Source organism: Camellia sinensis, chromosome 15 (assembly GCF_055761805.1).
Source record: "Camellia sinensis isolate YWXY chromosome 15, ASM5576180v1, whole genome shotgun sequence".
Taxonomy (NCBI): domain Eukaryota; kingdom Viridiplantae; phylum Streptophyta; class Magnoliopsida; order Ericales; family Theaceae; genus Camellia; species Camellia sinensis.
Genome location: NC_138975.1, coordinates 35338970 through 35411058, shown reverse-complemented (window position 1 = coordinate 35411058; position 72089 = coordinate 35338970). Strand labels below are relative to the sequence as shown.

General features: G+C 39.6%; 1 protein-coding gene and 1 pseudogene across 1 annotated transcript; both read left to right on the top strand.

The window, feature by feature from the left end:
• Positions 1-21581: 21581 nt before the first annotated feature.
• Positions 21582-23308, top strand: LOC145812919 (glycerol kinase pseudogene; annotated as a pseudogene).
• A 23148-nt stretch (positions 23309-46456) lies between these two features.
• Positions 46457-47644, top strand: LOC114269767 (glycerol kinase-like). Its single transcript, XM_028211121.2, has 2 exons — positions 46457-46795; positions 47283-47644. Exons 1-2 carry the CDS (start codon positions 46688-46690, stop codon positions 47514-47516), a joined length of 342 nt encoding a protein of 113 aa, XP_028066922.1. The 5' UTR covers positions 46457-46687; the 3' UTR covers positions 47517-47644.
• Positions 47645-72089: the final 24445 nt, after the last annotated feature.

The following is a 72089-nucleotide window of genomic DNA, read 5'->3' as shown; positions in this document are numbered from 1 at the left end:
CTTATATGCGACCCTGGAGAGCCAGAAGAAATGGATCCCGGTGGTACTGGAAGATTCTGGCTCGACAATTAACATGTGTCCAACAAGGACGGCTTACGCCATAGATTTGAAGCCAGTTGACTTCACGCTGACAACTCAAGTTGTTCGAGCCTATGACAACACCAGCCGAGAAGTCATGGGGACCTTTAAGAGCTAGATATTAATTGGTCCATCTAAACATGAGGTTGAATTGCATGTTATGGACGTACCGACAACTTTCAATTTACTCCTAGGATGGCCTTGGTTGCCCCAGATACGGCCAGTTTCATCAACGGTTCACCAACTAGTGAAATTTTCAGCCAAGGGTGGGATTGCTACTATTTGCGACAATTCCTCTATCCACCCTCCCTAGGGAACTACCACACCCTTGTTAGAAATATTCCATGAAGAAGAGGATGTGTTCCTCTCCGGCTTTTCTTTGGCAGAGGCCTGGATGGTTCAATCTATCATGGCAGAGGATGATGGGAACTATGTGAGTGCCTAGTCGATTTATATGATGAATAAACAAGGACACCAACACCTTCTCTCGCTCTCTCTCAATCTCAGCTTCCAGCAACCCCACCTTTTAATGAATGTCGTCCAGTTTGCGTTCTGTTTGGTCCAACTGTGCTTTCACCTCAGCCACTATCTCACCCTAATTTATTTTCGCCTGGTTGGCCACGTGCTCCTGCACTAAGGCTAGTATTTTCATTCCCTGTACCTGTCACTCGCTAACCAGCCCTTTGGCGCTGGTGCTTCGCGCCGCCTTTTTCCACTTGCCACTCTCCACACGACTTAATACATTCGCCCCTTCGTATTCACACGTCGTTCTACATTAAATGACCACTTTGCTTTTCCAACTTCACTATCACTACCCTTTGCCTCAGAAATCATTGCGAAGTGACATAAACGGTTTCGATTACCCCCACGTGTTTGGATGACATTGTCCCACTACCTGCTTCTTATCACATTGTCACGTGCCTCTCTACTCCTCGAGCCCTGCACCCCATCATATGGTCACCGTCACATTGTCTCGACAATTGACCACCTCATCGGTCGACTCCCTCTTTGGTCGGTCATCTCACTAGTCGGCCATCCTTAGTCAGCACCCTTGTCGGTTGTCTCCTTGCCCTACGGCTTGGGGGCCTACTTCCACCTCTCTTATTCCTTTCGTTGGGCTAAAGTTGTCCTCGAAAATAGGGGACTACTGATGGGCACGGCCCAGAGGTGAGCTATCTTGGGTTACCCAAATAGTCATTCACCTAAAGCCCGTCAAGATAGGCCCAACACTAAGCCCAGTATAGAACTAACAATGTTTTGGCCCAGACACTAGCTAACCACCCGTCAGAAAAAGAAGCTGGCCACATGACAGATAAATATTTCGAGGAGTTATTGAGCCCGCGCACTAGGCATTAAATGAGTCTGTCAAAGCATTAAACGCTACAAGACCTCCTGCTCTGATACATGGAAAAACCACCATGGTCGACAGCAAGCAAACAGAAGGCTTTCGACTAATGAGACAGCATGAATGGACAAGAAAACGATTAGTGAAAGATATAAGGAAGCCCCTAGTGGACAAGGTGGGTAAGAAGAAAAAGTCTCTCTCTCTCTTTCTCTCTCTAGATTATTTTCCGATATCACTTCGATCCTATCTAACTAAGCCATCGAAGGGTCCACAGGAAGGGACCATCCCTCATTGGAACCTTCTCATTGGACTCATTATAGGGACCTCAGGAAGGACGGGGCAAAGACGACCCGTGGAGTCTCAAGATCAATTCGACTCGGTCCATCCTCGATAGAACCGCATTATTAGAAGTTAAAAAAGATAGTAAGATAATCAAGTTCATGCACATTGTGCCAAGATACGAAAATAACCAAGGCTAAAATATATATTTTAATATGAAAATAGGATAATATTATTTTTTTTTAAACAAATTAGAGAGTTAAGTGTTACATAAATTAAAATTTTAAAAGAATTCAATGTAATTATACTAAAAGTGTGAAACTCATTACATTTTTTTAAGGGTGCAGATTCTCTCAAGTCCACATTGTGAAGTGGATGGCACTGTTGGACCAGTGAGGCTTTTTCACGAGTTCCATTTCACTTATTTGAATCGTTGAATGTGTAGAACTTGTCGAGTATTTCATTCTTGCAAAAAATAGGTCGATCGGATATCAACAAGCACTTGAACAGAACACATTTTTGTAACAATTTATTTTAAAAATCATATTTACCATTGACAAAAACATGATCTAATTAAGGGCTATTGATATCAGATCAATGTGATTTTTTTGCAGGATAAAGTACTCGTCGAACTTTACACATTGAACGATTCAAATCATTAAAACGGGACTTGTGATGGGCCTTATGGGCCCAACAACACCACCTAGAAAAGCCTTATCCTTTTTTAAAAGGGTTGAGCTTCTCTTTACATCTCATCATGAGAAAACTTAAGGGGTCCATGGAGTTTACTACGGATATTGTTTCAATGATCCGAACTGTTTATTTTGTAGGACTCTCAATGTATATCATCTGTAAAAAGTTATGTTGATCCAATAATTGTAATTCTTTTCATTTTATCGTATTTGTTTATAAAAAATAAATGATCTATTTTTAAAAAAAAAAATGTATTTGTCATCTATTTTTTTTCAAAAATAAATGCAATAAATGAAAATGTTATAATTATCAAATTAAAATAATTTCTTCATAGATAATATACATTAACGGTATTACAAAATGACTAGCTCAGATTATCAAAATAAAACCCGTGATGACTCTCTGAGCCCCTCAAATTTCGAACATAAAACAAGTTAAATATTTTTTAAATCTCAAGTAAAGGAAAGTTGGCATAATTATTTTTTAGTGAAAATTAGTAAAACATCTCTTTTCAATTTTGGATAGTAGGAGAGATCCAATATATTATTTTTATTAGCCAAGGTTCCTCGATGAAATTTCTTTATGATCATAATAGAGAAATTTTGAAATTTCTCTGTGAACTCAGAAAAATCTCTCAGTGAAAATTAAATTTTTTTCTGTGTTGGGGCGAAATTTCTTTATGTCAGATTTTTTCTATGAAAATGTTGAGTAACTTCAACTACTATAAAAATATTATATGTTATTTATCTTATAAAATCTTAATAGACCTTTAAAAAATTCTACTAATTTTTAACTCATTTTGCTTTTGAAAAGATAATTTTTAATTTAACATACTCATATCCTTTTTTTTTTCGATTCATATGAAAATTAAGGATGAGTTCAAATTATCAAATTACAAACCAAAGGGTTAGACCCTCTCAAATCTAACACCAGTTATGTCATCTACAAGTGAAGCTCTAACTTCATCTAGAGGATTCTCAAGAAACACAACATGCTCTGTTTGAGCCACTCTCATGTTAGCTAGATGATCAGTAACTCTGTTACCCTCTCACAAGGTGTACAAGAGAACAACTACACCTTCTGAGCAAAAACTTGGCATCTTAAATGAGGGCCTTTGTAGCTTGCTTTTCATGCTCATTTCGATACAATTAGCCCTACAGTTCGAACTCCCGTGGTTCTGAATCTGATTTCGTAAGTGCAATGTGAAATAAATAAACACAAATGAGTCCAAATTCGGCAATTCTTTTGGAAAATCGATTTTGAATAAAAAATACCAAAAATGGACTGCATTGCCAGATTACAGAGTCGCCACCTAAATATTTTTGGGAAATTTAGGAAACTCGTGACTCAGGCCAAAGGCCACTTATCCGTCATCACCAAAGTGTATTGGCTCGAGAACTTAGGTATGAGAGGAAAAGGTCATGAATTAAGCACCCCACTCACCCGATCAAAGATCGGCCTCTACCAATCATGATGTGATTCTTATTCACATTATATGCTCTTGTTCCAATTATTAGGCTATCGTTACTATGTGATGCACGCAAGTATAGACTAATTTGTAAATGTTGGAACACTTTGATTTTATGTTTGTTTTAAAAGAGTTTGAATATGTACCACTTGAAAAAGTGATCTCATATGTACATTTAAGCAAATCATCCCAACTTAAGCAATTAGCCTTCATCCATAGGCATTCAAACAGGTGTATCACTTAAGCATTTAGCCTCATGGTATCATGCTTGACTTGGCAACACTAACAGTCATGCAATATACTAAAGTGATAAACGCTAACCCAGTACTCAATCGAGACAAGAAAAAAGAAATAAAATAGTTAGAAAAATGCATGATCCTAATGATGCAAAATGACCAATGCAACACATGCAAAAATGTAACTAATAGGTTCGGTTGTCTAATATATCATATAAATCACTTTGATAGCATGCAGTGGCACACGTATTCAAGGAAATAATAAATGACAATGCCATTAGAATGATGAACCGAACCCTATGCGAGACGAATGGATTCTTTGTTCATGGAAAATGCAAAGTAAACATGATGTTTTATGCTATCCATCATAAGCAAGTAAATAAAAAGAAGAAAGAAATAGGGGTTGGAAGACATACACCAATATTACAATTTTCCCTTCATGCAAGAGGGTTCGAATAAATGCCCTAATACTAATTATTACAACACCAAAATCAACTAGCTATCCTAACTAATCAATAAGTACAACACAAACTTAACTAGCTATTCTAACTAATTAATTAATTACAACACAAAAATTAACTAGCTATTCTAACTAATTAATACAAATTAGAATTAAACTAATAGAAATAATTAACTAAGTAATTAATTATTACAAGTCCACTACTTTAGGTACAACATACTACTATTTAAACATAATTTTAGCGGCCCCCAAGAAGCGAGGAATGGCTCATGTATGAATGCGGATTTCCACCCAAAAATGCCTTTGTTCTGTTGCCAGAATGGTTTTGTTGTGTAGTCATAAAATTAAACTATTTTTACCCAGCCTCTACTTTGTTTTGTAAGGAAAAAGACACTGCCTAGCTGAAAAGAGGTGGCCGGCTGGCTAGAAGAAATGGCTGGCTGCATAGTGAGGTGGCCGGCCAGCCATTGGTTTTTGTTTCTGCCCTGCTGCAACAGACAGGAAACAGAGCACAAATAGAGTATTTTCAAGGGATGTTTGTCCACCTTACCTCTCCTTATCATCAAATAGATCAAAGTTTGGGTAGGCTTGATTCGCAAACTATCAATCGACACAAATTCATTGTGTGATGATTTATGAATCAAGGGACAAAAGCTCAATAAATGAAGCTAAAAGACCAACAAAACCCTCTCCCTATCATGATATTGATCAAGGGAAATGGTTGATATCGAATCTTAAATCATTTTCATCACTAAAAGTATGAAATGACTCAAGACTCAATGGGTTCAATTAATGTCCGATTGAACCCAAAACTTGATTTTATTATCTTGTTCCATTTTAGCCCCAATTTTATTGCTTCTTTTACTTACCTTTCCATTTATTAGTCATTTTAGTCCAAAAATGAGCATCAAGTCCACTAAATGGATAGAAGTGTCAAATAAGAAGTTGTTTTGGGCATGAGAGAGAGGTAATGCCCTGGTAATGAACCTCAAAAGAGATTAAACCATTTAGCATTGAAGGGTCTCTTTCTCAAGTTTAAACAACACTTGGTTGAAACAACTATCAAAGAAAAAAAAGAGCCAAGAAAGGAAGGAGGTTGCAGAGGTGATTAGAGGTGAACACAAGTATGAAAAATATGAAATAAATATTATCAACTTAAATAGGTTGGTGGCTAAGGCCTAAACCGCCAAACCTATGAGAACCACTATACTACAAGCCTACTAGATAAAGCATAAATCAAATGAACAACCTGAAATAATCCTAAAATAGCTAAAAACAGTGCTAGAAATAACATGAAAAAGATTGAAAAAGTTAGCTAAAATAATGGAGAAATGAAGCTAGCAAGCAAGTCTAAGGAGGGGTGGCTAATCCCTTCACTTTTGGGACTTCAAAACCACTTTTTTAGCCTCGAAAAAACAGTGGTAAAAAGTTGGGAAAAAGCTGAGAAAGAAGTGGGAAACACAAGGGCAAAAGCTTAGAGAACAAGGTTCAAAGAAGAAGTAGTTAACCCCTCCACCTTTGATAGCTTTAAGCCACAAGTTTTAGCCCATAAAAAAAGTTGAAAACAGTCCAAAAATAGTAAGAACAGATAAGAAAGACGTAGTGTAGAGATGCTCAAAACTATACCTCTTGAAGAGAGGTAACTCCTTTGTTCACAAACCACAAAGCTTATACTCTCAAGGGCTGAGACTTTAGCTCAAGAACCTCAGCAAGGAGACTCAAATTTTTGGTTTAGAAAGTATATGTATAGTGTTTGTATATTGCAAGATAGAGAGAAAGGGTTCTTAACAAGTTTTAGAGTCTTCCTAAAATTTTTCAACCTTAAATCTTAAGTGATGGTGAAGTATATATAGAAAAACATATGCCTCAGTCGAAAATATCTATATAGAGACAGTTGGTGCATTGCATGCACCTGTGAGAACAGATGGCACAGCTAGTAGCAAACTATCTATTTTACCTAGAAAACTGGTCAGCCGGCCACTAGGGGGACGGCCAGCCACTAAAATTGGCCTGTGGGGACACCTTGCTGTAAATATTTGCCTTTCGAGACACCTGGCCAGCTGACCACAAAAAATGTCCTTCAAGCCCAACTTCAAACGGGCATATCTCTCTCATCCGGACTTGATTTTAAGTGTTTCTTGAGTCTAAATTGAAGCCTCAGAAGCCTCAAAAGTCTACTTTCCAATGGTGGCAGCCTGACATCTAAATTCTAAGTGTCCAAAGAGATACACCTAATTTAGTGAAGACTGCTCATTTATTTCTTAAAGGTTTGATTCCCAACCTCTTCCTAAACTAGTTTCTTCCCTCCGCTCTTATTTCCTTCAACTCCAAACCTATAAATAAGAAGCTTTTAAATATTTTTCAAAGATTTCACCTCCTTTCCATTTATTTCCACTTTGTCCTTACTCAGTTTACCGAAAAGTGTAATATTTTAAATGAAAAGTGCAATATTTTAAACAAAATGCGAGACTCGGAACATCATAGAAACATTTGGAAAAATATTTTGAAAAAGGGGATTTTAAGGTCTAAAATAGTTTTGGTCAAAATGAGGTGTAAGGTTGGGATTAGAAGCGCAAAAATCGAAGCCTTTTGCTAAAGAACTAGAACGATTGTACAGCGTAACATTCATCATTGAGTGATCAACCTAAGGCGCCAAAGTCTTAAGGGCGGTCAAAAATGGGGTGTCTATGGTGCATTTTAGTTTGGACCATGAAGAAGTTGATTGATAGCCTGATCAGAGTCTGATTCAATTACTACATCTTTAGTGCCTTTAGGGAAGAGGATAGTGAGCCCTCTATAAGTGGCCCTAATCTCAACCTCCAAGCTAGTGCAATGTCCTATCTTTCCAAAGTAGCCCCATAACCAAGTGCCTACTTCATCTCTCAGCAAACCCCCATAGCCTACTTGTCCTAAATCTCCTTTTGAGCAACCATCAATGTTCATTTTGAGTTTACACACAGATGGACAATTCCAATTAATTAGTCTAGGTAATGCAGGTTGGGGACAGAGAAGGGATAGAGAAGGGAATGACAAGCCTCATCAATCTCTTGAACATAATTGAAGATGTTCTTAAGACTAATGTGAGTTGGGTTTAAAAGATTATCAAAAACCAATTTGTTACGGTCTTTTCAAATTTGCCAAAGAGTAAAAATTAAAATAAGGTACTATTTTTACCATAACAAAGAGTTTTATTTTTCATATTGAGAGTAACCCAATCAGTTAAAGGCTGTTCATTCTTCCCACCAAGTCTGGCTTTCGATATTGAGCTAGGTTTCTTTGGAAGCAGTACGGGGCAGAATTCTCACTGTAGCTTTAGGAAACCTTGTTCTCCATTCTACATTCCTCGAAGCTCTGTCTAACCTCCCCATCGTATTCACCAAGCCTTATCTATTATTGGTCTAGGTCATCTTGGGGCCATAGCTCTCCAAGTCAATCAAATTACAATTGTTGATTCTTTCTAAAAAATTTCGAGTTCTAGTAGAGCTCTGGTTTGGGGTGAAGCTCTTTCTTTCTCCCTAGTTTGCGTTGTCATTGAAATCTCTAGCTACTAGCCAAGGTTTATCTATGTTCTCTGCCACTCGCTCTAAATCATCCCACAGATTCTCTCTCAAAACTGGGTTTGGGCTTGCATAAACAGCAGCAAGGACCCACTCTTCATAGTCTTCTTTATGGATGGTAGCATGCATAGCCTGAGAGCTGACGGAGAAGGCCCTAACATTAACAAGATTTGTGTCCCAGATGATCCATATCCCACCTACTCTACCAATGGGGTCAATAATGGATGAAGCTATAAAGCCCAAACTTTTGAATAAATTGCCCATTTTGCTAAATGGAACTTTAGTCTCCATGAGAATAAGTATTTCAAGTTTATGAATTCGAATGATCTCCACAAGGTTCCTTTTAAAAGTGTTGTTGCCAGTACCACGACAGTTCAAAAAAAGAATTCGTAGCAAATCCATAGATGGGTAATAAAGGGGAGAGTCAGTTACCAAATCGTTAACAATGCTTCATATCCTTCAATGGTCTTCCTCCTCTAATCTCATGGAGGCAAGCTGGAACGAGTGGAGAGGTTTCAGATGGGGATCCCCTTAGTTTGATATGATTGTCATTCGAAGCTGCTCTATCCACCAAGCGAAAGCGATTAGGTGAGTTGCTTCTCTCCCTGGTTCTAACAATAAGCTCATAGTGCTGGTCTGGTTTCGATGTACTATCACTGCTTTCATCGATTTCTCTGAGCTCATGTTTTCTTCCTTTGCCATTGCTTTCTTCACCAAAATCTGGCGGTTCTCTTTCTAAGGTGTGTGGTTCTAGGAATTTAGGGATGAGAGTGGGTTCTAATATACTTCCCAAAGTGAGAGGTGGGTTAACCTCTACCATGGTTGAGTCTTCTTGTCCTGGAGTGCTTTCCATTGAAAAATTCATGTCAAATGTGCTCTGTTGCACTTGATTGCCATTGGAGAGAGTTCCCTCTTTTGTTTGCTCAGAGACCAGATTCTCTGAGTGAGAATCCTTGGCGCATATAGATGAGCTTTCCCCTACTTTCTTCCAACTTGATTGATTCTTCACATGGGTATCTGGGTCCTTAGCTTTGGACTATTGTGTACCTATTTTGGATTTTCCTTTGGTGTCCTTTACTTGGTTTGGGCCTGCTGAGAAACTGGGTTCACTTTGGGCCTTCTCCTCTTCTATTCTCATATTTTTCTTGCCCCTATGAATATAACCTTGATTGTTTGGGCCCTCTTCCAAATATTTAAAAGAGTTGGTGTTATGGGTTGGGCCAATTAGGTCTTATGATCTTTTAGGTTATTTTGTTCTCCTGAACTGCTTGGCCACAAGCATCCATGGGCCAAATGCTTCTTTCTTACTGCTTTTTGGTTGCAGTTGATCGTTTTCCTCGACTGTGACTGTCAGTACTTCCGTTATCGAAAACGGCTAGTTTTTCCATTACCGGTGAAACTCTTGGGGCCTTGAATCTACAAGCCTCCTTTCTATGATCAATGTGTCCACAGAGGAAACAGAAAGAATGAATGGACTCATATTCTATATTGTAAATCTTATCCTCTAAAATGAATTTCAGTTTAAGGGGTTTGCTGAGATCCATTTCTATATAGACTCTTGCAAATTTACCCCACGTCGCCATAGCCGTGGCCCAATTGATTTTGAGAGGCTTACCAATAGATTTGGAAATCTCAAAGAGAACATTTTCTTGATAGTATTCAATCGGAAGCTCGGGAAACTGAACCCAAACAGGTGATTGTGATGGTTTAAAATTCGGTTCTCATCTTCTCATAGTGAGATAGTAGTCCATGATGACCCATGGTCCTCATGTGAAGACTTTAGCACAGTCCTCCTGCTTAGAGAATTTAAAGAGAAAGTATTTACTGCCGAGATCAATAGCATTAAATTCTCCTTTGAGGCCCCAAATATTCTTGACCTTAGAGCAGAGCATTATGTAACCAATATTCTTACCCAACAATTTGATAATTAGGGCATTTTCCCATGGTTTTCTAATCTTCTTCAAAAGCTTCTTATGCAGAGATATAGTGGGGAGGCCCCGATGCTTTGGGTAAATGTTTTGGATCATAGATTGACTCTCTTGAGCAACATCATCTTCCTCATCAGACGAGAGGATTTCCACTCTGCTATCAAAGGTATAGTCACTATTTTTGACAGTGGCCAGAGCCTCTTTGGAGGATTTGGGTAGGAGAGGACCCGAAACTGCAGCTTCTTGGCCTCTATGGTCTTCATGAAGTACTTCCGTATCCATATCAGCTACATGCGCCATGCTGTCTTTCTTATCTATGGCAGAGCTTTTGATTTTCTTTGTGCCTCTGATCAGATGATCCTCTTCCTCAGCCGATTTTCCTTGATTAGAAGGTTTGTGAAGGTCTCCTGGGATCTGAGAGTTGTTTCCGATGGTGTTGTCTGAAGGACGGTCCAACATTACTTTCTCTCTCTAGAAAGCTTGCTCATCCAAGGATACTGCACATGGAGAGTATACTCCTATCCATTTTGCCTAAATTACAAGACAAACCTGGCTATATTCCCGAGAAAAAAAAATTCAACCAAAAACTATGAAGTCTAAATTATCCATCATGTTCACATCAAAATCTTCATAATCTCTCTTTGTCTCTCTTCATACTTTGTTTTTCTCTGTATTTTGGGATATAACTAAAAGGAGAAAAAGTAAACGGTGGAAGAAGAAGAATTGTTCATTGGTTTCAATTGATCAAGGAATCACTAGCAACAGATTCAACATCTACAACAAGCTTTCTCGCCCAATTGGATCTCACCAGGTGCAAAGGCTCAGAAGAGAGGTGTAAAGTTCAGTTTGGGATTTGAAAAGGAAAAAAGAGAATATGTGGAAGCAAAAATCCAAGTTGCTATGGGCTGAAAATGGTGATAAGAACTCAAGGTTTTTTCATATCATGGCTAGCAGAAGACAGAGGAAAAATATGCTTGATTCTGTGACAGTGAATGGGTCTTTGGTGGTTCAGCCAGACTTGATTAAGCAGGCAGTGGTAAATTTTTTCAAGAAGTTGTTTTCAGAGGAGTGGGAGAATAGGCCTACATTAGTTGGTATATGTGCTAAAATAAGTGAACAAGCAGCAGCTAAGTTGGAATCTAAATTTACAAAGGAAGAAATCTAGGATGCTGTGAAGGAGTGTGATGGGAATAAGGCCCCTGGGCTTAACGGGTTCAATCTAGCTTGTTTCCAAAGGTGTTGGTCTATAATGAAGGATGGGGTTATTAAGGTATTGAAGGAATTTCACTTAAATGGGAAGCTGGCTAGAGGTGTTAATAGTTCGTTTATTTCACTCATTCCAAAGAAGGATTGTCCTGTTGGCTTGTCTGACTTCAGGCCTATAAGTTTGGTAAACTCAGTGTATAAAATTCTTGTGAAGGTTATACCTAGACGATTACGGCAAGTTCTTCCTCAGATTATCAGCGAAGTGCAATCGGGTTTTTTGAGTGGTCGATGTATTTTTGATGGAATCTTAATAGCTAATAAGGTGGTTCACTGGTGGAAGAAAACCAAGCAAAGAGGAATTATTCTTAAATTAGATTTCGAAACGGCATATGATTCAATGAATGTGGGGTTCTTGTGTTCCATGATGTCCAGTTTTGGTTTTGGTGAAAAGTGAGTGGGTTGGATAAAGGCATGCATATCATCAGTAAGAGTCTCCGTGTTGATTAATGGGTCCCCAACTTTAGAATTTTCGCCTCACAAAGGTCTGAGGCAAGGTGATCCTCTTTCCCCTTTTCTCTTCAACTTTGTGGCTAAAGGTTCGAATATCTTACTGGAAAGAGAAAAAGAGATAGGTCTGATCAAAGGAGCTACTGTGGGTCATAGTCATTTGAAGGTGTCTCATCTTCAGTTCGCAGATGATACAATTATTTTTTGAGAGGCAAGCTGGGAGGAAATCCTTACTATGAAGAGAATTTTGAGATGATTTGAAATAATGTCTGGGCTCAAGATTAATTTTCACAAGAGTAAAGTATGTGGAATTGGTGTTGAAGATGAATTGGTATAGGCCTTTGCCAAAAAACTGAATTGTTTAACTCAGAAATTGCCTTTAAATTATCTAGGTATGCCTCTAGGTGCAAATCCCAAGTGTAAGAGAATGTGGCAGCCAGCAGTTGACAAGTTCAAGAAGAAACTAGCATTATGGAAAAGGAGATGTTTATCATTTGCAGTTAGATCAACCTTGATCAAGTTTGTATTATTTGGTCTGCCCTTGTATTTTCTGTCTTTATTTAAAATGCTTGTGGGCATTGCTAATTAGTTAGATAGAATTCAGTTTACTTTTCTATGGGGTGGTGATGAGGTGAAGAGAAAAGTGCATCTTGTTAAGTGGGAGGAGGTGTGTAAAAATAAGTGTCAAGGTGGGCTTGGTGTGAGGAAGCTTAGTGAGTTCAATGAGTGCTTGTTGATCAAATGGTGGTGCAAATTTGGTGTGGAAGATAAGGCCTTATGGAAAAAAGTGCTATGTAGCAAGTATGGTCAATATGGTGGCAAGTGGAGTCCATTGGCAGTGGAGTTAGGGGGGGTTTTTGTTTTGTGGTATGATATTTTGCTCTTAGCTACACGTAATCCATGCTTGAGGGAGTTCTTTTTCTCTAATTTTAAGATTGTGGTTGGGAATAGCATTAGGACAAAATTTTGGGTGGATGTGTGGTGCAATAATCAGAGCCTTTCTCTTGCTTCCCTAGACTTTTTTCTTTATCAATTTGTAAAGATGGTTCAATGTTTGATTTTGTGCAAAGGAAAAATGAGGGTGATGATTGGAACCTCTTGTTTAGAAGACAACTTTTTGTTTGGGAAGAGGAGGACCTATCTAACTTATATGAGTACCTTCAAGTTGTACCCAGTTTAAGGAGTCATGCGAAGGATCAGTGCACTTGGCTGGCTAATCCATCTGGTGCTTTCTCTGTAGCTTCTATGTGGGATTGGATGGCTTCGCTTAAAGGGTGTAATTTCATATTTGTAATGAATCTCTGGAAGAATATTGCTCCTCCTATGGTACAATTCATGTCATGGTTAGCTTGGAGAGGTAGGATGAAGTCTGCTACTTTTATGCATAGGGTTGGGATGCTCAAGCCTAATGCAAGTATTCTTTGTGTTTTTTTCAAGACAGAGGTGGAGTCACAGAATCATGTTTTGCTGCATTGTAGTAGTATTTGGAAAGTGTGGTCTGGGATTGTTGATTGGTGGGGTTTGTGCTGGGACATTCCTGAATCAGTTCAATCTCTGCTGAGTTGGTGGGCTGATTCCTATGGCTGTGTTATGGTCAGTTTGGGAATTAAGAAATGCTTGTTTGTTTAATAATGCTCAACCTCATTTTGCGAATTTGGAAGAGATGGTGAAGGTTAGAGTGGCATTATGGGCAAAGTCTAGTTTGAAAGATCTGCATTATTCTGTGCATGACATTATTTCAAATTTATGGCAGATTTGCTATTCAGTGTAATGGGGTTGCAGCTGGTGTGTTGGCTACAAGCAGAGGTTGCTGCTGGTGAGTTGGGTGTCTGGCTACGGATGTTGCTGTCTTGTGGCTGCTGCTGCGATACCAGTTGTGCTGTGATTATTGCGGGTGATCTGTTTTTGCTTACTGTTGTGGTTGAACCTGGGCTGCTAAAGGGATGTTGGATGGTTCTGGGCTGATAGCAATGTTAGTTGTTGTTGCTGATAGTATTCGGGTTTCTTTTCCTTGGTTGTGTTCTTTTGTGTGTGACAGGGATGAGGTTCAAGTTTGCTGTTTGAATTGATTTTTGCTGATTGTGTGGTTTCTGGGCTATGGTGTCTGCTGCAATCTGGTTTTGGGATATGTCTCTTTTTTGCGTTTTGTCTGGCTGTTGTCTTTTTTTGTTTCTCTTGTTGGTATTTCCTCTTGTTGGGTTTGGTTCCTCACCATACTCCTAGGGTTGAGCTTGCAGATGATTGGGCTTTCTTCTTGGTGCCAACCTAGTTGAGATTGGGTTAGTTTGTTATGATGTATGTTGCTCTCTCCTTCCTTTATTTGATGTATCCTCGCTTCATGTTTGGTTTTTTCATCGATAAAGGTTTTTTTTCTGATAAAAAAAAAAAAAAAGGATCTCACCAGGTCGAGTTCACTCAGTTCTACCCAGAAGCAAGGTAATCCCAATCTCTCTCTCTCTCTGCAATTCCTCTATTTTTTAGAGTAATCTAATTTTGATTGATTCGATGTCTGTGTAGATGGGTTGAGCACGATTCGATGGAGATTCTAGAGAGCGTGAGGGTTTGTATAGCGTAGGCTATTGACAAGGCCAGTGCTGATGGGTTCAAAACTTGGACATTGGTCTCAAGGCAATTGGTGTCACCAATCAGAGGGAGACCACCGTAGTTTGGAGCAAATCTAGTGGATGCCCTCTCTACAACGACATTGTTTGGATGGATGTCCGCACCAGTTCTATATGCAGGTCCATTTTTTGTTTTTTTTTAATTAAATATTTTTTTTGCAAATTGAAGATTGGGAACATTTACTGATTCTGATCGTTGCCTATTTCTTGAATTGTTTAGTTTTCAATTGGGTTTTGATTGATATTTGTTGGTTTTTTGGGAATGGGAGTCTAGTTCTGTTCTGGGTATTCGTTGTTTTGGGGTTTTGATCAATGCCCATTTGTTAAATGATCAAACTTTGAATTGGTGTGAGCATTTTGGATTTTAGCAAACCCCTCTTTTGGAATTTTGCATCCTTTGTTTGTATTTGTTCGTCCCTTTTTTAAGAAGGGGCCTATGTCATGATCAAAAGGCAAAGAAGGGGCTATGCCTATAGTTCTATTTAATGAAAAAAATTCAATTAACAGTGATATGATAACATATCATCATAATTCAATAATCAATTACCATGAGTGAATCCCATTATTCAAATATAACTACCATCCTATACAATCTAATAACTACCATATTCGTTTACTTTTTGAAAACCCATCTTATATATGATATATATAGCTCATAAATATGTTTTGTTCAATTGAATTAAATATTAGGTATAATGGTGATATGAGTGACAATATTATCAATTACTGATTACTGAACAATTTCACATTACTGTAGCGAGACTACATGATTGGGTTAATGGAAGATAAGTAGCTTCCATCTAATCCCATTTACATTTTTTAATTGGCCGCTAATAAGACAACGTAATCTGATCGTTACTAATTGAGGGTTATTGAGTTATTGGTCGTTTATTGTTTGTTTGTAACATGCAACTTTGTTTTTGTTTTTGGGTTTTTTCTAATTTTTTTTTATTGTATTTGTGTTTTTGATTCATGATGATTTCTAAGATTTTTATTTTGGAAAATAACTTCGAGCAATGCTAGAGACACCAAGAAAATTACCAACATCTCTATCAAATGTCAGTAAATTTCTTGGTATCCCTAACATTTTTCAATAACTTTTACTTATTTTTTGTAGGAAAAATTATTGATTAAAATTTGATGAATTTCTCGAGGGAAAAAAATAAAGAAAGAAATGAAATGTGGAGTACCATTTTCATAGTGGACCAAGTGGTTTTGAATTAAAAAATTATTCATATATTTTTTTCATGTATATATTTATTTACATTGAATATTTTGTCTAATATTTTTTAATTCAGTGCTGGAAAAATGACTTTTAGCGGCGTTTTAAACGCCGCTATATGTATGAAAAACGCCGCTAATTCCTTTAGTGACGCTTACCACCAAACGTCGAGGACGCGGCCGTCGCTATAAGTTTATGACGCTTTAAAACGTCGTAAAATTAGTATAGGCGGCGTTTATAAAAACGCCGCTAAATGTCGCAGCCAACGGTAACATGACGTCACACAGGCATTCAGCGATGCTTCAAAAACGTCGTAATAGCTTTTTTATTATTTTAAAAATATAACTATAGTGACATTTTGAAAAACGCTGCAATAGATTTTTTTCCTTTTTTTTTTAAACTACTAATTTTGTAAGATTTAACTTTAAAAATATACCTGTAAAATAGCAATAATGAATAAAACTTTGTACAAACATATTTCTGTGAGATTATTATTCCCTCACATCTATAATAGTACCCAATACAACATCCTTCAAGAAAAAAATCTAATAAGTTAAATCCATGCAGTAGCTGATCCATTCCTAAATAAATTAACACTCACTCTACCGTAGTTTTAAGTGTTGATTCTTGATGAATCCATGCCATTTGGAAAAGTATGAAGGAAACAGTGGTGAGGACAGTCCATGATATTGATTACCAAAAAATTATAAAGAAGATAAACATGGACATTACATTGCACATGCTCACAAAATATACAATGGTGACACAATATTTAAAATTTTAAATAAAAAAAAACCCCATTTTTTATTTATTTATTCTATTTTGTGTTTTGGGGGTTCATGGCTCTTGACAGTTGTGAAGTTCCAGCATCTCATGGTTTGGGTCAACAGAGACAGCAACTCGATAGTCTCGCAAGGCACCCATAACATCACCGATATGCTCGTGAAATGCTGCCCTCAAGTGTAGCAGGTTGAGGTCCGCTTTGAATAACACAGAGCACGACATCTCAACCTTTGGATATCAAAAGGTAGATCATTATTTGCAAGTCTGGAATCTGATTTTACAACATGAACCACCTTCAAAAAGTGAATTGATAAATGATCCCTCAAGCTCAGACAATGTGATAATCAGATTACTCTGTCTAGGTTCAAATTGGTTTTTTCATTTATTTCAATAAATAACAATATGAACCACCATAATAACAATAGTAATCTTTTTTTTGGGTGAATAACAATAGTAATCTTCCTTTTAAGCATCTGGTAACAATGTAAATGTAAAGTATTGCCAGGTAAAATGTCCAAAATTAGTCACATGACCGATTAAGTAAATTGCATGCTTCATTTCCTTGAATTTTGACCCCTTGTTGTTTCAAATGAAAGGCAAAAACGGTTTCCCCAAGGTACATATTTAATATTTTAAGAACAAGCAACAACATTCAAGAACATTAACTCAAAAAACACGTAAACATGAACAGTCAAATAGTGCATCAGTCAGATAGTGACAAATGTCACAAAGCAAATGGCAACAAAAGCAATCCTGAATATGGAGCTCGCTATATGGATCTGTATTCAATTTTTTTTACCCTGCCAAAGGTCTTTTCATATATTAAGTTATAGGCCAGTTATTTGCTGAAAATGCCACTCTATCTTTCTGGTTTGACTGAGTGAGGGCAATAAGCTTAATCAAGTGATCAATTAAGCTTTGGATGTAACTTGGGTCTATGTCAACAGTGAAACTGAACTCAAAACTACCATTATTACATTCAAAAACAAAAATTGCAGCCTTATTTATTTTTTTGGTGCAATGCACACATAACTGTTAGAAGTTCTAGAAATACAAACATATAATAGATTACCTTAACAGCTGATAGCATTAAAGAACCTTTTGCAAGCTCAGCTGCTATACATGAAGCCAAAGTGCAGTCAGTTCCATGAGTATTCCGAGTTCTTATGCGTGGTGAACGCAGCTCACATAAATTATCTCCTAGAAGATTAAATCAAGAAATCAAATTAGCAAAAGACACCGCCTAGAGATACACACAGTTACAACTCAAAAACCCCAATGAATGCATTAAGCATACCATCAAAGAAAATATCAACAGCATCCAATGAAGAAGCGAGGTCACCTCCTTTGACAAGTACATTTCTGAAAACAAAAACAAAGCTGTTACGAATTACAATTCTTCTTCTTGTCTAGTCTTTGTAAAACAAATATGCTCTAAGAAATAAAAGAGCAAGCCCATATGTACACATTGACTATGCAAACTCAAAGTTAAACCTGCCTCTCACAGTGCCTAGCATGACACTTAAACCTCCCTCTCACAAATCACAATTGGCATTCATATCTTTATCATTGCCCAAACTTCTACTAATAGACTCAACTGAATCCATGAGAAAGGTGACGTGTCAGTTACCTTCACAAAGACTAGACAAGTGTCATGTCAGTAAATTCAACGCTAAAGTGACTTGGTGCCAAACAACAAGGTGTCGAAATATAATTTTTCCTACTTTTGGAGGGATTGTGGAAAAGTTTGGCAGCTTCTGATAAGCCTAACTCAAAAAGAATAAAAACTCAAATGCAAAGCACTAACCGTGGACCCATGCCATGGATAGATTTTGCAGCAGAACGCATGTCGTCGACTGTTTCCAATTGAACACCACCAAGTAAAGCAGATGCTTCTTTTAAATTTGGAGTTACAATGTCAGCCATGGGAAAAAGATACTCCCTGCAATCAGAAATCAAAACAAACAAACAAAAACAAAAATCAGATAGATTTCCCACAAGAGTACCATGGTCTTTCCGAAGATTTTCCACCACATCATTGTATTAATAAGAGAAAATGAAAATGTACCTAATTTATTATTAGATATGAAAAAAACTTTTTCCATTACCAACACCCACTCAGTCCTCCCCATGATCTTTACCAAACAGTTTAAAATTGAACTATGGCTTCAAGCTGCAGAAGGCTATATAAAGAAAAGCTTCTTCCCTAAATCCTTGAGGCCGACTATCAACCTTATCTGTCCTAAGAATGACCTTCTCAACAAATGCTTTTCAATACAAAGACCATACCCAGTATAAAAAGGATTATTGTCCCAAATAGTCAAATGATGCAAGAAGAACCACTTCCCACACTCACAGATCGTTACTAAAATGGTAAAAAGGAGAGGATAGCGCTAAAACCAATCAATATTATATGGTCAAGCTGACAACTAAAGCATGGCATTTACTTCTTGACACAGTACTGAAAATTAAACACACATATTAACACAGTTTCATCGGTACTGAAGTAAAGGTTTCAAATAAGATATACTAAAATGAGCATCTACAACTGTATATGATTAGCTGGTGACACTTACCGAAGAAGGTGTAACTCCGCCAAGTGCTGTATACAGAGGCAGTTTTCTAACAGGTATCCCCGTCCCCTGATAAAAATTAAGCTTGTTATTAGCTACAAATGCATTTTAACAGGCGTTTGCCACAACAGGCCATCTGAATTAATTGCCTGCCTATTAATAGACAGAGACACATTCCAATTAATACATAGGAAGAAGATAAATATGTATTAGATTAGTACCATAACTAATGCGAACAAGGAACCACTGAAAAAACTGTCATGTAAATACTCTACCTTTTGGTTTTTACAATTAATTATGCATTTGGAAGGTAATTATCTATGTATTAAAACAAAATGGAAAATGAACATTCACCTGGCAGCCAAGATCCCCAAGTCCCAAAATTCGCTCACCATCAGTCACGACAATAACTTGAATGTTCTTTTCAGGCCAGTTTTTCAATACCTCGAGAATCTTTCCTCTGCAAAAGTAACATATTACTTACAAAAATGACCTAGTGCATGAGGATTCTGCTAACGTGAGGTGTGAAAAAGGCAACATGTACAGCTGAAAGAAAGTCATACTTCTCTTTCAAGCTAATATAAAGACCCTGAGGGCACTCAAAAATGCTCCCATACTTCTGGCAAGCCTCGCCAACAGTTGGAGTGTAGACAACAGGAAGAAGTTCCTCAACATTATCAATAAGAAGCTTGTAAAATAGCCTTTCATTCCTCTCCTGTAAACCAAAGCAATTAGAAAGAACAAAAGATTTAAAATAAATAAAATAAAATAAACAACAAGGACAGAAATTTCCCATCTCCCACATCCATTTTTATTACTTTCAAAGGCTACATTAAATGCAATTACATGCTTTTGTTTTCTCTAGTATCTTAAAGCAAGAATCCCTTCTTTCAAGTAGAAATTTAAAAAAAGCGATTTGTAACACACACTGAAAAGGGGTATAAAAAATGTTTGAAAAAAGCTATTGGGAAAAGAACAGAACAAGAGAGATTACAATGATATGGGAAATGAAGATTGAAGGGTAACTGAAATATCAAAATTAGCATAAGTATGAGAGTAAATGCTCCTCCAGATGCTAATTAAAACAAAATCAATTCATATCCAAGCAGCATCTAAGCACACAACACATATGCACCAATCAACTTCAAATTCACAACTGGGGATTGATGTAGACTAAAGAGGCACCTCAAGGTCCATCGTGGCCATGTACTTCTGCAGTGGAACTTGATATTGGCGAATATTGTCCATCAGTTTCTTCTCCTGATAAGTCAAATGAGAAAATTTCAACAAGAATGATTTGAACTAAAGTGAGGTTGCCAACCTCCTTCAGGCTCACCTTGCCATTATTCAACCAACCACAGGCTCAGCTTTTTGGAGCTCATTTGACGAACAAGAAGTGAATAAGGAGCAGAGCATCATTTTCCTAATCACTCTCAACTCGAATGAATCTGATCTGTAATATATGTTACAGGACAAATTGATATAATAGCTAAAATAATGTTCTACACAAACACCTATGTTATAGGATTTAGGTAAGGTAAAGTTGAGTGTTGACATTTCCGTTTGACAAAACATGGACCTTGTTGTCATTGGGATGTGTTGTAATGGGCTTGTAGACTAAGCTGAGTGTTTAGTCATTGGGATGTGTTGTAATTGAACTACAACTTCAGGTCAACCACAAAAAGAAAAGAAAAGAAAAAAAAATGTAAACTAAGCTTAGCCTTGTCCCAACTAAAAAAGAAAAAGAAAGAAAAAGCGCACACCCCAATGTAACAATATATGTATGCAGTTCAATCCAACAAAATGCATGCAGCATCAAGTTCTCAGAAAAAACAGGGGCACAACCATGTTCTCAGCAAAAACAGTATCACATGCTCCCAAAGATTTGAACATTCCCTTTACACATCATGTTTATAAAAATAAAAAAGATAAAAAGGTCGCGCTTAGTGCACAAAGCTTCTGCTGATGGACAATGCATCATGACTATCTCTTTCAAACAATGCGTTGTGGATTTAGCAATCAAAGAGAACTCATCTTTGGCAATTCAACATAATACGAGGAGACACAGAATGTAAAATTAGTCTTGACTTCAGGACTGCCAGAACATCATAAAATAACTTAACTTTTGAGTGACAAAAAGCAATTATAGAGGATGCACAGACACATCACACAGATTCAAAGTGTGATATGTCTTCCTTCATCAGCTCACCAGATTCTAAAAGTTTTTTTTCATATATCTCAAGTGTTGATGGGTGATTCCGGATGACCTATCAGCACCCATTCCACATCACAAATATAAAAAAAATTACTCACTAAATTCAAATAGATGTTAATAATAGATGTAGTGTCATAACCAGAAACAAATCCGAAACTAACAAAAATTAAGCTTGCAACCCCAATTCTAACAATAGCGGTAAGGTCTAGAAAACTAAATATATAATAAGGCTAACCTTGTACATATGTGGCTGTGTGAAAGACGGCTCATCCATCTCATTGTGCCCTAATCTACGATAACACACTATATCAATCACTGAACTGAAGAAGAATCGAGAGAGATTTGAGTGAGAGAAAGAGAGAGCAACTAACCTCTAATCGAAGAAGACTAAGAGCTCCAAATCCACGGAGATGAATCACCGATCTATGCTCAAAATCGAACTTCAAAATCGCAATCCCGAGATGAATCACCGAACTGAAGAAGAATCGAAGTAGAATCGAGAGAGATTTGAATGAGAGAGAGAGCAAAGAGTGAGTGAGCGATTTGAGTGAGTGAAAAGGAGACGGCAGTGCTCAAAATAGGGTTTTCAAAATAAAAGAGAGATAGAAGAGGGTGTGAAGAGAGACAGGGTTTGGAGGCGTTTTTTAAGCGTCTTCTATTTACGAAACGGTGTCGTTTTACCTAACAAAAAAGGCGACGTTTAAAAAACGCCGTTAATTATCAAAAAAAGTGACATTCAACTAAATGTCGTTAATTAAACGCCGTTAAATCCTCATTTTCCTGTAGTGATTCATTCAAATTAGGGTCTGAAAAATATAAATTTAGTCCTTTTTATTTGTCTAAATTTCACTATATAATATTTGTTCTCCAAAGATAAAATCCCACCTCCATCCCTTCATCCGTTGCGTCTATATTGGATGGTGACACCACATGTTAGTAATGATATGGTGTTATACTGTTGCACTCAATTTACTTGTAAATTTGAAAGAAATAAATTTTTATTTTATTTTAGATTTACCATAATATTTTGTATTTTGTTCAGGAAATTAGAGAAAGAGTTATCAGGTGGACGAACCCATTTTGTTGATACATGTGGTTTACCCATAAGCACATATTTTAGTGCAGTAAAGTTGTTATGGTTGTTGGACCACATGGATGCTGTTAAACAAGCTGTGGCAAAAAAGGATGCCCTATTTGGAACTATAGACTCATGGTTGATCGGGAATCTGATTGGAGGGGTTAATAATGGTTTACATGTCACTGATGTTTCAAATGCATCGCGAACTATGCTTATGGATCTGAAAACACTTGATTGGGATAAATCCACATTGGAGACGCTCAAAATTCGTGCTGAGATTCTACCAAAAATTGTCAGTAATTCTGAGATTATCGGAAAAATATCAACTGGTTGGCCAATCCCAGGAATCCCAATTGCTGGATGTCTGGGTGATCAACACGCAGCAATGCTGGGGCAAGCTTGTAGGAAAGGAGAGGCAAAAAGTACTTGCGGAACTGGGGCCTTCATACTTCTCAACACCGTTGAAGAGTTGATTCAGTCTGCTCATGGTCTATTAAGTACTTTAGCTTTTAAGCTTGGCCCAGATGCTCCGACAAACTATGCTATTGAGGGCTCAGTTGCCATTGCAGGAGCTGTTGTTCAGTGGCTCAGTGTTAAAACTACTCCACTTCACCTACTCCACTACACACCACCTACTCCACCTACTCCACTACACCTACTCTCCACCTACTCCACCTACTCCACTACACCTACTCTCTACCCACATCTCCTATATAAAGGAGACCAACCATGTACATAAAACACAACATTCAATATATCAATAGATACATTATTCTCTCTATATTTCTCTCTTTATACATTGAATTTAATATGGTATCAGAGCTAGGTTAACAACCTAGTAATTTCGCTTCACCGGCGGGCGGCAGCCTCGCCTTGGCCGCCCGCCGGACGATGAGAAAACTAAGCACATAAAATGTCTGCCATACCTCCTAGTTTCGGTCCTCCGCGGCCGCTTCCGCCGCCGGTGAGTATGGACAGCTCAGTTGCACCTTCCAACAACGGTCAACAACGGCCACAATCGGTGCCACTATGGATTCCTTGAACTTGCAACCTGCTTAATTGCACTCCTTTTTGGATTCCTTGAACCACCTGGAAGAGGTTCCATACGGGATGGGTTCTCACCTCCCTCACCTGTGTTTGACTTTCCCCTAATTGTGTTCATAGCTATAGCAAGGGGGTCATTCAGGTGGACCTCGCCACCTTTCCTCTAGTGATAATCACCAGGATTGGGCAATGATATAGCCTCTGCACTTCCAGGAGGGAAGCCCTGTGTAGGAAATGCCAGCTCATGCAACTGAAGGGCATCACTGGCAAGCACTTCAAATGTTGACCCCTCAACTCTGCTCGGAGTTCCAACAAAGCACCTCTCCATCACTTCGGATGAAAGGCCCACTGCTTCAAAAATCTGAGCACCCTTGTACGAGGCCAAAGTAGATATCCTCATCTTGGCAAGAACCTTCATCATTCCATAGTGGCTTGCTTTGACATAGCAAAAGCTCCTCATGCAGAGCGACCTCGACATGGCCACTGCTGCTGCGCCGGCGACAAACACTCACACCACCACATGCACTTATTTTCCCTCTCTCTCACACAAAGGCACACACATGCATAAACTCTCTCTCTCTTTCTGGTTTTGCGAAACCAATTAAAAACACCCACTGAAGTTACAAATATATTAGATATATAATATATATACAAAATCGTGGGCCACTCTTTCTGGTTTTGCGAAACCAATTAAAAAAAAAAAAAAAAAGTTACCCGCGTGATCCCACTAACCAATGCACTTTAATCTCTCTCGGGTCTATGTATGAAAGTTGCACAGTCTCTCATCTCTGGTCTATGGTAATATCAACAATGCTCTCTCTCTCAAAGGCAAAAGGTAGCATCTTCTTCTCCCAATTCACACCCAGACACCAACTTTTGTCCCCCTCTTTTCGTTTCTTTTTATTTTAATATTATCCACCCACTCTTCTTTTATTTAAACATAAAACCCTCTCTCCACTCATTCATTTTATTATTATTATTATGCACAAACTCAGAATCCAAAATCCATATGCTCTTTGACCCTTTTTATCAACCCTTCCACACACACATATATTTTGATTACTTTTCATTAGTATATATATTTTGCTTACTTTTCCATTAGTGGTAGGACCCGCCCAAACAAAACACTCTCACAATTTTTTTACAAATTTGAATCTCACCTTTCCCTTTTTATTTTTTATTACTTTAACATTCACACACTTCTCTTCAAATTTATTTTCTTTTATACTTTATTTTCTCCCACTACCTCTCTGTTTATGTCAGTGCGATACATAGCCTTCTCTCCGGAGAACATGGGTATGAGTAAAAAAAAAAAAACGAAGAAGACGAACTGCACACCAAACTCATTTTATTCATGTCGGGGCTCACCCCGATCACCATTTTACACCCAAAAAAAAAAAAAAAAAAAAAAAAAACAAACAAACAAACAAAAGCAAAACAACCCCATCCACAGTGGGATTTTTCTTCTCTACTCTGCTGCGGGTCTCTTCTTCTTGCTTTTCTCTTGGGTGTCCCTTACCGGTGTTGCCTCCGTGTTTCCCACGCCACCGAGCACATTCACTCCCCCCTGCTCCTCCAATGCAGCATATGGCGGACCTCCAAATCGGAACATAACGGTGGCCTTCCGCTTCAGCTCCTTATTTTCCGCCTTTAGCACACATATCTCTGCTCGCGCATCCTTATACATGCGCTGGAGCAGAGCCAGTTGGGCGTTTAACTACTGCACCTCATTTGTCCTACTCTGAAGCCGGTGCGACAAGTTTGTGACTGCAGTCATCGTCTCCGCACATGACTTCAATGTATACTAATTGGCCTCAATATCTGATTGTGCTGCCATTCTTTGCTCCACAGACCGCATAGGAAAAGTCAACGGAGCAAACTCAGGGGCGCTTGGTTGAGGTTCAAGGGCAACTGCACCAGTTATCTCTCTTGTAGACTCGTTGAGGTCTGGACAGAGAGTGAGCAACCCACGGGACGAAGAGGCCATGTTATGGGTTGCAGAGTGTTTCAGAATGCAAATGTTCAGACTGGTTTGGTTTACACAGCCTCCGCATTGGTTTATATAGACAACGACGAAGAGGACGACACGCGCTCTGTCGGTCACGTTGTAGACGCGCCCGCGTGGACCTCACGCTACAGTTCGGACTCGATTTGTGTCACGGTTCTTAATCTGAACCAAAGAGTCCAAATCTGGCAAATCGTTTTGAGAAACAGATTTTTGAAAAAAAGTAGTTCCAAACATGGACTGCTTTGCCAGATACAGAGTCGCCACCTAAATATTTTTTATGAGAGAATTTAGGAAACCCTGACTCGGTGCCGAAGGCCACATGTCCGTCATCACCGGAGTTGTCTCGGCTCGGGAGCTTGGGTACGATCGGGGAAGGTCAGCTATGAGCACCCCCTTTCGCCCGGTCCGAAGACCGGCCTCTACTAACCGTGATATCCGTTTTTGAAAACTTTATGTGTTCTTAAACCAATTGTTAGCTTAGAATTACTATGTTAAGCGCGCAGCGAACAAGTATAGACCAAACCGCCCAAATTGGAACAAAGCATTTTCATGTTTGTCTTGAAAATGGTTTGCTACTCGCAAGTAGGCTAAAATGCAGGTTTTACCACCCTCAAGTGGGCTTTTGGAACAGATGATTTTGCCACTATCTAGTGGGCTTAAAATTCATAGTTTTAATGCATTATCCCAATTTAAGCGATTTGACCTCCATCCACAGGCATTCAAGCAGTTTATCTCATATAAGCACTTAGCCACATGGCAAGCATGCTATCATGGCAACACTCACATGCATGCATGCTGGATGCTAAAGCGTAACTACTTAGCAAATATGCATGTCCTAGTTCATGTTAATTTGCCTAATGCAACGCATGCAAGAATGTAATCAGAATAGGCTCGGTTAACCTAAATAAGGCATATGAGATGCAACCAATTGATTCATGTATTCAATTTGAAATTTGAAAATACGAATGCAGTTAGTATGATGTACCGAGCCTAATGTATGTAATACAAATGCATGAATGCACGCATGCAAAGCATAAGGTATGCTAATTACAAAAAATGCCCTAATCTACCATCATAAGCAGGTAAATAAAAGGGAAGAAAGAAATGGGGATTGGAAGACATACACACCACTCACCCACACTTATTACATATTTACCCTCACTCAGAGGGTCTAAATGAATATTACAGTCCCAAAATAATAAACAAATAAAATATTACAGTCCCAAATAATAAACAAATAAAATATTACAGAAATTCTAATCAATTAAAAAGTAAAAAAGTAAAAGAAAGAAGAGGGTGGCCGCAGCCTCCACCTCGGGATGCGCAGATGATGCATGCTCGAATCCGTCTCGCCCGGAAAACCCGTACTGTGCTCCTGCCGCCTCTGTTTGTACCGCCTTGTCTCTCTGAAAATTGTCAAAGTACTGGAGCAAGTTCCTTACATCCTGCAGAGCACCACCGGCCGGACAGAATTCCCACCGGCACTTCACAATTCCCATCGGCACTTTAATGGATTCATCGGCACTCCGGAGATTGCCGGTCGGCACCAAATTCTGCCGGTCGGCAGAGACTTCCTGCAGAAGACAATTTGACAGCAAACAGAGAACAGGCAGTGCATGGCGTGGGTTTTTTAGGTACATGTGGGCATGGTTGTGCTTCTTATCATGTTTTGAACTCAAAGAAGCATGACCTTCGATCCTTGAGCCATCAATGGTGCATGATGACTCAAGGGATCGAATTTGCCACTTAATATAAAGATGCATGCAACAAACAAAATGAAAACCGAGGCCTTATCAAGTTGGAGTCAAAGGCCCCGATGACCGGAAATCGAGGCACATTACATCACTTGAAGTATGAATGGTCCTTGATTCCCACACTTGGTTTGACACCCCAAACCAAGTAAATGCAATGCATGTCATGCTCATAAGGCTCAAATGCAATATGATACCAAGACGTAAAGCACAACAAGCATTATGCAACCAACATGACAAATGTATAATGCTAAGCATACAAGGTACAAATATGGTGCAAACATGGATCAATTTACCATAAAGTTAGCATGGAATAGCACATTAATGGGACAATCATGCAACCAACATGAGATAAGCATGCAAAGGAGGCCTCAAAGTAATAAAGGTGCAGACCTTTTACTCACCTCAAAACATCACCAAAAGTGCTCAAAATGATGGACAAACAACTCATGTCAACAAGCAAACTCATGGTCCCAAGGTTAAGGCACAAAAGGGTACACCTTACCCCCACCAACATGACCTCTCATGGCATGATTAAAACAAGTCAAAACAGAATTTTTACATGCGAAATGGGACTCCAAACCCTCCTAAAATGGCAGCTAAGGTGACTCCCAAGAGGCACATGCACTAAGGCTCATTCCTAAGCATAAGAGGGTACACCCTCGAGGCATCAAAGGGGTCATGCATGCACACATACAAACATGATTCTTGGACTAAAAAGTGATCCTAGATGATGTCAAATCATGAGGATAATCACAAACATACATGCTAGAGGTCAACATGCTCAAAGCTTTTAAGCCAAAATACAAAGCAACCCTAACAAACATGTCAAGCATGACTAAATGGATAACCAACAAACCTTAAGCATGGAAAAACAACACTAAAAACTTCATGGAACTAAGCCAACTCACACAAGAATCATGGCCTAATCATGAGATGCACTTCTAAGCAAAATGGAGCAATACAAAGCAAGTATTACAAGCATACAAGGAGACACAAATCCGACCAAAAAAAGAGGTTACATATGATATAAAACACCTAAAAAACTTCTGAAATGAGGCCAAGAAACATCAAGCACACATGCTACCCTTTTGAGCCCAAAAAGCAAGGAAACAAAACCATAAAGGGAGAGGGGTGTCCCTCCCCTATGCAAGACTTCAAACCATCTTTTTAAACACCAAAAATGAACTGGTTTTTAGTGATGAAAAGACCAAAATGCTGAAGTGAACAAAACCTTATCAAAGAGGCACCAAAATGGACCAAACAAGGCCTAGAAGGGTGAGTTTGCACTCAAACCACAAAATGACCTTAATGAAAGTGCTAGAGCAGGAAAATACAAGCCCTTTTTATGTTATATACAAGAGCTAAAACAGCAAGCAAGATAGGTAAAAAACTATTGCAAGTTTGGGGAATATAAATCAAGATGCTCACCCTTGAAGAACCTTTGAAGAACAAATGGTCTAGCCTCCTTCTTTTGATCAAAACCAGTCCAAAAACTCAAGAAACAACCCCCTAAGTCCCTCAATCTCGGAGTAAGGTGTAATGGTGTGTGTAATGGTACAAAAGTAAGGTAAAAAACACTTTTTGAGCTAAGAAACACACACAATAAGGGAGAGAGAGGGAGGTATAGAGATAATATGTATCTATATCTCTAAGGGCTGGTTTTTGCTTCTAACTTTCTAACCTAGATCCAAGAGGAAAGCCCTCCTCTTATAAGACTCCCTCTTGCAAAGCTTATACAACAAGCTTGCTTAGAGGGAGATCCCTCCATACACGTGTATGGAGGGGGGAAGAGTTGGTGCCAGCTATCACAGCTAGCACAAAATATCTCCATAAAGTGGATGAACAGTGGTCGGCTGCCCAAAAAGGTCAATTCGACAAAAAACAGTGCCGACCGGCAACAAATTATGCCGACCGGCAATAAAGTGTGCCGACCGGCAAACAAAAGTGCCGATGGCAGAAAAAGACCAGCCGGTGGCCTCCAGCCACTGCCGGTGGTGTGTGGGGATGTCTCACAAGGCATTCCCTGCCCCTCCAAGGCAAAACGCAAGTGTTCGGTGCAAAACTAGACACTAAACGGTCAAGTTCGGAGATCCTGAGGCAGGGCGCGCGAGCCGAGACCTCCGGGAACTCCAAACGAACACAAACATGGATGATCACCGAGTGTTCAAACGGTGACGTCCAAGTCTTGAGGACGGTCAAAAATGGGGTGTCTACAGTTGCCCCTCTTTGACAGAACTCGAAAGTCATAACAATGACGGGAGTGAATGTCAAAGCCTAGAGACGACCTATTTTTGACAAGGCCGAAGAATCAGACAAATATGCAAAACAAATAAGATATGTGCCCGAAGGCAGGGGCAAAATGCAAGACAATGCACGGAGCCGGACATAACTTATGATCATGCAAAGAAAGCTGTAGCGAAGCAAACATGCGACAATTTTAAGCTAGCATACACCAAACTACACTACAATGCAGAAGGGATGTAAGAGAATTATGCAATTCTCAATACGTCTCACTCGGAGGATACAATACCTGTGCGGCTCATCTGGTTGCACCAGCCTCAAATGAACCGTATATACAATATCATACCTGAAAAGAAAACAAACTTAACAGGTACAATATCGTTAGCGACGTGCATGGTAGTATATTTGAAACGCGTGACAGCGCAAAGCAAGTAGGGAGCATAACAATGCTGCGGGAATACGGACATGTAAGTGGAGCATGCGGTCTACGCTGGCGACGAAATTGATCATAAGCATGCGGTCTACGCAGGTAATGAAATTGACAAGTATGCGGTCTATGCAGGTAATGAAACTAAACATGCGGTCTACGCAATCAAAACATGCGGTCTACGCAGGTAATGAAACTAAACATGCGGTCTACACAATCAAAACATGCGGTCTACGCAGGTAATGAAACTAAACATGCGGTCTACGCAGGTAATGAAACTAAACATGCGGTCTACGCAATCAAAACATGCGGTCTACGCAGGTATTGAAATTAAACATGCGGTCTACGCAATCAAAACATGCGGTCTACGCAGGTATTGAAATTAAACATGCGGTCTACGCAATCAAAACATGCGGTCTACGCAGGTAATGAAACTAAACATGCGGTCTACGCAATCAAAACATGCGGTCTACGCAGGTATTGAAATTAAACATGCGGTCTACGCAATCAAAACATGCGGTCTACGCAGGTAATGAAACTAAACATGCGGTCTACGCAATCAAAACATGCGGTCTACGCAGGTAATGAAACTAAACATGCGGTCTACGCAATCAAAACATGCGGTCTACGCAGGTAATGAAACTAAACATGCGGTCTACGCAATCAAAACATGCGGTCTACGCAATCAAAACATGCGGTCTACGCAAGTAAAGAAAAGATGTACCATTACATAGCATAATTGAAACAATTTGTGGAATTCACAAAGCATAAAAAAGATACGGGGCGGGACATTCTTCGCACGCATCGAGCGTTGCTTGCAGAAGTTGTGGCCTGAGGTCAACTCGAAGGTTCACGTTTCAAAGGCATGCTTTCTCGTATTGTGACGGCGTCCAACGACGTGGCTGACCCGAACAGAGGTGCGGAAGATGCGTTAACCGCAAGGGGAGTTTCGCTGGTATCTATTCCGACACTTGGCTACCCTGCCATTCTACGTTTTATTTTCCTTTTTACTAGTAGTTTAAGCACATTGCACTGCCTTGGGCAGGTTATTTTCTTTCTCAAAATTACATATTTTGCAAAACACGTGATGGGAATGAAACAAATCAATTTATTCAAAAGAGGTTGCATTTGTGGATTTTCTGTGCATCGCATCGCAGGGTATCACACCACAATGTGAACGAAGTTGAACTTATTTAGGAAATTTGCAATCGTAATAATCAGGTAGTGAACCGACTTACAACTCGATAAGCAAAACAAAGACACGATGCAACCAAACAAGTGTGAGTACAACTTGATAAACAAATCAAGAGCTCAAAGAGGGCGAAATACAACTCGATAAGCAAATGTTTAAAAACTCGACAAGCAGACAGGCGCGGCTCCGCAAGAACCGATCGCCAGGGAGGGGTTGGAGGTGGTGGAGTTCCTCAATTCTTAGCAAAAACAGCTCAGGAAACCAGAAGGAAGCCCATCGGCTTGGTGTAGGGACCACCGGCTGCAAGGAATGGCTACCGGCCATGAAATCTATTTGTCGGCAATCTATTATGGCCGGTCGGCACAAAGTTTGGCCGGTCGGCACTAAATGAGGGGATCAGCAGAATGTTGACACCTGTCCCCCTACTCAACCTTATCTCCTACAAAAGATCCCAGCTTCGTAGTTTTCCTCATTTTCACACTGATTTGCTCCAATGGAAGAGTTTCTTGCTCAAAATCTCACAGCTTGGATTGCTAGCTTGGATGGCTCGGAAAAAGTAAATTTCCGGGGTTTCGGCATAAATGCACTATTCACTTTGGGTCGTACCCCGTTGCACCTCCCGTTTCTTCATGCCGCGGCAAGATTTTGGAATCCGGTGACACATGTCTTCAGCTTCGCTGGGCAAGAGGTATGTCCTACCTTTGAAGATTTCCGAGCCTTAATGGAGTCCGAGCGCGGCGAGGAGCTCCTACCCCAACTTAATTTTGGCCATGCCCAATCCTTAGGGCGCATGTGTGGACTCAGCATGCGCGATGCCCGGTCCCTAATTTGTGACGGGATGCTGGATATTCCGAGTTTGGCCAATCGATTTTTTGATGCTGGTGATCGCAACAACCATCACTGGCAAGGCTTCCGGCGACATGCCCTCTGCTTGTGCATGCTGTCCTATTTTCTATTCGTCTCAAGCTCCGGAGGGGCTAGCTTCCGGTTGATTGAGGTTGCCCAAGGCTTGAGGGAGGGTAAGAGCTGTATTGTCATGACTCTGGCCGAGACGCTAATGGGCTTAGACGCCTTTTATCGTCATGAGACGACTAGATTGGCGGGGAGTCCACTACTGCTACAGGTAACGTTTCCCACCCAATCTCGCATTTATGTATTGCTCACGTCACTCGGCCCTCAAGCTCGATCTTTTTCTCACAAAACCCCATTCTCACTTTTCTCTCCTCGTACATCTCTCTATTCTTTATTCTCTCATTTTTCAATCCCTCCCCAGGTATGGTTGATGGACAAACTGCAGGTTGTGGACTCCTGCCCAGCATATTCAGCTCGCGGCTACTTCTTCCGGCATCGTCTAGTCAATGCCTTGGATGAGGAATGGTGGTTCGCTTGGATGTGCCACTTGTCCGCAGACCGTATTGCTTGGCGGTGCCCTTGGCTGAACCTTCCGGCGATGAGTTATAACATGCCTCGGCAGACTGGGATTCAACTGGTTGGTCTGACTCACTGTGTACTCTACTTCCCATTTCGGATTCGACGCCAATTTGGCCATGATCAGACCTGCCCGCCAGAGGGGATAGAATATCCTGCTGCATTCCCAGCCCGAGGCGCACAGCTCACTTGGCAGGCCACCGCATGGAGGATGAGGGAACTCCTGGCCCCCGCCCCTACTTTCAGTTGCACTTTGTCTGACGAGTGCGTAGATTGGCTCAATGAAGAAGCACAGATCGGGCCCAGCTTGGCATCAGAGGCTTCGACCAGCTCTGGGAGGGGGCGCAGGAACACCTGATTTGACTATGCCCCAGATTTATTGCTTTATTAGTACTTTTCAAGTTTCCTTTATGAATGTAACAAAAAGCAACTTTGATTGTATACAAGAGCAGGAGCACTCTGTTTGGAAATCAATGAAATTGAAAGTTGTGGCACTGAAAATTTTCCGCTTTGGTCCAAAAATGGCCAAAGTTGTAAAAAGATTATTTGAACAAAGTCAGCTTTTATTAAAACTTTTCAAAGATATTTTCGATATGGATCAGAACTGGACACGCCTGAGATCTGTCACTGAGATACACAACCCCAGATCCCTGCAACTGGAAAGTTGCCCCTAGTTTGAAGAGTGCCGCAGCACTGCATAGCAACGGAAAGTTGCCCCTAGTCTGAGCGGCGTCGCACTGGAGATTCCAACGGATGCTGATGGACAAAGATGACTGAGATGATCAAATGGACAAAGTTGATCGGGGAAGTGTTATAGCTGAACTTCAGGATGAAGCTGCCTATATATCCCAAACATGGGAATCAAGCCTCACGTAGTTCCGGTTCAGGTTCGCTCGAGTATTTTCACTCTCCTTTTGCGCTCTAACTTTTGCCAAGGCCGCCCTTTGCGGGTTTTCAGCCTTGCGAGCTCAGTTTTTATATTTTCTAATTTTTTGTGCTCTAACTTTTGCCTAGGTCGCCCTTTCGGGTTTTCGGCCTAGCGAGCCTCTCAAGCATAGTATTTCTTCAACTTGTCCATGTTGATCGGTTGAGAGAATTCTAAGCCATCTAAGTCCATCAGAACCACAGCTCCGCCTGACCAAATAACTTTGATGATGTAGGGACCAGTCCAATTGGGTCTGAACTTGCCTCTTGGGTCGTGGATGGGAGCTCGGTTGTCCTTGAGCACCAAATCCCCTTCCTTCAGATTTCTGGATTTAACCTTCTTGTTAAAAGCCCGAGCAATCCTGCGCTGATAGCTCTGAACGTGATACAGTGCTTTCAGCCTTCTCTCGTCAAAGAGCATAAGTTCCTCGAACCTGCTCTGCTGCCAATCTGCCTCAGCTATCTGACACTCGGCCAATACCCGTAAAGACGGGACTTCAATTTCGATGGGTAGAACAGCCTCCATTCCATAGACCAAAGAATACGGAGTCGCCCCGGTAGAAGTTCTAATTGAAGTCCTGTAGCCCCATAGAGCAAATGGCAACTTATCTGGCCAATCTCGGTAGGTCTCCACCATTTTCCGCAGTATGTGCTTGATGTTCTTGTTGGCGGCCTCAACTGCTCCGTTGGTTTGCGGCCGATATGTAGATGACTTATGAAAAGCCACGTTATACTTTTCCAACAAGTCGACCACTTCTTTCTTAAAGTGGGATCCGTTATCCGAAATAATCTCGTTTGGCACCCCGTAGCGACAGCTGATGTTGTTTCTGATGAACTTTGCGACGTGCGACGCCTTCAACACCGCGTATGATTGGGCCTCGACCCACTTTGTGAAATAATCTATCGCTACCAGGATGTACTCATGTCCGTTTGACCCCTTCGGGGTAACAGCTCCGATCACATCAATCCCCCAAACGGAAAATGGCCATGGGGAAGTCATGTTGTACAGTTTGGATGATGGGATGTTCATACGGTTTGCATGGATCTGGCATTTGTGGCATCGCCGAACAAAGCCGATACAATCCTCCTACATGGTAGACCAGTAGTAGCCCTGTCTAAGGATCTTTTTGGCCAGCATTACTCCATTCATGTGTGCACCGCACTCCCCTCCGTGGATGGCCTCCATCAGGCGCTTTGACTCTCCAGCTTCTACACAGAGCTTATGCATTCCCAGATGACCCCTTTTGTACAGCTTACCCCCGCAGATGATAAACTGAACAGCCATTCTTCTGATGGCCCTCTTATCCTTGGCATTTGCCCCTAGTGGATACGTCTCCTTTTCCAAGAAGTTCCAAATGTCGTAGTACCAGGGGTTGTCGTCTTGAGCCTCATCTATGGCGGAAATTGACTCGTATGCTGGTGCAAACTTCTGATCAATGATGACTGGACGCATCCGGACTCCGGACGGGATGTCTATCATGGACGATAGAGTTGCTAGTGAATCTGCAAACCTGTTGTTCTCTCTTACGAGGTGGGTGAAATTTAGCTTCTCGAACCAAGGAATTAACAAATCCAAGGTTTGGTGGTAAATTATCATCCTTTCCTCCTTGACCTTCCAGTCTCCTTTTGCTTGAGACACAACAAGATTCGAGTCCCCAATGATGTCCAACCGTCTTACCCCTAGTTCCAGGGCTGCTTCCAGACCAGCAATACATGCCTCATACTCTGCTTCATTGTTCGAGACTCTGAACTGGAGCTTGAATGCTAAAGGGATACGGGAATCGTCAGGCGCTATCAGCAACACCCCTATCCCATACCCGTACTGGTTTGACGCTCCGTCAAAGTACATCGTCCAAGTTTCATCTTCGATGTGCAGAATGGCTTCATCTGGGAATAAGTACTCAGCCGCTTCATCCCCTTCGACCGGGTGGTCGGCAAGGAACTCTGCTACCGCTCTCCCTTTCACCGACTTGCGTGTTACATACTTCAAGTCAAATTCGGAAAGCAATAGCAACCAACGAGCTAGCCTACCCGTAAGTGCTGGTTTCTCGAAAAGATATTTGACGGGATCCAAACGTGAAACCAACATTACAGAGTGAGCTAACAAGTAGTGCCGCAGCTTCCTGGTAGCCCATACTAAGGCCAAACAAGCCTTCTCCAACGGAGTGTAGCGGGTCTCGTAATCCAGCATCTTCTTGCTCAGATAGTAGATGGCCCTTTCCACTTTGTCTTCTGACTCCTGTGCGAGCATGCAGCCCATGGTAGTCTCAATTACCGAAAGGTACAATATCAACGGTCTCCCCGGCTCTGGTGGTGACAACACGGGCGGGTTCTGTAGATATCCTTTGATCTGTTCAAAAGCTGCTTGACATCGGCCGTCCCATTGGAATTTCTTTCCTTTCTTCAGGAGACCAAAAAGTGGTTCACAAGTCAAGGTTAATTTAGAGATAAACCATCTTATGAATTGCACTTTACCTAGAAAGCCTCGCACCTCCTTTTCAGTCCTTGGTGGGGGCATTTCTAAGATGGCCTTGATTTTGGAAGGGTCGATCTCAATGCCCCTTTGCGTAATCAGAAACCCTAACATCTTCCCTGCTGTAACACCAAAAGTACACTTCTGGGGATTCAGCCGCAGTCGAAACTCTCTGATCCTTTGAAACAATTTTTGTAAGGCGGTGTAGTGGCCCTCTCTTTCTTTGGACTTGACAATCATGTCGTCCACATACACCTCGACCTCTTTATGGATCATATCATGCAATATTGTAGTTGCTGCCCGTTGATAAGTAGCTCCCGCATTTTTCAGCCCAAATGGCATCACTCTGTAACAATATGTACCCCACGGGGTAGTGAATGCAGTCTTCTCCCGGTCTTCGGGTGCCATTACTATCTGATTATAGCCTGAAAAGCCATCCATAAACGAAAGCAAGGCATGTCCTGCCGTGAAGTCTATCAATTCATCAATGTGCGGCAAGGGAAAGTCGTCCTTCGGACTAGCCCTGTTCAAATCTCTGAAGTCTACACAGACCCGAATTCTGCCGTCTTTCTTCGGCACCGGAACAATGTTAGCCAACCAGGTCGGGTACTCGGATACTAGCAGGAAACCTGCGTCGATCTGCTTGGTTACCTCTTCCTTGATCTTAATGGCCCAATCAGGGCGGATCCTTCTGAGCTTCTGCTTGACAGGTCGGGCCTCGGGATCAAGAGGGATCCGGTGCTGTACAATCTCAGGATCGATTCCAGGCATGTCTTCGTAGGACCACGCGAAAACATCTTTGAAATCTTTTAACAAAGCGACTAAGCGCTCGCGTTCCTCAGAAGACAACGTGGACCCGATCTGGACCAGCCGCGGGTCCTTCTCAGTACCAACATTCACAATAGTGATTTCATCCATTAAGGGTTTAACAAACCTTTCCTGCTCTTGATCAATTAATCGTTGCAAAACCGGAGGAATTTCTTCCTCGTCGTTTTCATCAAAATTTTGAAAATCCTGATTTAAGCAATAAATCAAAGGCACAGAAAAATACTCCGAAACCACATCCACGTCGTTCTCATTAAATACTTCCGAGCCGTCGGATCCCTCTGTTACAACAGACTCAAAAGAAAATGAAAAAGACGACCTAGACAGGACTGTGGCATCCGGGTTATCACCCCCGGGAATACCAGACTCAGACTCAGCTGAGCTGGAACCTGATTCCGACGTACAAGATTCGGTAGAATCAGATTCCGGCTCACTACCTGACCTGGTGCTGCTAGATAAAAATCCTTCTTCATATTGCCAGATGAGAGAAGGTGCGATGGACGCATCCAAAATAGCTGATGGTTGGCCCGCAGCCGCTTCATTCCCAATCACACATACCGAGGAGCCATCCCCCGAGCACTTCTGTTCGATCGGAGGATCTGAAAGCAGACACGCCAGCGCTGCCCCCATTTCAACTTCAGCGTCCTCAGACTGTACCTCCTTACTTTGCTCAGCCTCAGCCGATAGATCTGCCTGCCCTTCGGCGATGTCATCCTCAGGTAACTGTAAATCAAAGAAGATCTCAAATCCTGGCACGCGCTTCTTCTCTGCATTTAGCCACGGCTCTGGGAAGCCACAGAACGGAAAGTCCTCCACTGCCCGGACGAAGCGTCCGTTTAGGGTACCCCGAATGAGCTGGTGTATTAAGTCAAAGGGCTTCCCTATCTGTTTCGCCCTGGCCCTTCCGGCCATTTCCTTTCCTTTCCTTATCCAATCCTCTTTGGTGGGTAGGTAGCCCAAACCAAAGGTATGTGGGTTATGTGGCACTTCGGCCAATGCTGCGGTGCCTTTCCGACCGCTCTTGCCCAATCCCATCCCGGGGATGTGCTGGAGTTTGTTCATGAGATAGACTTCTTGGGCACTGACATATATCCCTTCATTAGCTGCCATGATGTTCTGTACGACCCGAGCCTCAGCCAAGGTAAAGCCCGATATAAATACATCTTCCACACCGTGTTCGATTTCTAGAACAGGCGCAGACACTTCCGGTGGCGGATGAATTGACGAGTTTCCAAAAACAATGGCTACTCCCTTCCCATAGGGGTATTTCACCACTTGATATAGGGTAGAGGAGACCGCCTTTACCTGATGCAGCCACGGCCGCCCCAAAAGCAGGTTGAACGTTGCAGGAACCTCCAAGACGTGGAAATCTATCTCATGCTGTCCCGGCCCAACCTTTGTTTGAATCTTAACTGTCCCCATTACTTCCCAGCTTGTGTTGTCATACGCCCGAATCACCTGGGCCGTTGGCACAAAATCTGCGACTTTCAAACCAATCGCATAAGCTGTTCTTGCCGAACAAACGTTGATGGCGGACCCCGTGTCAACAAGCACCACGGGTATCCATTTATCTCTGCACTCGACAGAGATGTAGAGTGGTTTGTTATGGTTCACACCCTCAGGTGGCAGCTCTTTGTCAGAAAAACTCAATGCCGGGGAACTTCCTCCCAAAAAGACTAAGCCCACCAGCTGCTCGGGCGTGGTGTCTATGGAAAGCTTGGCTTTGTCCATAGCTGAAAGGACAGCCTGCCTATGTACTCGAGAAGCCATAAGCAGTCCCCAGATGGAGATGTCTGTTTGTATCTTTTTCAATTGTCTCAAAACGGCCTCGTCTTCGAGTTGCTTCTCCTTTTGTTTCTCTGTTTCATTATCTTTTCCAGACGCCTCTGGTTGATCTAGGTGTGGAGGCTTGAAATACCGTCCACTCCTAGTCATGTGATCGACTTCGCCGATATACCAGGTATCATTTGGCTGGTTACCTTCCCAATCCTCGTCCGTGTGGGCAAGACACAAATCGTCGTCTTCCCACCACATACCATCTGCGGCTGACAGGCATCTATCCGGTTCTGTCACAACTGTCCCGATACTTGCGGTCTCTTTTATCCCTATGCTCGCAGCATTTTCCATTTCCATATTTGTGGCAGTTTCGACCCCCAGGTGGCCTTTTGCTTTCCTGGTCCTCTCAGAATCTTCGAATCTCTTCTGTTCTGACTGTGTCAACGTAGTAGATTGCTCACTGATCCCTGTACTCAAAATGCTCCATTCCCGAGCGAAACTCTCGACACCGGCGCTCTCCGGCGATATATTCTGTTCTTCGACACTCCTGGCCATTGTGGACATTCCCGCCCTTGCCGGGCCTTGTTCTGACTGAAACTCCCCTACTACATCTGGCTGATCGTCCAACCATCCCGTGGCCTCCGCCGATTCTTCATAATCGAACCAGTTGATGGCTGAGTCTTCTGGATCTTGGTTATCATAAGATCGGAACTGGGCGAGACCTTCTCCTACGGCTGCCAACTCATCCGTCCCCTGTTCTGGTCTGTCCCCTCGGATTACACACAGCTCTCTCCCGACTGGGAATTCGACATCTGGTCTATTCTGGCCCACTGGTGAAATGTAGTCACTCGGACTGTAAGCATTCCCAACATCATTCTCAGACTCCGCTGACTCTGCTTTGACAACCTCTTTCCTGTTCTTGATGGTTACCGCCACTGGCTTGGGTTGGGTTATAGAGACATCCATCATGCACAAATCGGCGCAATCAGGGAGGAGAACTTTCGGCTTAGGTAGGTAGGAGTGTGTGATATAGATACTAGGATCGTAGGATGCGACCCCAATGTGGATGAAATTGATTCTTTTGGGTGGTGGAACCTGGTTATGTGTGGGGAGAGGATTTGTAGTAACATTGGGTTTCTCAGGGGGTAAAATCACCCCATTATCAATGAGATCTTGAATCTCATGACGCAACCGAAAGCACAGGTCGGTGTCGTGACCGTGCTGTTGGTGAAATGCACAATACTTGGCTGGATTGTGGGCAGCGGGGAGTCTTTCCGGTAAGGGCCGCGGCTCTAGGGGCTTCAGATGCCCTTTTCTGATCAAAACCCCCAAAGCTTTGGACAGGGGCATATAAAGTGGAGCAAAGGTTCTGGTATTTCTGGGAGGGTATTTGGCTGTTTGTGAGTTGCTTCCGGACGCACCGGAGAATGGCGTGGCTGCCGTATTTCTTGGGGAAGGGTTAGTGGTGACCATACTCACTTCGGAAGTCCTAGTAGTCGTAGCGCCGCTCGGGCCTGCATTAGTATTACGATTGAAATTTCTGCGGGGTTGCTCCCGGTCATTATCAATCCACCCTTGTCTTAAGGCGTCCTCGATCTGTACCCCCATTTCATGCAGATCAGCAAAGGTAGGAAAGGGGACTACAATCATCTTTTGCATTAGCTTCGGCTGGAGATTGCGCACAATCATCCGAATCTGGTCCTTGTCCGTGGGTCTTAAGGTCATCATCGAAGCCTTAGCTCGCCATCTGGTTACAAATTCCGAGAAACTCTCCTTGGGTTCTTGCCTCGTTGTCTCGAGATCCCGGGTCCTGATCTCGATTTGTGTGTTATATGAGTACTGCAGGATGAAGGCCTCAGCCATCTCGTCCCAACTTCTCTTGACGTCATCCTCCAACTTGGCATACCATGCGGACGCTACACCCGACAGGGTACGGCCAAATAAAGACAACTTCTGCAATCTGGTGAGGCCCATTGGCCTTAGGACGTCTGAAAATAGTCGCAGGTGTACCATGGGATCCTCAGATCCGTCAAAACGATCAATTTGTGGCATCTTAAACCGATCTGGCAGCGTCACAGCTGTGTCGATGTATCCGTCCCCAATGTCCGGAATGGACTTCGCGCCTTGAGATTTCTTGAACAGCTTTTCAAGCTTGTGCATTTTTAGCGTCATGGGGTCTACCTCGGACTCAAAGGGAGAATCCGATAGATTGATGGGAGTGGGTGCCTTGGATTGTTGAGGCGGAATCGGGGGTGGAGCCGGCCCTGTTGGGATGTCCGTGTCTTCTTGGACATTCCGGGCGTTTGGCGTCTCTTCGGGTATTGGAACCCTTAATGGAGGAGGGACCTGCTGTGAAGGTGACGCCCCAGTTTGCTGTTGCAATCTCCCAATTAACTCCGCTTGCTCACTCATAACTGTGGCTTGTTGTCTGGCGAATTCTGCCTGCCGGGCAGCATCCTGCTGCATCATTTTCATGCTTTCTTGGAGTTGGCGCACCATCTCTTCTAAATTAGCCATGCTACTCTGTTCTGACTGAGTTGTCGGTGTATGTTCCCTTTCTGCGGGTGAAATAGGACCCTGATCCCTACTGTACACAGGTGGGGTAGATGAAGCCCTTTGTACTGACTGTTGAACCGATGTCCTCTGCCTAGTTGCCTTCCGTTTAGTAACCGGGGGTAGAGAATGGTACACCGGTTGTCCTTCTATCAGATCCTCAGATCGATGGAGCCGACGACCTCTGATCCAGAGTGCTCGGGGAATATCTACCGGGTTGGAAGCAATGATGCTAAACTACCTAGCAAAAAGATAAATAAAGCAATAAATAAACTAACAGTCGGACAGTATAACGGCGTGAGATAAACATATAATACACAGTTGGATATGCATAATACATAATCGATAAGCCGAACACACTATTCCTTGATACTGATCACTGTTCCCAAAAATCTCTGTTCCCAACACTGAACCCTGATACCCGCAAATAATTGATTCTCTTAAACTGATACTGATACCCTCAGGCCTGATACTCAATCTTGCAGACTGATATGCACGTTCCTGTAGAGCAACACTCTAAAAGCACATAGCAGGTAAAGAGAGCCAAAACACCCCTATATTGGGGTAGGGTTTCCCTGTCCTATTTTGTCGGGAGCTAGGGTTTTACTATGCACGCAGCAGTTCTCAAACAACCTAATATCAGGTAAGCAACCTGTCTTAGTTTGGAATGGTCACTATGGATCCGAATATGCACTAGGTCAAATGGTCGAAAAGGGTGCCCCGGTAAACCGGGGTTTGTGTTCCCATGCTGTCAGAGCCCATAGCCGGTCAGCCTTATGGACATGCCTTGACAAGACAAGCCTCCGGCAAACCGTTCAGGAATGGCAGATAGCAAACACCGTGTTCCTAGGCGCACCAATGCACATTCAATGCAAAGAAACACATAAATGAAATCAAAATAGGATATCGCGAGTTCGAGTCAAGCTCTCTAAATTCCCCAGCAGAGTCGCCAGAAACTGTAGACGCGCCCGCATGGGCCTCACGCTACAGTTCGGACTCGATTTGTGTCACGGTTCTTAATCTGAACCAAAGAGTCCAAATCTGGCAAATCGTTTTGAGAAACAGATTTTTGAAAAAAAATAGTGCCAAACATGGACTGCTTTGCCAGATACAGAGTCGCCACCTAAATATTTTTCATGGGAGAATTTAGGAAACCCTGACTCGGTGCCGATGGCCACATGTCCGTCATCACCGGAGTTATCTCGGCTCGGGAGCTTGGGTACGATCGGGGAAGGTCAGCTATGAGCACCCCCTTTCGCCTGGTCCGACGACCGGCCTCTACTAATCGTGATATCCGTTTTTGAAAACTTTATGTGTTCTTAAACCAATTGTTAGCCTAGAATTACTATGTTAAGCGCGCAGCGAACAAGTATAGACCAAACCGCCCAAATTGGAACAAAGCATTTTCATGTTTGTCTTGAAAATGGTTTGCTACTCGCAAGTAGGCTAAAATGCAGGTTTTACCACCCTCAAGTGGGCTTTTGGAACAGATGATTTTGCCACTATCTAGTGGGCTTAAAATTCATAGTTTTAATGCATTATCCCAATTTAAGCGATTTGACCTACATCCACAGGCATTCAAGCAGTTTATCTCATATAAGCACTTAGCCACATGGCAAGCATGCTATCATGGCAACACTCACATGCATGCTGGATGCTAAAGCGTAACTACTTACATTGTACTCCGTGCCAAAACAACAAACTAGTTAGCAAATATGCATGTCCTAGTTCATGTTAATTTGCCTAATGCAACGCATGCAAGAATGTAATCAGAATAGGCTCGGTTAACCTAAATATGGCATATGAGATGCAACCAATTGATTCATGTATTCAATTTGGAATTTGAAAATACGAATGCAGTTAGTATGATGTACCGAGCCTAATGTATGTAATACAAATGCATGAATGCACGCATGCACAGCATAAGGTATGCTAATTACAAAAAATGCCCTAATCTACCATCATAAGCAGGTAAATAAAAGGGAAGAAAGAAATGGGGATTGGAAGACATACACACCACTCACCCACACTTATTACATATTTACCCTCACTCAGAGGGTCTAAATGAATATTACAGTCCCAAAATAATAAACAAATAAAATATTACAGTCCCAAATAATAAACAAATAAAATATTACAGAAATTCTAATCAATTAAAAAGTAAAGAAGTAAAAGAAAGAAGAGGGTGGCCGCAGCCTCCGCCTCGGGATGCGCAGATGATGCATGCTCGAATCCGTCTCGCCCGGAAAACCCGTACTGTGCTCCTGCCGCCTCTGTTTGTACCGCCTTGTCTCTCTGAAAATTGTCAAAGTACTGGAGCAAGTTCCTTACATCCTGCAAAGCACCACCGGCCGGACAGAATTCCCACCGGCACTTCACAATTCCCATCGGCACTTTAATGGATTCATCGGCACTCCGGAGATTGCCGGTCGGCACCAAATTCTGCCGGTCGGCAGAGACTTCCTGCAGAAGACAATTTGACAGCAAACAGAGAACAGGCAGTGCATGGCGTGGGTTTTTTAGGTACATGTGGGCATGGTTGTGCTTCTTATCATGTTTTGAACTCAAAGAAGCATGACCTTCGATCCTTGAGCCATCAATGGTGCATGATGACTCAAGGGATCGAATTTGCCACTTAATATGAAGATGCATGCAACAAACAAAATGAAAACCGAGGCCTTATCAAGTTGGAGTCAAAGGCCCCGATGACTGGGAATCGAGGCACATTACATCACTTGAAGTATGAATGGTCCTTGATTCCCACACTTAGTTTGACACCCCAAACCAAGTAAATGCAATGCATGTCATGCTCATAAGGCTCAAATGCAATATGATACCAAGACGTAAAGCACAACAAGCATTATGCAACCAACATGACAAATGTATAATGCTAAGCATACAAGGTACAAATATGGTGCAAACATGGATCAATTTGCCATAAAGTTAGCATGGAATAGCACATTAATGGGACAATCATGCAACCAACATGAGATAAGCATGCAAAGGAGGCCTCAAAGTAATAAAGGTGCAGACCTTTTACTCACCTCAAAACAGCACCAAAAGTGCTCAAAATGATGGACAAACAACTCATGTCAACAAGCAAACTCATGGTCCCAAGGTTAAGGCACAAAAGGGTACACCTTACCCCCACCAACATGACCTCTCATGGCATGATTAAAACAAGTCAAAACAGAATTTTTACATGCGAAATGGGACTCCAAACCCTCCTAAAATGGCAGCTAAGGTGACTCCCAAGAGGCACATGCACTAAGGCTCATTCCTAGGCATAAGAGGGTACACCCTCGAGGCATCAAAGGGGTCATGCATGCACACATACAAACATGATTCTTGGACTAAAAAGTGATCCTAGATGATGTCAAATCATGAGGATAATCACAAACATACATGCTAGAGGTCAACATGCTCAAAGCTTTTAAGCCAAAATACAAAGGAACCCTAACAAACATGTCAAGCATGACTAAATGGATAACCAACAAACCTTAAGCATGGAAAAACAACACTAAAAACTTCATGGAACTAAGCCAACTCACACAAGAATCATGGCCTAATCATGAGATGCACTTCTAAGCAAAATGGAGTAATACAAAGCAAGTATTACAAGCATACAAGGAGACACAAATCCAACCAAAAACAGAGGTTACATATGATATAAAACACCTAAAAAACTTCTGAAATGAGGCCAAGAAACATCAAGCACACATGCTACCCTTTTGAGCCCAAAAAGCAAGGAAACAAAACCATAAAGGGAGAGGGGTGTCCCTCCCCTATGCAAGACTTCAAACCATCTTTTTAAACACCAAAAATGAACTGGTTTTTAGTGATGAAAAGACCAAAATGCTGAAGTGAACAAAACCTTATCAAAGAGGCACCAAAATGGACCAAACAAGGCCTAGAAGGGTGAGTTTGCACTCAAACCACAAAATGACCTTAATGAAAGTGCTAGAGCAGGAAAATACAAGCCCTTTTTATGTTATACACAAGAGCTAAAACAGCAAGCAAGATAGGTAAAAAACTATTGCAAGTTTGGGGAATATAAATCAAGATGCTCACCCTTGAAGAACCTTTGAAGAACAAATGGTCTAGCCTCCTTCTTTTGATCAAAACCAGTCCAAAAACTCAAGAAACAACCCCCTAAGTCCCTCAATCTCGGAGTAAGGTGTAATGGTGTGTGTAATGGTGCAAAAGTAAGGTAAAAAACACTTTTTGAGCTAAGAAACACACACAATAAGGGAGAAAGAGGGAGGTATAGAGATAATATGTATCTATATCTCTAAGGGCTGGTTTTTGCTTCTAACTTTCTAACCTAGATCCAAGAGGAAAGCCCTCCTCTTATAAGACTCCCTCTTGCAAAGCTTATACAACAAGCTTGCTTAGAGGGAGATCCCTCCATACACGTGTATGGAGGGGGGAAGAGTTGGTGCCAGCTATCACAGCTGGCACAAAATATCTCCATAAAGCGGATGAACAGTGGTCGGCTGCCCAAAAATGTCAATTCGACAAAAAACAGTGCCGGCTGGCAACAAATTATGCCGACCGGCAATAAAGTGTGCCGACCGGCAAACAAAAGTGCCGATGGCAGAAAAAGACCAGCCAGTGGCCTCCAGCCACTGCCGGTGGTGTGTGGGGATGTCTCACAAGGCATTCCTTGCCCCTCCAAGGCAAAACGCAAGTGTTCGGTACAAAACTAGACACTAAACGGTCAAGTTCGGAGATCCTGAGGCAGGGTGCGCGAGCCGAGACCTCCGGGAACTCCAAACGAACACAAACATGGATGATCACCGAGTGTTCAAACGGTGACGTCCAAGTCTTGAGGACGGTCAAAAATGGGGTGTCTACACACGTGCATCGCCGCGTGTCCGGCGCGCCTTTTGATGGCTCGCCGCTCGATGATTTCTGTCGGGCACAGCTTTTGATGCAGTGGGCGCGCCTTTTGAGGGCGCGACTTTTGAGGGCTCGATATATATATACATGTATATCTTTTGGGCAGCCTATATACACAATCATACAGTGTCTTCTACAACGGTCCGACATGACCCCATAAACTGTCCCGACATTGATTCCGGTTAGCTTTTACAACGGTCTGACATGACCTCGTAAACTGTCCAGACATTATCTGCTAGAACGGTCTGCCACGACCATACAGTGTCTTCTACAACGATCTGACATGCCCGCACAGTGTCTTCACCAACGGTCCAACAGGACCATCCAGTGTCTCCTATCCTCTTTTATTTTATGTATTAGTCTATTTTCTTATTTTGTTACTCTTTCCAAACTCAAGTTGATTTGTGTCTCTCCTCCTTGAGTTTGCGGGGGGCTGTTAAAACTACTCCACTTCACCTACTCCACTACACACCACCTACTCCACCTACTCCACTACACCTACTCTCCACCTACTCCACCTACTCCACTACACCTACTCTCTACCCACATCTCCTATATAAAGGAGACCAACCATGTACATAAAACACAACATTCAATATATCAATAGATATATTATTCTCTCTGTATTTCTCTCTTTATACATTGAATTTAATACTCAGAGATGGTCTTGGGTTGATTAAAACTGCTAGTGAGATTGAGGACATGGCTATGCAGGTTGACTCCACTGGTGGAATTTATTTTGTGCCGGCATTTAATGGATTATTTGCTCCATGGTGGCGTGATGATGCTCGTGGAGTTTGTATTGCCATTACAAGGTTTACAAACAAGTTTCACATTGCTCGAGCTATGCTCGAGAGTATGTGTTTCTAGGTGAAAGATGTGTTTGATTCAATGCATAAGGATGCAGGGGAGAAGGGTGAGGTCAAAAATGAGAAGGGGGAATTCTTGCTTAGGGTGGATGGTGGTGCTACTGTTAACAACCTTTTGATGCAAATTCAGGTCAATTTTCCTTACATTTTCTGCTGTGTGCTGAATTTCATTGCTATTTAATTGAACCTAAAACTATGTCAGCTTAGGGTAAGAATTTCTTTTTTATTATTGATCTGTGTTTGAAGTTACTTATTTATGTTGGAAAGTTATCTAGTTCTGGATTGAATTGATTCTGCATTGGAAATGAGCCTAACCAATTTGATTTTAGTTCTCCCATCTACTATATAATTGGATAATTACAAACATTTCTGCAGTAATCATATTGTTCGTTTATTATTGTCTTGGCAAATGTTTTTCCTTACATTTTTGTCATGATCTTGTGTTGTTCACGCATGATCTTCCTTAGGTAGTTAAATTATAAGTCTACTCTATTGTCTTTTAAAGTTTTTTTGGGCATATTTTCTCATCGGTTCATATTTTGATAATTGGCTGCTAATTGTTTTTCTCTATCCCAGTCATATATGTCACAGTTTCATTTTGCACTTGTGATTTGCAGGGTAGCCCAGTGGTAAGACCAGCTGACATAGAGACAACAGCTCTCGGAGCAGCCTATGCTGCTGGGTTAGCTATTGGGGTTTGGACAGAAGACGAAATTTTTTCTTCTGGGGAAAAGAAGGAGAAAGCTACCATTTTCAGTCCAACATTGCAAGAAGATCTGAGGCAGAAAAAGGTGGAGTATTGGTGCAAGGCTGTTTCAAGATCTTTTGACTTGGCCGATCTATCCTTGTGACAAACTCTTCATTTTGTTATCTTGCTCGCCTTTTCATTTTATCATTTTCTCCTTCCGGTTAACTTTCTATAATGCTTATGGTGAAGTTTATATCATAATAAAATGTTGATTTGGGAGTATCGCCACCATTGCATCATCCAATGATTGAAAAATTGGCTTAAAAGTTCAAAGCTAACCCGGTTTGCATTGCCCAGTTATTATTTGTTGCCATTCAAGATCCCTGTGGATGTTGCGAAAGAATTGGAGAAATTTCAAAGACAATTCTTGTAGGGGAGATAATAGTGAATTGGAGAATTTTAATATGATTTTTGCTTTGAAAGTTTGGTCGGCATGTTTAAGTTGGTGGGGGATGCCATGGGTATTTTGCGGCTCTTTGGAGACTTTAATGCTATGGTGGAAACATAATTCATATAGTATTGTTAATTTGCACCATCATCATTTTTAAATAAAATATTTTCTGCGATAACACTTCGAATGAGGCATGGTAAAGCCGTGCCGCATATACGGACAACTCCCATCATAAATGGGTTTAATGTCCAATTATGAAAGAGAAAACGGTTGAAAGTGACAGTAAAATTATAGAATTACTAATTTATTTTTTGTGCAAAAATACCTTGTATTCAGTATTAACCATTACTAATTGATGGCTAAATTTTTTTCTATTAACCAAATCTAATGATTAGAATTAGTTTTTGATATGGTATCCATCCTTTTTTTTTTTTAGTCAAATGAAAATATGCTATTAAAATTGGAGATTTCCACTGTCACATCTCAAATTATTTTACTTATATAGAATAAACCATGTCATCAAAGAAAATATTATTAAGTGCACTATAAAAGGTGCATATTGTATTTTTTTTTTTCATAATAACATTACAAAATAAATCATAAAATGATAATCTTTTCATTATAAATTGTATTACTTTTTGTTCATTACAAAAAATTACAATTTTTTTTTACGATATGTCTATTTTTAAATATGCATATCATAGGTTTTCTTGATAAAATACTCTTTCGTGTGAGCCTCACAACAACTGTTTAAATTGCAACCATTAATATTTTCTTGCAAATTGACGGAGCGGGCACTTAAAAGAGCATGCAAAAATGTCAGGGGAGATTATAAAAAAAAAAAAAAAAAACACTTTTTAAGTCTTAACAAAATAAAATTTGAGTTTTTAATTTTATCAATTTAAATCTTAAGTTTTTGATTTATTTTCAATCTTAGCATTTATTTAGTTATGTTAAGTAAAATGGATGGGAAAAAAAGAGTATTTTAGTCATTAAATTCGATAAAAATGGTATTTTAGAAATGTTATTTATACCTTCATTGAGTTTAATATCTAAAATATAATTTTTCATCGATTTTACTTAACAAAAATAGACGAATGATTTAGATTAAAAAAAATTCAAAAGATTAAAATTTAAATTTTAAGATTTATTTTGTTATAAAGCTAAAAGTTTGGTTTTTTTTTTTTTTTTAATTGTCCCAAAATATTAAGTTAATCAATTACTTTTATTATTTGTATTTATCATTTAATGTGATATACTCTATTAGTCTTAAATATTAATGCTATATCGACACATTAAATGGTAAGAGTGACATACTATAGAGTGTTTTGGAAAGTTAGTAAAAAGTTAGTTTTTTAGCTTTTTGATTTTTTTTGATTTTTTTTGGTAAAAAATTGGGTTCTTTTGGATAAAAAAGCTGACTTTTTTGGCTAAAAAAAAACAAAAAAACTAAAAAATTGATTTTTTTGGTGTGTTCACAAAAACTCCTATATAACGTATGCTTGTCATATGTTCTTTCTGTAAAAACCATATCCACCTTTGCTTGCTTTACTCCTATAGCTGGAATGAAAATAAAATAAAAAATAAAAAAAAAGGATTTTGATTAAGTAGGGCTGGAATGCAGAAAAGGTCAAGATTCAAATGAGGCACAAGCCACTTTTGTGTATCATGTCAAGTCTTTGTATATTTATACAAAAATTCATATATAGTACAATTATTCTTTCATTATTTCACTAAAATGTAATTATCACAATTTTATTTCTTTTGAAAATTAATTTGTGTTTGGTTTAGTTTTAGAATTATGATTTTCTTTTTGGAGTTGTGATTTGAGTGTGGAATTATGAGTTGAGTTTTGAAAAGAGAAATTTTGTTTGGTTATAAATTTTGAAATGAATTTTTAAATTTTGAATTTTAAAAAGAGTTTTAAGTTTTCAAAAGAGTTTCAGGTTGTATTTTGAATTTTTTAGATTTATTTTTTCAAAATATTAAAAAATGTTTAAGAAAATTTTATTTTTTTTCAATTTTAAATATATAATTTTTATTTAAATATTTTAAATTTTTTTATTTTAAACATTTTATTTTATTTTATTAATATTTTAATTTTTAATTTTAATATTTTAAACTCAAAACATAATTTCACACTCAAATCGTAAAAAAACACATAACTCAAAACTATATTCAAAAATTATTTTCAAAACTCATAGCTAAATACATAATTCGAAACTTCACAATACTTTCAAAACTCTATACTCAAATCATAACCAACACTTAACAAAAAAAATTAAAATATTTAAAAATATATTTATAAATTAAAATAAAATATTTAAAACGAAAAATAAAAAATATTTAAAATGAAAATTATATATTTAAAATAGAAAAATATTTTTTTTAACTTTTTTTAATATTAAAAAAAACACAATGAAATATAGTGAACATTAAAATAAATAAATAAATATTTAAAATATAAAATATTTACCCTAAAAAAATAAAGGGTAAATTACAAATACACCCCCTGAGATTTACTTAAATTATAAATTATCCCCTGTGGTTCTAGAAATTACATTATGCCCCCTAAGGTTTCTAATTTCATAACAAATAGGTCATTTTACTAATAAATTATCAAGTTAATTAACAGTTTCTAATAATGTTAAAATTTTATTTCAATTAACAATTCAGATAATTTTATTATTGTATAGGTGAATATTTAGAAACTATAACGATCCCAATTTTGACTCGACTCTTGTGGTATCCCGGACTCGGGTTTAATGCTTTCATATTGTTGTTTACTTCTTACTTCCCTTACGTCTTTTTGAAATTGACTTTTGGGTTGTTGTGATTTTGTTTGGGCAGGTTGGTTGCTTGTTTTTCAAATCTTGTGTTGCCCAGAATTTTGGTCTTCTGCTCGAGCGGCACTTTCTGCGCTCGAGCGAGCTTTGCAAACTTTTAGTACTTTTGTGGGTCTACAGAGCTACTGGGAGAGTGATTTTTACACTCGAGCGACGTTTTCTATGCTCGAGCGGGTGGGCGCTCGAGTGGCCTTTCTTGCGCTTGAGCGTTGGTCTGATGTCTGCAAAACTATTGGATGTGTGTTTTCTACGCTCGAGCGTCACCTCTTATGTTCGAGCGGTGAGCATTTTGTTCATTGTGTCTTGGCGCTCGAGCGGTCTTTCTGACGCTCGAGCGAAACAACTTATTGTCTTTGATGCTCGAGCGTCAACTCTTGCACTCGAGCAAACTGTACATCTATCAGATCGCGAAAATAACCTTTTACATCATTTTTTCAGATCTGTTCTCCTTAAAACCTAAAGTCGAGACCCTCTCTCTCTAAAACTCTCTCTCTTTCCACATTTTCATCTAGTTCTAGTGATTTCTTCACCCAAATCCCTTTGATAAAATGGTAGGCCATCTCAAGATCTCCACTTTGATCTGAATAGAGTTAGGTTTGGGTATCTTTGGAGTTTCACCCTTACTTGGCTCATCTTCTCTCTTTGAGGTAGAGATTTTCTACACTTTCATATGGTTTTTAGCTTAGTTATTTGTCATTGTGTAACAACGGTGGGATTTGGGACCTAGGGTTTGGGTGTGAAATAAAAAGAGGGGTTTTTGGTGAATGTGAAATAAATGGTTATGAATTTTGTATATGAGGTTGTATTGTGTCAAAATTGTTGATTTTGGTACTTGGGTTGATATTTGGAAAATGAGGAGTTTTGCCCTAAATGGGTCAAATTGTTAATTTGTATATATAACTGAAATTGACATTGGTATAACTGAAATTAAAGGATTATTAATATAAATGGTGGAGTTGGACACGTGTTGTCTCTCACCCGTGGAAATTTGAATAATTTATCTATTGAGAAGATTGTATATTTGTTTAGAAATATCTGTCTTGGGCTATCGGTGGAAGATAGCTATGATTGTTGTAGAAATTAGATGAGGATTAGGTAAATTGAAACTGATCTATTGTTGGTTGTCATTGAATATGACTATGTTTCAAATACATTGTATATGTATAATATTTGGGAGGAGAAAGGGGATGTACTCCATTGTTTGAGAGGAGATAGGGGATGGACTCCATTGAAATTAAGTTGGCTGGAGTGTCTAGGGTTAAAGTCTCGAAATCTTGTGTATACATGGGTTCCGATCCCGCAGACGAAATTTTCGTAAAATGGTAATTTGAAGTGTTTTGTGTAACAGTGAATTGAATTGAAAAACCACTGAGTTGTAGTCTCAGTTGGGTTGTTAAAAGATAATGAAATGAGTTCATGAATTGAGAAGAATAAGTGAACTTGAAATGAATTGAGGGAAGATGGATTGAAATCTGAACTTTGGCACTTTATGATCGTATAAAATGTGAATGTTTTGTCACAAGTATTGCATCATCATGTTATATTTATATCTTTGTTAAATCTCATATGCTGTGTTAGATTATTTCTACTGAGTTTTGGCTCACCCTATTTGGGAAAAACCATTTTCAGGTGCTGGTGACATACCTTCACCAAGGCAATAGCTTGGAGGGATTTTTAGGGAGCAAGAGCTTCTTTATTTTGTTTTATTCTTTTGTATAGCCAAGGGCTTAAATTGTATTAAGCTAGGCTCACTTTCGTGTAACCAAGGCATGACTTGGAAAGATGTAAGCCTATAGGGCATATTACTATATGTTTAGTTTCAATCCTTTTAACATTGTAATACATGCTATAGATTCAATATGAACATTTGTGAATGTATATCACATGTGTTAACTTTTGTAAATGAACTTTGATAATGAATGTATCTTATTTCTATTATTCTTCCGCTTATGAGTTGGATTTATTGTATTATTTTGGGGGTGTTACAGAAATTTCACTTTTTCAATTAATTATGTTAAATAAAAAATTTCTGACAAGAAGGTACACTACAAGGAAAAGAAGTTTTGGCGACTAAAAACCAAATTTTCGTCGCTGAAAGTAGCACAATTGGTGACTAAAATGGAATTAGTAGCCAAAAGTGAAGACTTTTGGCGACGAAAAGAGTTTAGTAGCCAAATGTATAGTTATTGGCGACTAAAAACAGATTTAGTCGCCGAATGTATGGGTTTTAGCAACGAATGTTTGTTTAGTAGCCAAAAGTGACGGCTTTTGGCAACTAAAATAATTTAGTAGCCAAAAGTATAGGTTGTGGCGACTAAAAAACAGTTTGGTCGCCGATTATACGTGTTTTGGCAACTAAAAACAGTTTGGTCGCTGAAAGTGAAGCTTTTTGGCTACTAAAAAAAATTTAGTAGCTAAAAACAGGCAATTGGCGACTAAAATTCAGTTTAGTTGCCACAAGGGGACGTTTTTGGCGACTAAAAACAGGTTTAGTCGCCAAAAATGCTACTTTCAGCCGGAACTTATTTTTTTAGCGACAAAAAAATATTTTAGTAGCCCAAAATTACATTATTGGCGACTAAATAATATATTTAGTCACCAAAAGTGGCTTCAATTTTTTTTTAGTAAATACTTTATTTTTTACATAAATTATATTGCATAAAAATAATTATATTTATATATATAGTTTTATATTAATACGGGTCAATATAGTATATAAATAATAAATATTGCATATATATTCATGTGATGTTGTAGTGGTATAGTGGAAGGAGTGTGTTGTTAAAGGTTTTGAAGGTGGAAGGTTGGTGGTTCGAATCTCAGAAAAGTTAGCTTCTTTTTTTTTTTTTTTTTTTCACCGAACAACCTTTGGCGACTGAACTATTGGTCGCCAAAAGTAATTGTTTTGGCGACTAAACAGTTTGGTCGGCGTTCCATCAACTATTGGCGACTAAAAGATTAGTCGCCAAATGTATAATTTCAAACAGTGGAATTGAGTATTGGCGACCAAAAATTTGGTCGCTAAAGACCTGTCTTTTTGCCGACTAAAACCTTTTTAGTCGCCAAAACCTTCTGCGACCGTTTATTCGCGACAAAACCAGCGACTAAAAAATTTAGTCGGGGAAGGTAAAAAGGCGACTTTTGGCGACTAAAAATGGACCTTTGGCGAATAAAAATTTTCTTGTAGTGGTATTTGTAATTTTTCAAACCACAGGGGGCAATTCGTATTTTAAGCAAATCTCGGGAGATGTATTCGTAATTTACCTAAAAATTAAAATTAATTTTTTTTTAAAATATTTAAAAAAAAAATAAGTCTAAATTTTTGAAAAGTATAATTCAAAACTCTTTTCAAAATTCATAACTAAACAAATTTTCTCTTTTTAAAACTCAATTCAAAACTCAAAACTGAAAACACAACTCTACACTGAAATCCTGATTCTAAAAATAATTTTAAAAAAAATAATAATAAAATATTTTTTTGAATTTTTTCTTTTAAAATAGAGTTTTGAAAAGAGTTTGATTTTGAGTTTTGAAAAAAGTTTTGAATTGAGTTTTGAATTGTGTATTTGGTTATGAGATTTGAAATTAATTTTTGAATTGAGTTTTGAGTAATTTTGAGTTATGTGTTGGTTTATAAATTTTGAAAAGTGATTTGAAAATTTTGCCTTTGAAATTATGATTCCAAAGGCAAACCAAACACAGCTTAAGTTTTGGAAAAAGTGAAACAGAGACCATACTGCAATTATGGTATAGTTCACTTGCATTATTATCAACACATTGATTAGTTGACAACAACAAAAATTGTAAATGTAGCAAAAATTAATTTGACAATCAATCTTGCTACATACCGTAATGACTACATAAGATGGTATATGTTGGAGGTAAAATCCAAGTTAGAAATCACATGATGTTTATTGGGGCAGATCAGGCCAGAAAGGAAAGTTAGACTAGAAGGTTGAGTTAAGAAGTTAAGCTAGAGATAGCTCGTCGCTGAGACAATGGTCCAATGGGCCTTAACTAGGTCCGTGCTTATTCCACCCAATATGGATTTATCCACTCCTAAAAATTTGCCAATGTGAAACATGATTCCCCAAAAAGCGGAACAGAATGGAAGAGTTATAGGGATCTCTTAACCACCTCCAACGGTTGGAAATGGAGCATATATAAGCAAGACACCTAAACCCAAAAGGTACACAACAATGGATACTCAAGCTCTTACCTTTTGGTGCTTATTTTTATTATTGACTAAGGTATCAGAGAGTCCTCTGCCTACTTACCGGCTAATATTATTCTTTTGAGTATTTTTTAGGCGATCCAACCTTCAAGTTAGATTAATCTGACGCCATTATAAGTTGTGATAAGTTTTTCTCCACACAATATAATACCTTGTATTATTTGTTTTGTGATGATATATAAATATATATATATATAAATATGTCTTACTCAACTTCCACCATAAAAGCATAGGAAATTTACTTCTTCTGTGCAATAAATCAGAATAAAAATGGCATTAATTTTGGCGATGATACCATTATTTGGAATTTCCTCCAGGACTACATTTTTAGAGTCATTATTAATTAACAGGTCACGAAAGTCTTAGACGTGTGCAATGGGATATAAAAAATTGTATAATAAAAAATATTACATTTATCATTTTTTTATATTACATTTAGTATACAATTTCATATAATATAATCATAATCATTGGATATTAATACAACTTATGTGGAATCCATTATATTAATGGTTATGATTGAGGTACATAAGAGGGTATATCAAATGCTATATAAGAAGCTAGTAAAAGTGTAACATTTTTTATTTAATTATCTAGGTGTGAGTTTAGTCAAATTTAATTTAGAATTTGTAACACTTGGCTAATAACATAAACAATAAGTGATAGGTCTATTTAGGCTGTTTTTTTTTTTTTTTTTTTGGGTACACGAAAATAAAACTACAAGGGGAGGGACTAAGCCCTCTCTCTAGACATTCCTATCATGCCTGACACTAGCAAATCTCTTAACTCAATCGGTGGATCATTCATCACCAGCATGTCTTCTGGTTGGTTGGCTCCCATTTTTGCAAAAAATCTGCTCACAATTTTCCTTCCTTCCAGACGTGTTGTACAGAACATTCACACCCTCTGAGAAATATTTGAGCATTCTCTACCAGGTTCTTGAATGGGCATCTATCACCTGGTTCCTGTTCTACATCAGTCTCAATAATTACTTGGTTCGTTCTTTTTTGCAATATGACAGTCAATCATTTGTACAAAGCCCATAATTCAGTAGATTTGTTCCACTGTGTAATTTTCCATAGTAGCCACACACACCCAAGCTCCTTTTTCACCTCTAATTAGTCCTCCAAAGCCTCCATCACCACTAGTTCTCCTATTGCCATCAGTGTTCAATTTGAGTATACCTACAAGTGGAAAACACCAATTGATAAGTCTATAAATAGGTTTGGGTTGGATATAGAATGAAGAAAGGCTTGGTTTATCTCTCTAGAGTAATCCAAAATAGATTTAACGCTCTTTTGGCTTGGGATAGATTTTTGCTCAAATACCATTAAATTTCTATTCTTCTAAATTTTTCATAAAGCAATAGTAAACATAGTTTGCCAAGAGATGTTGACATTAAAATGTTTTTTGTTTTTGGCATTACTCTTGAGCCAATCCAACTAAGGTGTTCTCATCATATCCCAGTACCATTGCTTGTTAAATATGGCTAACCACACATCCTTAGCTTTGAAACAGTCCCTAAAGAGGTGAGACATATCCTCAACCCCACAGCAGTTGGGGCACTTTGGATCATTAGTCAAATCCCTTTTAAATCTCATCTGATTTGTAAGCAGTTTCCCATGGAACACAGTCCTTTAAGTTTTTGAGGTAGTCTCATCTTCCATATCCAGTTCCAATCCTCCTCATTATCAGGCTTTCCAAGGATGAGATTGCACACAGATGAGACATTAAAGGAATCATCAAATGATCCTTTCCAGAAAGCTCTATCCATCCCCAAATTAGATGAATGTGGATTTTCCAGAATCATAGAAGCAATATTGGGAGGACATAAGCTGTGAATCTTGATCTCATTCTAGCAACCATCATTATTTAACAGTTCACACACATTACTAGAAATATTATGTTCACTGTGTGTATTATGGTTATTATTAGATTTAAGGTCCTCAAAGGCCTTGTCGCCACACCACCAATCCTTCCACACATTCACATTTCGCTCATTACCAACAGTCCATTTTACACCTTTTCTCAAAATGTTTCGAGTTTTCATGATACCCCTCCATAAATGTGAGGCTCTTTTGCCTTTATACCAATCATAGAGAGAAGTATTTCTCAAGTATTTGGCTTTGAGTATATCACACCACATGCCTCCTTTGTTACTAAGCAGGTTCCACCAAAGCTTAGTTAACAAAGCCAAATTCTGATCTCTGGCCTTCTTAATTCCCAAGCCACCTTAACTTTTCATTCTACAAACAACATCCCAATTGAGCAGGTGAATTTCTTCCTTTCCAGGGTATCACCCCATAGGAAATTCCTATTTAACCTGTCAATGTCATTACTCACTCTTTGTGGAATAAGCATAGTTTTCATAATGTAAGAGGATATGATAGAGCTTACAGACTTAATGAGTGTGGCTCTACTAGACATGGATAAGATGTTGGACTTCCATATCTAACCAGTCTTTTTTGCATTTTCTCTAAAATTTCATTAAAATATCTTTTACTAACTCTGCCATGAATGAATGGGACTCCTAGGTATTTCCCTAACTCAGAGGTTAGGGGAATACCACACTTGGTAATCGAATCTTTAGCCTTCATTCTCTCAACATTAGAGGAAACAAATAGTTCCGATTTATTGGAATTAACCCTTAATCCAGAAATATCACAAAATTCCTCAATGACTTCCATGATTGTATTACAAGTTTTTATGGTAGCTTAACCAAACAACATGAGGTCATCAGCAAAAAACAAGTGAGTTAGGCTAGGCACACCTCTAGTAACCTCTATCCCCTTCCAACTCCTGTTCTCAACTTTGAAGCTTATCAGATTGGACAATCTCTTCATGCATAAGACAAATAGATAAAGGGATAAATGGTCGCTTTGTCTCAAACCCTTTTAGGTTGAAATTCCTTAAGAGGTTTCCCATTCCAAATGATAGCAATACTTACATTGGTAACACAACACATAACAAGATCAATGAAATTTTTGTCAAAATTGAACTCCTCGCGGGTTTGTTTTAAAAAATCCCAAGAAATTTTTCCATAAGCTTTTTCCAAATCAATTTTTAAAATCATGCCCCATTATTTTTTCCTTTTTTGATGTTTAAAGTGTATGATTTCTTGAGAAATAATTATATTATCACTAGTGTTTCTCCCAGGTAAGAAACTACACTAATTGGGTCTAACAATTTTACTCAGAAAATGTCGTATTCTACTAACAAGGATTTTGGAAATGATCTTGTAGGTCACATTATAGAGGCTCACTGGCCTAAACTACTTAATGTTCTCAAGATTTTCAACTTTAGAAATTAAGGCAACAACAGTTTTGTTAATCTCAAAAGGTATATGCTTGTTGAAAAACAATTTTTTAACAAAATCACAAGCAACAAAACCAATAATAAACTAGTAGGTGTGATAGAAAATAGCTTGGAACCCATCTTTACCAGGTGCTTTGAAAGCACTAATGTTTTTCACAGCCCTCCAAATCTCCTAATTAGTAACAATGCTAGTAATTTGGGCATTCTTTTCCTCATTCATTTAACAATTCCCTAGATTGCTCCAATGCTCAAGAGAGTTGGCAGTAGTATGGCTAAACAGATTAAGAAAGAACTTAGTAATCATGGTTTTAAGCATGTTAAGTTGATCAATCCAAGCACTTTCCTCATTTTTCTGGACTTCAATCCTCCTTTTTTTTCTTTTAGCTAATGTCGTGAGGTGAAAAAACTTGGTATTTATCTCTTCATGTGAAATCTAGTTGGCACAAGATTTTTGAAACCACAAGAGCTCTTCCTGATAGTGAGTTTTATTATACTGCTCGACAAGATCCAATTCTAAGGTGTGAAGGTTGTGAGCATAAATGCTGGCTTGTGATTTCTGTATGCCTTCAATCCTCCCAAGAAGCCACCTTTTTTTACGAAAAATATTACCAAAGACTTCTTTATTCCAAACATTGGCTTCATTAGCAAGAATTTCAAGCTTACTAGTCAGAGATGGATTTGGGTTGGCCTAAATATTTTCTACCACAGATTTAAAACCATCATGGGAAAATCCAAACAACAAGAAACTTAAAAGGTTTTCAAGTGGGGTTAAAGGAAGACATACCTTGTGTGAACACTATCAAAGGAGAATGATATGAATAAGTGTGAGGCAGGTTACGAACAAATCTTTCTAGAAAGCTGGTTCTCTACTTCATATTGCACATAGCTCTGTCCAGTCTGACTATGGTATTGGCCCATCATTTTCGGTTATTAGACCAATTCATTCTAGGTCCTAAGCAGCCCATGTCCATAAGATTACAATTATTTATCCTCTCATTAAACTTCTTACTCCTTTTTTGGTCTTGGCTCTAATTCACGTTATGTTTCTAGTGAAGCTCCGTTTTTCATTGAGGGTGGAGAAGTCATTGAAATCCCCAGCAACTAGCCAAGGTTCAGTCATGTTTTGCGACATTGCTTCTAGGTGCTCCCATAGCTTAGCACATTTGTTGTTGTTTGGGCTTACGTAGATTACTGAAAGCAACCAATCTGGGAATTCTTGTTTGGATATTGTTGTTGTGATCAACTAGGAGCTAGCCTCCACTACTCGAACATTAATCACATTTGGGTTCCAAATCATCCAAATATCTCCACCACGACCAGTCGGATCCACATGTGTAAAGGCAGTGAAGCCCGTGCAATTGAAAAACATTTCCACAGACTTAAACTCAACTTTAGTCTCCATAAGTATAAGTATATCTGGTTTATGAATTTGAACGAATTCTCTCATGGTTCTCTTGAACCTTTGGTTTCCTACACCCCTACAATTTCGATCAACATTGGTAGGTCGTTTGCACACTAAAATAAAATGAATAAAACCGGTAGCAACTACTGCTACATAGAATAGCGATTGAGAACAGGAGTCTAACCACATAGACTAGGGCAAATTGTTTTTAATTCAAAGATTTTGGTTTTGGAAATGGAAGGTGAGAAAAAGAAAACATTAGGGTCTAGAATCCACTACTATAACCTTGTAATTGGGGTGGTTGTATTTAGATTGTAGAAAATCATTGAGAAGAGTACTACGATGTATCTTGGTCAGGACAGATCACTTAAAAAGTTTGTGTTTTAAAACAAGAAACTCACGAATCATCTTCGGTTAGTATGGATCGTTACCACTAAACTAAGGCTGATGCACGACCCGTTTTACTAGGTATGACTCGTCTAATAATTTTATTACACAAGCATGAAAATCATTTGTATAACATGTATTCACGACCAAATAAACACATAATTTGATAAAACAATATTTGCATAAAAATCTGGGTTATACAATATACCCTAATCAATTAAAAATCTACAAAGCTAAATACAATCACTTGATCAGAGTTTCATCTTAACCCTAAGATATGGAAATTAGTTCCTCATACTAATACATTCTAAGAACTCCCACTATTCATTTCTATTTTTTCTCTCTTCATTTTCTCTTCTTTTCTTTCCTTTCCTTTCCTTTCGTTGAACTCCTCCAACTTTGCTTCTCCTTTGCTTTTATACGCAAAATCTTGCAAAAACAAACAAAATTAATAATAATATAATTGTAGACACTCAAATTTTTACGTGTCTTGATCGCCGCTTAATTAATCAAGACAAATAAATTTTTCTTGATTGGTCAAAATTAAGATGGTCAAAATTTTCAAATGGATGTAGGTCCTACTAAAATTATGGATCTTAACCCATTTTAAATTACGGGTCACACCAAAAGAAAAGTGAACCAATTTTGACAATTGGGTCAACCTAAAAGTGTGGGGCCCGTGAAGATATTTTGTCAAAAATTTGTTGGAATAATTTAAATTTAAATTTAAATTTAAATTTGAATGCAAATCATGTCCATAAAATAAGAAATAAATTGCTATTTTCTTGGAAATTAAAATTAATTTTAGAGTTTTCAAAATTGACCCTTCTCTCTTAAACCTATAAACAGAGGCTCTCACTAGGAGGAGAGACACACATTTTTTTTTGGCAAAAGGTCTTGCAAGATCCTAAGCGATTTGAAGACTCTGCCAAATGCTCTTCTTAAAATTTTCGCTAAAGTTCTTCAAACTTAAAAGAGAGGATTATCAAGCACTCCAAACTTGTGCCAATTCTTTCAAGTTACAATTACAAATTTGGTCTCTCCTTTCAAAGAGATCATTTCAAGACTCATTCGAGATCAAGCCATTCAAGCCCTCGATCAAGCCTCTTTTCTCCAAGTTTCTCCTTTAGAAGACTTGAAGAAATCCATCAACTTGTTCGATTCAACAGCAAGCTTCTACAGCCGTTGGATTGTAACCCATTTAAGAGATCGAATCAGAGGATTTGTTCTTTTGTAATAGAGCAAACCATAGAGAATTGTACCCCATTTATTATAATCAAATAAAATTAATTATTTGTGCATTTATTTCTTGTCTTAATTGCAGGATACGAAATTTGTGTTTACAAATTTTGGCATGCCCAGTGGGACCTCTCTGCCTCTCATCTCTTTCTCCTAAAGCATTTTCCCAAAGCCTTGTTTGATCAAGCATAATGGCTTCAAAGAAAGTTCAAACTAATCCGATCAATAAAAACGCCTGCAAGAATGTCGTTGTCACAACCAGCAACAACAACACGTCTATGGGTCCAATCACCCGTAGCAAGAGCAAGGCTACCATTGTTCTTGCCACTCATGGGGTCATGTCAACCGCCAATGCAACAAAGCAAGTGCAAGGCAAGTCTCACAAATCAATCACGATATCCATGTCTGGAGCTAAGCAAAAGGAAGTAAGGGAATGTAAGAAGCCCACTTATGTCTCAAAGGATTCTCTGCCAGAAGGTTTCTCCCCACACCCAACGCCTATAGCTTCTGATGCAAACTCAAGTATAGGCTCACACTCAGGATCATCTCCTAGCAATCCTCAATGTTCATTTGCATTAAATCACTCAGATTTGTCTCGCTCGGTGGCTATGCAAGTCATGACCACTAGCACCACTTCAATGGAAGAACGATTGGAGACCATGGCTCGTGCCATTGACAAGCTCACCAAAACTGTGGAAGAAAAAGATCTTCAGATTGTCACTTTGATGAACAAGTTATAAGCACAAAATGTTGACAAGGTAAGTCAAGACAATTCTCATCCACATGGCTTTACACCACAAGCAACATTTGTTAAGAAGGTGAACCCTATATCTAAGTCCAAGCAAGTTGTTGGTGAGGCAACTTGCCATACATCTATTACCTGGCAAGCGATTGGCATAAGTATTCAACTAGCATCTATTGCTTCTTTGTCTGTTCAACAACTCCAAGACATGATTGCAAATACCATCTGAGCACAATACGGTGGACCCCTGCAAAGTGCTTTCATGCACTCCAAATCTTACACAAAGAGGATAGACATTGTTAGAATGCCTAGTGGATACCAACCTCCCAAGTTCCAGCAGTTCGACGAAAAAGGTAATCCTAAACAACATGTCTCTCACTTTGTTGAAACTTGTAACAATGCTAGGATAGATGGAGATCTACTTGTCAAACAATTTGTTCGATCGCTCAGAGGAAATGCCTTTAATTGGTGCACTGATTTGGAAGCCGAGTTAATCAACAGTTGGAAGCAAATAGAATGTGAATTCCTTAATCGTTTCTATAGCACCCGTCGCATGGTAAGCATGATGGAATTAACCAGTAATGAGCAATGGAAGGATGAGCCTATAGTAGACTATATCAACCGTTGGCGTGTTCTAAGTCTAGATTACAAAGACCGACTCTCTGAGATCTCAGCTATGGAGATGTGCATACAAGGCATGCACTAGGAGTCCTTTACATCGTTCAAGGAATAAAACCATGAACATTTGAGGAGTTAGTTACCCGTTCACATGACATGAAAATTAGCATAGCCAACCATGGCGAGAAAGACCTTCCCATTCCTAAACAAAAGAAAGGTAATAAAGAAGTGAAAAAAGGAGGCAAGCCTTCCAAAGGTACTACCAAAGAAGCAATGGTAGTAACCACAGCTCCAATCAAGATTTGAACGAAAGAAAAAAGAAAAAAAGAAGGAAACATGCCCATCTCTAAAAGAACTTAAGAAAAGAAGTAGCCCTTTCCTAACTTTGATGTACAAGGGATGTTAGAAGATTTACTTGAAAAGAAGTCATTCAACTCCCTAAGTGCAAACACCCTGAAGAAATAGGTCGTGTCAAAGATCCAAAGTACTGCCACTATAATCGGATAGTTAGTCATCCTATTAAAAAGTGCTTCATGTTAAAGAAATTGCTTGTGGACTTGGCTAGAAAGAACAAAATCCTCTTGGACCTTAAAGAATTGGAAGAATCTAACCATGCGACGGTTATTGTAGGACCTTAAAATTCTCCATCATTAAAATCCAAGACAAAAATGCTACAATTTGCAATCCCAACAGTGAAAGCAATTCCCAAAGTCATCCAGTTTGGTTCACTTAAACCTATCATTATTCAAGTTCCAAATCAAGATAGGCATGTCCATGATGGTTTTGAAGAAGTCTTAACTGTTGGGGAAGATAAAAGTTGAACTCTTGTGACACGAAGGAAGTTATGAAGAAGTAAGTCCAAGACTCAACATTTTTCACTCAAGAAAATAGAAAGAAAGAAGAACTCCCATCGACATTCCAAGAAAGAGGTAATGGACAAAAGAAGGAATGAAAAGAAGATGCAACAAGTAGATAAACTTCCTGAAGAAAACTCGCGTACCCCAGTCATCCTGTGAGACTTTTTTCCTGTTGGTTATTTTGGAGATGACTTGGTCGAGGCGGTTTATATGGTTTCAACCATTGAAGTAGATGTGGGACAAGTTCTAGCCATTAAGGCGACGCCAGATATGGAGGAAATTGATGTCCTGACAACCTTGAAAGAACTACCCCCATGCTTTAGTTTGCATGAAGCATCTCAACTCTCTCGATCAGTATAACTTGCACTTGTTTGAGTGTTAGAAAATCCTAAAAAATATGAGTTTGTCATTAATGAGCTAGACTATCCCAAGGTGAACTCTATCACTTCTGTTCCTTGTTGCACAATAATCACCTGCATTGATGAAGACCTTCAACTAGGTTCAAAGCCACACAATTGCCCATTGTTTGTCTCTGGCTTTATTAGTGAACAAAAAGTCAACTGCATCCTTGTTGATGGAGGCTTAGCGGTAAACATCATGCCAAAGTTTGCCATGAAGAAACCCCGAATCTTACTTGGCAAGTTAGCTCGAAGTCGCTTGATTATTCAAGGTTTCAACTGTCACGCCCCACTTTTTTTATTACTCGAAGTATTACCAATTTCATGTACTTAATTCCATTTCAGAGATAACATGCGAAAATAAACTCGTATATTCAACTCGTAGAAGTGAATAACATTGCTCTCATTCGTATGCAAGTAAATACAACATGAGTATAATAAATAAATTGCCCTTGGGCTTACATCATTAACAACAAATCAAGAAGAAGGGTGCAACCCTTTTACACATATGGCATTCTGTCCATACAAGAGAGGCCCCGTGGCCAACAAATCAGAAAGTCCAAATCTTGCAGCACATTCAGCTCTACACCTGAAAAAGATTCAACAACGTGGGATGAACATATAGTCCAGTAGGGATCTCAACATGGTCCTCAACAATAACAACATACAGATAGCTATGATCATGAATACCCAATCTCATACTAGAATAGTAATGTGACAGTTTATACAAAATATACATAAGTATGAACTTTTCTTGAAAACAACCATTTCAATCAACGCCATAGGCGATTCATCTTCCATTTTCTTTTCATTAATCCCCGTTCCCAATCTTTCATAACATTAACAATACCTTAGGAAAATAATTTCACTAAGCCCACTACTCTCTTCCATTTTCCAAACATACACAGATATGCCCTTTTCAAAATATATATTTCTTTAAAAATATATGTTCTCCTTTACACTTTCCAAAAGACAAAAATGATATTCTGGCTTCTTCCCGATACAATCAAATCTATACATGCACCGTTATAAAAAGGGAGATAACAACTCACCAACATGCATAAGATAAAACAATGAGGCAACTCGGCCCTCCAAAACTGTAACTGACACAATCCATGATATTCTCCGACATACAGAAATATCAACAACAAAACTTTGCTCTACTAGCTATATGTGTAGTAAGCCAAAGATACACCTCTCACAACAACATGCCAGTTTACCAGGCGCTAGCTGGAAGGGTATGGTGCCTTCGATTCTCAGCGCAGTCAGTTCTCCAGGCGTTAGCTGGAAGGTCACGGTACCTCTGATTTTTAGCGCAAGGTATAACACCACCAATCGAAATGCAACAGGGCATAACTAACATGTATGTTACATATACATAAACCACCAAGACACAAGCAATGTGTTAAAGTATATGAACGCATAACTACCTATTCCCTAGCAAGTCTACATATATAATGTATCTCAACACTTCATCACATACGATGTTCAATCAACAATGGTATAATGCATACATGACAATTCAACACAACCGTGTCACCCTCCACCGGTGACCAAGGACAAAACCTCTAGATGCAAATATTTAGTACATCTATTAAAGACTCAATTACTATGAGACAACAAACCCAGCAACAGCATTAACATGGTAGTTAAAGCTACAATCCTTCACATGTGTGTGTTCAACACTCAAGAAACAACAATCCAATTTTCATTCGTATTTCAAAAATACTTTTCCCATTTTACAAAGTAAGTTCCGTTTCCTTTTGTTTTCACAAAACCAACTCCGTCCCTTTTGTTGTCGCAAAACCAAATCCGTGGATAATAAAGCCATAACTCATATTAGTCCATTATCTTCATTTCAAACCCATTCCACAACCATGGTTAATCCCTTAGGCATTAACACCTTCACCCAACTCACAATAATAATAGAGATTTCCAACATAGGTTAACTACCACCCATTTTAATTTATCAATCAAAATATAATTTAGGGCTTTTTCTTCAATCAACTACAACATGCTAATTTACACTCCAATTAGCCCAAAACAACCATCAATGATAACATAACCATTTTTCAAACACCCAACCCTAGGTTCCTTCTCATGTTTTCAAACAAATCCAACATGGATATGATTTTCATGCAATACAAAATTACCACATGTCTATCTATAGACGAAGTATTGAAAAAGAACAAGGAAATCCCTACCTCAAAAGTAGAACCCAAGGAGAAGAAGAGCTAAACTCGGAAGTGCTCCAAACACCAAATTTCTCGAATCAAAAGGAAGCCCTTAATGATCAACAGACTTCTTATAAAGGCTCAAGGTGAGGAAAACACCCCTAGTAGATCAAACCCTAGAGAGAAGTTAGGTTTTTGAGTGAGGAGCTCTCACAAATCGATTTAGGGAAAGTAAAAGAGAGAAAGGAAATGTAAAAAGTGATTTAAAATAGCCTGGCTGCCAACTGATATACGACTCTCCCGCTCGAGCGGAGAACACAACGCTCGAGCGTCAAGGACAAAAACTAGGTACGCTCGAGCGCAAGAAGGCCAGCTCGAGTGCCAAGACACAAGAATAAAGTACATCCGCTCGAGCGCGAAAACCAGTCCGCTCGAGCGTAGATTTCTCTCTCCCAGAACTTACACCAGAAAGTACTACCCGCTCGAGCGCGACCCGCTCGAGCACAAGAAACTAGCTCGAGCATAGAAAACACATCTGCAGAAGTTTTGCAGAGGCACGAAATACTGGAAGTGTGTAAACGCCGCTCGAGCGCAAGAAGACCCGCTCGAGCGGACCATTCAAAAACTGGACAACAACAATGGGAGCTAAAGCTCTACCAGCCTGTAACAACCAAGCCCAACACATTCTAAAACTCAAACAAAAGAGTTTAAAGGTTGACGACACGATAGGTACAACTACCAACTCCACGGAATCGCGTCCGGAAAACAACATAACAGTAAAGGGATAACCGGGATCGCTATAACCTTCCCCCCTTAAAGAATTTCGTCCCCAAAATTAAGGATATGCCAAAACAGAAGGCCAACAGATCGTGCAACACCAACACCCGAGTACTAGGAGAGGAACTATTCTCCCTACAAACCTTTGATTCACTCTTACCAAGGAAGAGACTGACCAAAGAAACACGTTCCAAACGACAACACTGTAGGCACAAAAGCTACAACAAAACCAACCCTTCCGAAACAGTTTACCAACATCTGACTAGCGCTTTCAAGCTAAGTCACTACTCAACAACCATAATTTCCGATAAAAGGGTAAGCAAAGCAAGTCTTTTGCATTAATATAAGGAAAGCATTTTCTTGTTCATGAGATATTTCACAAAGATAGTCAAATTTTCAATGTTGACATTCCGAAATAAACCTTGCATTTTCCATGCGAAACTCAAAAGTTTTGCAAACATTTTTCACAAATACAGTGTTATCCAAAACACAGAACCATCCACAGTTTATTTGCCAAAAAGATTCATTTGGAATTCCTCAAAACCCTTGAATTAAATCAATTTCTCAACAACGCCTTTAGGTGGCCCAAACACTAAGAAATTTTTTTTTTTCCATTTCTTTCCAAAGAAAAATACTATCAACAACCATCACTCACACAGTGAGGCCAAAACCAACACAAAACATAACACTTCTATAATGATAGTTAATAGAAATAAAAATTGTGCTATCAACACACAAGGCATAAGAAATTCATGATTTTGCAATTTCGTTCCACCTTCCTTCACTTAACCAATTTAAAATCATATACACGGCTCAGAACATGGCGACAATTAAAGGAGACCACATCTCACATCAACAATACCTCCATAATACACAAATGATACACATTTTGGTGCTGTATCAATATAACATAGAAACACTTTTATACTTCACAATTGATAACGATATACATTTTATTGCTATATCAAATCAAACATATCCGGTTTAGAGGTCCATCCCCCATCTTCCAATAAACCATGGAGTACATCCCCCATCTCCTCCCACACAATACAATGTATATAAGCAATTATCATATACAAGTTCAATCAATCAATACAAAACTTGATGTATTATTCCAACTGTCAGATTCAATGACATAACATGTTCGATTAGTTTCAGTTTTCCCTAATCAACATACAAGTCTACAACGAATGAGACTAACCTCAAGGTGACAGATGCCAACCCAAAACCCCATACCAAAAGCTGACTAATCAACTCAACAAACCACCACTCTCAGTAAACCACACACTGAAGTGCCACTAACCCTAAACACGGAGTTCCCCACACAAACCCGCAAATTTTGGAATCTCAACAGATTTCCTAAAATCAAACCACATCAACACTGTGTCTAAGGGAATTACTATCCCCCCTCTCTCATGGCTACATAGCAAGCCTGCTCATCTCCTCAACCGAAGACCGACATGGTAAACCTCCATTACAACAACCCAATCACGAAGGACAATTTGACCGACGCTATTCTCGTCACCCTAGAACACAACCTGTTCTTCCTCTCAAGAACGCTGCCAGAATCCACTCCCAAACCATAACCAACAATTGATAGCCAAACACAATACGAACACTACCCCTATACAACCGATGGGGTCACTACGGACTCCTTAACTAGCAAAGCCCAGAACACTAATCAACATACAGGTACCAAGCAAGCAACAACATCAGGATCATTGATCCCTTTAACAACTTCTCAATAGAAAAAGAGGATTCGAGACACCATACATACTCCCCAACACATGAGGGTTAAACAAACAACAATATGCATACATAAGTGATACATAAACATGGTGCCTCAGCATCCAACAGTACACTGGTCAACAACAAAATGATTCATATAATACATCACCGGTCAATAACAGAAAAATCCCCTCCAGGGTAATACCATAGGACTAACTAATAAGTCGCCCCTCGCAAGGCTCTCGAAGCCTGGCCTGCCCGTTTCTGGTACCGATAACGCCCTTGAATGGATGGGTACAACTGAGTCTGACTGGGTTTTGAAACACCCGAAGAATTTACACGCAAAGGACAAAAACGTCTACCATGGCCCAGCTGACCACAAACAAAACAACCACCAGACCCCCTACTCCGAGACTAGTCTGAAACCTGCACCTCCCCGGAACCCCTAACAGATGAGTCCGAAACCCCTGGCGAAGGAAAGGAATTTGCCTCTGGCTGAGCATGTTTCCGCCGCCACCCCTTACTGAGCCTAGAGCGGTTAGGAACCGTAGGACTTACTGAGATGGTCTCTTCCCTATCCCGACCATAACTCACAACCATGGCCTCCACATGGGCCGCTGCCTCGACTAAATTATAATAATCCTTCCAAAAGGATCCAGCTACCTTCTCCCGAATATCGAAACACAACCGCCTTTCAAACTCATAACAACGACGTTCCTCTATTGCCACCAACTCTGGAGCAAACCTCGACAAAGTGGCAAACCGCATCTCGAACTGTGCCACAGGAGTGCCATCCTGACGCAACTCCAAAAACTGATCCCTCAACCTTTCCCGAGCAGAAGGAGGGAAATACTTGGCCCAAAAGGCCTCGGTAAAAGCAACCCACGTGCTACCTACGGTATTCTTAGCATACTTCCACCAATAACTCGCATCGCCCTTCAATTGAAAAGCCGCCAAAGAAACCCTCAACTCCTCCTCTTCGACTCTGAGCATATCAAGAGTCTTCGTAATCTGCTCCAACCAACTCTCTGCCTCCAACGGTTTAGCCTCCCCCACGAACTCTGGCGGGCCGGAGCAGAAAAACTCTTTAGTAGGCTTGAGAGCATGCCCGCTGCCGCCCTCAGTGCGAGCTAGGGCGTCTTGCACTGCTCTCACAATCTCACGTGTGACATCCTCGCCAACAGCCGATGCTGCAACGGCGGGTGCTAAGGGGACTGCTGTGCCCCTACCGATACTCCTACTACTCAACCGTCCTCTACTTCCTCGTGTAGACATCCTATAGAGCACAAAAGAAAACACCACACTTAGTGCACAACACAATAGCCTTCTCTGAGGCACACCCCACTACTAAGTCATAAGACTCACTTAGTCACAAAATATACATCTCTATTGCATATAAACATCTAAACATGTAAACACATAATCGAATCATGTCCACAAAGATAGCCACTCATCCCGGAACTCTCAAGGAATTCCTATCAGAAACCACGTTGATCAGGCGTGTTTCCAAAAGGACCTCAAAGCAAGTTCACCGGCTATGAATACTATCCAAGTGACTGAATCCCATGCTCACATAAATGCAACACATAAGTCCTAATTTTCATGATATCTATATGCAACGTCCTCACTATACGTAGTAAACCCACTGTGGTAAAAACCACTTCCCACGAGCCCAAAGTATTCAAACCCGGCTCGCTCTGATACCAAGTTGTCACGCCCCACTTTTTTTATTACTCGAAGTATTACCAATTTCATTTACTTAATTCCATTTCAGAGATAACATGTGAAAATAAACTCGTATATTCAACTCGTAGAAGTGAATAACATTGCTCTCATTCGTATGCAAGTAAATTCAACATGAGTATAATAAATAAATTGCCCTTGGGCTTACATCATTAACAACAAATCAAGAAGAAGGGTGCAACCCTTTTACACATATGGCATTCCGCCCATACAAGAGAGGCCTCGTGGCCAACAAATCAGAAGGTCCAAATCTTGCAGCACATTCAACTCTACACCTGAAAAAGATTCAACAACGTGGGATGAACATATAGTCTAGTAGGGATCTCAACATGGTCCTCAACAATAACAACGTACAGATAGCTATGATCATGAATACCCAATCTCATACTAGAATAGTAATGTGACAGTTTATACAAAATATACATAAGTATGAACTTTTCTTGAAAACAACCATTTCAATCAACGCCATAGGCGATTCATCTTCCCTTTTCTTTTCATTAATCCCCGTTCCCAATCTTTCATAACATTAACAATACCTTAGGAAAATAATTTCACTAAGCCCACTACTCTCTTCCATTTTCCAAACATACATAGATATGCCCTTTTCAAAATATATATTTCTTTAAAAATATCCGTTCTCCTTTACACTTTCCAAAAGACAAAAATGACATTATGGGTTCTTCCCGATACAATCAAATCTATACATGCACCGTTATAAAAAGGGAGATAACAACTCACCAACATGCATAAGATAAAATAATGAGGCAACTCGGCCCTCCAAAACTGTAACTGACACAATCCATGATATTCTCCTACATACAGAAATATCAACAACAAAACTTTGCTCTACTAGCTATATGCGTAGTAAGCCAAAGATATACCTCTCACAACAACATGCCAGTTTACCAGGCGTTAGCTGGAAGGGTATGGTGCCTTCGATTCTCAGCGCTGTCAGTTCTCCAGGCGTTAGCTGGAAGGTCACGGTACCTCTGATTTTTAGCGCAAGGTATAACACCACCAATCGAAATGCAACAGGGCATAACTAACATGTATATTACATGTACATAAACCACCAAGACACAAGCAATGTGTTAAAGTATATGAACACATAACTACCTCTTCCCGAGCAAGTCTACATATATAATGTATCTCAACACTTCATCACATACGATGTTCAATCAATAATGGTATAATGCATACTTGACAATTCAACACAACCGTGTCACCCTCCACCGGTGACCAAGGACAAAACCTCTAGATGCAAATATATAGTACATCTATTAAAGACTCAATTACTATGAGACCACAAACCCAGCAACAACATTAACATGGTAGTTAAAGCTACAATCCTTCACATGTGTGTGTTCAACACTCAAGAAACAACAATCCAATTTTCATTCGTATTTCAAAAATACTTTTCCCATTTTACAAAGCAAGTTCCGTTTCCTTTTGTTTTCACAAAACCAACTCCGTCCCTTTTGTTGTCACAAAACCAAATCCGTGGATAATAAAGCCATAACTCATATTAGTCCATTATCTTCATTTCAAACCCATTCCACAACCATGGTTAATCCCTTTGGCATTAACACCTTCACCCAACTCACAATAATAATAGAGATTTCCAACATAGGTTAACTACCATCCATTTTAATACATCAATCAAAATATAATTTAGGGTTTTTTTTTCTATCAACTACAACATGCTAATTTACACTCCAATTAGTCCAAAACAACCATCAATGATAACATAACCATTTTTCAAACACCCAACCCTAGGTTCCTTCTCATGATTTCAAACAAATCCAACATGGATATGATTTTCATG

Coding starts and splice junctions, on each gene's coding strand:
- LOC114269767 (XM_028211121.2), top strand. CDS start 46,688: ATGCATAAGGATGCAGGGGAGAAGGGTGAGGTCAAAAATGAGAAGGGG. Junction 46,796..47,282: donor ACCTTTTGATGCAAATTCAG/GTCAATTTTCCT, acceptor TGTGATTTGCAG/GGTAGCCCAGTGGTAAGACC.